General features: G+C 49.8%; 2 protein-coding genes across 5 annotated transcripts in view; one reads left to right on the top strand and one right to left on the bottom strand.

Moving 5' to 3' along the window:
• The window catches only part of LOC140116854 (ecto-ADP-ribosyltransferase 5-like), a 15488-nt gene extending 11757 nt beyond the window's left edge, over nucleotides 1-3731 (top strand). Inside the window, exon 3 of the mRNA XM_072133291.1 lies at nucleotides 3649-3731. Within this exon, the coding sequence (XP_071989392.1) occupies nucleotides 3649-3731 (83 nt within the window). The remainder of the gene's footprint in view (nucleotides 1-3648) is intronic.
• A 10129-nt stretch (nucleotides 3732-13860) lies between these two features.
• LOC140117161 (uncharacterized) lies at nucleotides 13861-69119 on the bottom strand. 4 transcript variants are annotated; one of them, XM_072133641.1, is made up of 11 exons: nucleotides 69011-69104; nucleotides 68917-68939; nucleotides 60922-60998; nucleotides 30087-30786; nucleotides 29305-29337; nucleotides 27605-27841; nucleotides 26695-26808; nucleotides 23331-23432; nucleotides 20607-20720; nucleotides 17601-17705; nucleotides 13861-14235 (listed from the first exon to the last, which is right to left on the bottom strand). In XM_072133641.1, exons 3-11 carry the CDS (start codon nucleotides 60994-60996, stop codon nucleotides 14129-14131), a joined length of 1587 nt encoding a protein of 528 aa, XP_071989742.1. In that variant the 5' UTR covers nucleotides 60997-60998; nucleotides 68917-68939; nucleotides 69011-69104; the 3' UTR covers nucleotides 13861-14128. The 4 variants fall into 4 exon arrangements, with proteins under 4 accessions (XP_071989742.1, XP_071989744.1, XP_071989745.1 ...); XM_072133643.1 differs by having other exon boundaries at nucleotides 68917-69119; XM_072133644.1 differs by lacking the exons at nucleotides 68917-68939; nucleotides 69011-69104 and adding an exon at nucleotides 68705-68885.
• Nucleotides 69120-72089: the final 2970 nt, after the last annotated feature.

The raw sequence follows: 72089 nt of genomic DNA, 5'->3' as shown, positions 1-72089 counted from the left end.
CCTCTCCTACACCTTCCTTACATAGTCCTCTATCTTCAGTCCTCTCCTACACCTTCCTTACATAGTTCTCTATCTTCAGTCCTCTCCTACACCTTCCTTACATAGTCCTCTATCTTCAGTCCTCTCCTACACCTTCCTTACATAGTTCTCTATCTTCAGTCCTCTCCTACACCTTCCTTACATAGTCCTCTATCCTCTGTCCTCTCCTACACCTTCCTTACATAGTCCTCTATCTTCAGTCCTCTCCTACAACTTCCTTACATAGTCCTCTATCTTCAGTCCTCTCCTACACCTTCCTTACATAGTCCTCTATCTTCAGTCCTCTCCTACACCTTCCTTACATAGTCCTCTATCTTCAGTCCTCTCCTACACCTTCCTTACATAGTCCTCTATCTTCTGTCCTCTCCTACACCTTCCTTACATAGTCCTCTATCTTCAGTCCTCTCCTACACCTTCCTTACACAGTCCTCTATCCTCTGTCCTCTCCTACACCTTCCTTACATAGTCCTCTATCTTCTGTCCTCTCCTACACCTTCCTTACATAGTCCTCTATCTTCTGTCCTCTCCTACACCTTCCTTACATTGTCCTCTATCTTCTGTCCTCTCCTACACCTTCCTTACATAGTCCTCTATCTTCTGTCCTCTCCTACACCTTCCTTACATAGTCCTCTATCCTCTGTCCTCTCCTACACCTTCCTTACATAGTCCTCTATCTTCAGTCCTCTCCTACACCTTCCTTACATAGTCCTCTATCTTCAGTCCTCTCCTACACCTTTCTTACATAGTCCTCTATCTTCAGTCCTCTCCTACACCTTCCTTACATAGTCCTCTATCCTCTGTCCTCTCCTACACCTTCCTTACATAGTCCTCTATCTTCAGTCCTCTCCTACACCTTCCTTACATAGTCCTCTATCTTCAGTCTTCTTCTACACCTTCCTTACATAGTCCTCTATCTTCAGTCTTCTCCTACACCTTCCTTACATAGTCCTCTATCTTCAGTCCTCTCCTATACCTTCCTTACATAGTCCTCTATCTTCAGTCCTCTCCTACAACTTCCTTACATAGTCCTCTATCTTCAGTCCTCTCCTATACCTTCCTTACATAGTCCTCTATCTTCAGTCCTCTCCTACACCTTCCTTACATAGTCCTCTATCCTCTGTCCTCTCCTACACCTTCCTTACATAGTCCTCTATCTTCTGTGCTCTCCTACACCTTCCTTACATAGTCCTCTATCTTCAGTCCTCTCCTACACCTTCCTTACATAGTCCTCTATCTTCTGTCCTCTCCTACACCTTCCTTACATAGTCCCCTATCTTCAGTCCTCTCCTACACCTTCCTTACATAGTCCTCTATCCTCTGTCCTCTCCTACACCTTCCTTACATAGTCCTCTATCTTCAGTCCTCTCCTACACCTTCCTTACATAGTCCTCTATCTTCTGTCCTCTCCTACACCTTCCTTACATAGTCCTCTATCTTCTGTCCTCTCCTACACCTTCCTTACATAGTCCTCTATCCTCTGTCCTCTCCTACACCTTCCTTACATAGTCCTCTATCTTCTGTCCTCTCCTACACCTTCCTTACATAGCCCTCTATCTTCAGTCCTCTCCTACACCTTCCTTACATAGTCCTCTATCTTCTGTCCTCTCCTACACCTTCCTTACATAGTCCTCTATCTTCTGTCCTCTCCTACACCTTCCTTACATAGTCCTCTATCTTCTGTCCTCTCCTACACCTTCCTTACATAGTCCTCTATCTTCTGTCCTCTCCTACACCTTCCTTACATAGTCCTCTATCCTCTGTCCTCTCCTACACCTTCCTTACATAGTCCTCTATCCTCTGTCCTCTCCTACACCTTCCTTACATAGTCCTCTATCCTCTGTCCTCTCCTACACCTTCCTTACATAGTCCTCTATCTTCAGTCCTCTCCTACACCTTCCTTACATAGTCCTCTATCTTCAGTCCTCTCCTACACCTTCCTTACATAGTCCTCTACCTTCAGTCCTCTCCTACACCTTCCTTACATAGTCCTCTATCCTCTGTCCTCTCCTACACCTTCCTTACATAGTCCTCTATCTTCAGTCCTCTCCTACACCTTCCTTACATAGTTCTCTATCTTCAGTCCTCTCCTACACCTTCCTTACATAGTCCTCTATCTTCAGTCCTCTCCTACACCTTCCTTACATAGTCCTCTATCCTCTGTCCTCTCCTACACCTTTCTTACATAGTCCTCTATCTTCATTCCTCTCCTACAACTTCCTTACATAGTCCTCTATCTTCAGTCCTCTCCTACACCTTCCTTACATAGTCCTCTATCCTCTGTCCTCTCCTACACCTTCCTTACATAGTCCTCTATCTTCTGTCCTCTCCTAAACCATCCTTACATAGTCCCCTATCTTCAGTCCTCTCCTACACCGTCCTTACATAGTCCTCTATCTTCAGTCCTCTCCTACACCTTCCTTACATAGTCCTCTATCTTCTGTCCTCTTTTACACCTTCCTTACATAGTCCTCTATCTTCAGTCCTCTCCTACACCTTCCTTACATAGTCCTCTATCTTCAGTCCTCTCCTACACCTTCCTTACATAGTCCTCTATCTTCTGTCCTCTCCTACACCTTCCTTACATAGTCCTCTATCTTCTGTCCTCTCCTACACCTTCCTTACATAGTCCTCTATCTTCAGTCCTCTCCTACACCTTTCTTACATAGTCCTCTATCCTCTGTCCTCTCCTACACCTTCCTTACATAGTCCTCTATCCTCAGTCCTCTCCTACACCTTCCTTACATAGTCCTCTATCCTCAGTCCTCTCCTACACCTTCCTTACATAGTCCTCTATCCTCAGTCCTCTCCTACACCTTCCTTACATAGTCCTCTATCCTCTGTCCTCTCCTACACCTTCCTTACATAGTCCTCTATCTTCTGTCCTCTCCTACACCTTCCTTACATAGCCCTCTATCTTCAGTCCTCTCCTACACCTTCCTTACATAGTCCTCTATCTTCTGTCCTCTCCTACACCTTCCTTACATAGTCCTCTATCTTCTGTCCTCTCCTACACCTTCCTTACATAGTCCTCTATCTTCTGTCCTCTCCTACACCTTCCTTACATAGTCCTCTATCTTCTGTCCTCTCCTACACCTTCCTTACATAGTCCTCTATCCTCTGTCCTCTCCTACACCTTCCTTACATAGTCCTCTATCCTCTGTCCTCTCCTACACCTTCCTTACATAGTCCTCTATCCTCTGTCCTCTCCTACACCTTCCTTACATAGTCCTCTATCCTCTGTCCTCTCCTACACCTTCCTTACATAGTCCTCTATCTTCTGTCCTCTCCTACACCTTCCTTACATAGTCCTCTATCTTCAGTCCTCTCCTACACCTTCCTTACATAGTCCTCTATCCTCTGTCCTCTCCTACACCTTCCTTACATATGTTCCGGTTTGTTCCTACAAGGGTTATTATTGTGATGGGCAGTTTTCCAGGGAAATGTTATGAACGTGTGATATTTGGGGGTCTCCATCCTCAGGACCCCCCTCGCTTTGGAGTGATTGCTTAGAGGTCACTGCTGTATTAGACACATCTTACTCCATTACTAATTAGTTAGGATAGTCATGGGGAAGCATAGGATGATGTTCTCTTTGTCTTCTCGTTGCAGGTACATTGCTGGACTCTGGATCCAGGACTTGGCTCATCCTTGGAGGACTGGCCATGGGTCTGGTGCTGACCCTGTTATACTGAGGTTATTCTGGGTGATCTGTCTCATGTGTGATGGCGGCTTTATACTCCTATATGAAAAGTGCTTATGGGGTGGGACCAGAGCCCCTAACAAGACGACCTCAGGAGACACTTCGCCTCCTACAGCCACAGCCACACGATGAGCAGAAATGATACAAATCATCTACATGAATAATGTTGTTGCACATAATCTAGTGGTTACAGGACCTTTCATCACTGACAGACGAGGTCAGCACGGGACCTTCCATTACTTCCATATAATGGACTTTGCACCGGAACATTTCTTATCAAACAATTCTGGTGCCACAGGATCTTTCATCACTGCAAAATGTAGGCGGCACAAGTATCCGGACATAACACGGGTGACATGGGACCTTCTTTTTTTTTTTTCACTTTCTTTTTATTGGTTTTTAAATATTAAAATAATGTAACAAACATGTGTATTACTGCACTCATATACATATAGCTTCATAGTACAGATTGTATTATACAGGGTACAAGTACAGGTATACACAGACTCAATACAACACATATAACTTAGAACAGTGCCTTCTAGATGACGTTTGTATTGTAATATAAGACATTATGCCAGAATCATAATGGATGGGCTGAGAGGAATCTGGTCCAATCAATCAATCTCTATTATTTGCTATTAAAGATTCCATTTCAAAATTCTTATTTGTGTTGTGTATTATTTCAGATGCGGCTACTCCACGCCCAAGTAGCCGCATAACAAAATTAACATATTGGGGTAATAAAAGTTTACAAAAAAGTGCGGGGACGTGAGGATTAGCCCTTAAAAGGGCTATCCTCACGTCCCATTGATTCACCTACCACCCGATCTACCTTTATAGGTAGATTTGTGGTGGTAGGTTCCCTTTAAGGATCCAATGAATCTCTCTGTTTCTGAGTTTGTGGATCCTGTCTCCTCCCCTTGACAGTATCGTAACCCTTTCTATAGCTGCAACCTGTAAGGTAGAAGTGTTGCCCTGATGTGTTTCTAGAAAATGTTTAGATAAACACGATTTGTTTTTAATAATATTTGTATTGGTAGCATCTCGAATATGTTCTGCTAATCTAGTATAGTACTGCCAACATATTGGACCTGACATTCTGCACAGGGAGCTAAGTAAACTACGTAGTTAGTATTACAATTAGTAAATGTGAGAATGTCATGTTTTTCTCTGTTAAAACATGATGAAAACTCTTTTGTTGGGATCGTATATTTGCATACATGGCATCTATTTCCGCCACAGGGATAAGATCCCTTCGTAGATAGCCATGTCAGTGGCTGTTTATGCTGTTTGTTTTCATATGTTGATGGAGATACAATGTTTCCTATTGTTGTAGCTTTACGAGATACAAAACGACATCCGTTTTTAATGATACGATAGGACTTGTCATCTGCTGTAAGTACCGGGAGATATTTTTTTTTAACGATCTCATGGTAGTCATTGCTATATGGAGTTGAAAAGACTATTTGATTATTGATATTGTCATTTTGTGTAGTTTTGCTTGTTTCATGTATGAGAGATTGTCTGTTCATTTTGTTTGCTTTACTTGCTGCATTATTAAAGAGAACCCGTCATGCAAAATAACCCCCCTAAACTAAATATATTTTCATAAACTGCCATTAGAGAGCATTGCCTCTATCCCTTCATTGTCCCTCTACATGCCTGTAACCCTAAGCAATGAGGTCCTAAAGCTGTATGCAAATGACCTGTGAAATGTCCAATGAAGCATTAGCATATTCAAGCTGTCCACTCTATTCATGAGTGGGAGGCACAGCCACACCCCCAGTGCATGACTGACAGCCTGTGTAATGATGTGAGGCTGTATAATGATGTGCTTCCTGGTGCTGGCGCCCCCTGCAGCCTGTGTGTGTATGAGATACTCCTATACATATGACTGGCAGCCTGTATAATGATGTGAGGCTGTATAATGATGTGCTGCCTGGTGCTGGCGCCCCCTGCAGCCTGTGTGTGTGTATAGGAGAGATACAGCAGCTCCAGGCAGCCATGTTATAGCAGAACATGTCAGGTACTTGTGTAGCTGATGTCTGTGTATTAGGAGGATGCAGCATGTCAGCAGATGCAGCACACACTAGCCATGCTTTACTATACATCACACACAGACATGAGCAGGGGGAGGAGAGGGGAGGGGTGACAGGGGTGACATCACTGCCTCTGACCATGTGACCAGCCTCATTTACATGATAAAGAATAGATGATTTTACAATGAATAATGTATGAAATAACTAGATAAAGGCTGTGATGGGATCCTTGTGAGCTGCTCTAACAGGTAGAGGTGACAGGACTAGTGACAGAGAGCTGATGACAGGTGTCCTTTAAGCATTTCGTTGGTATACCCTCTGTCCTTCAGTCTTGTGTCTAATTTATTTTTCTCTCGTATATATAGGGAGGTGTTACTGCAACTTCTTTTAGTTCTAATGTACTCACCCAAAGGTAAGTTGTGTATGACATGATCTGGGTGGTTGCTATTTGCATGGAGTATGGAATTGCCGCTTGTAGGTTTTCTGTATAGTGATGTAATGACAGAGTTTACTTGTAAAAGTAAATCTAAGAATGGTAATTCCGTTTTTTTCTATATGATAAGTGAACTTCAAGTTGTAGCTGTTAGAATTGATGTAAGTAATAAAATGTTCTATATGTGATTCAGATCCCTGCCAGATAATAAGCCCATCATCTATATATCGTCCGTAACATAGAATATGTTGTTGTCAATATTGTATATAGAACACATTTCCACATGGACACATATATGAAGGCGAGAAACACGAGCCCATCGGGCATCCCAGGATCTGAAAATAAAATTCTCTGTTGAAAGAAAAATACCGTATATACTCGAGTATAAGCCGACCCAAGTATAAGCCGAGGGCCCTAATTTTACCACAAAAACCTGGTAAAATTTATATATTTTTTACTCGAGTATAAGCCGAGTTTGGGTTTTCAGCACATTTTTTGGTGCTAAAAAACTAGGCTTATACTCGAGTATATAAAATAATTGTTGTGGAGTAGAAAGTCAGATACAGTTATGGTGAGTAATTGGTGTACCTGTGCATGGCTTGTTGTGGGGTATACAGGTGTAAAGGGCTGTGATGTCACAGGTAAGCCACATAGATTGTGCAGACCACTGCATATCGGACATAACCTGGAATAGTGTTTTTGAATCTTGTAGAAAGCCTGGCATTTCTCTCACTATGGGTTGGAGAAGTCTATCTACCCAAGAGCTGATGCGTTCCGTAATGGAATCTATGCCAGATATAATTGGGCGTAGGGGGGGAGGGAAAGTATTCTCATGAATTTTGGGAGTCGCATGAAAAATTGGTATTTTGGGGAATTTGGGTATTAGAAAATCGGCCTCCTTTTGTTTAATCTTGTAATTTGTTGATTATTGTGGCAGTAGGGTCTGATTTAACTTTTTTTGTATGTTGATGTATCCGATAACATTGTATAAATTTCTTTTTCATATAACCCACTGTCCATAATCACCACGGCCCCCCCCCCCTTTGTCTGCGTTTTTAATAATTATACTTTCGTTTGACTCTTAGGCCCCTTCCACACTAGCGTTGCGTTTCACGTCAGGGTGCAATGCGTGAAAAACTGACGTTTTTGGCTGCGTTTTTGTTCCATTTTTCCTTGGAGTAATTAGCGTTTTTGCGTTTTTCACGCGCGTGTTGTTAGCGTTTTTTTTGCATTTTCGGCGCATTTTTCACACGCGAGTCAATGGGAGAATCGAGCATTTTTCAAAGGGACCATGGATTGGGATTAAAATGTGTTATTTAATTGAAAAATAATGTCTTCTGATAAGTTGCAAACATCTGCGATCTATTCTTCACTGTTCCCCGTGTATATTATCTCCCGACAAGTTACAGATGTGAAGAACAGTGAAGAATAGAATAAAAACAGTGAACACAGTGAACACAGGATCATTTAAGAGAAAAACACAGTGCAGAACACAGTGCAGAATAGATTACAGATGTTCGGCACATCTGCTTACTTGTCGGGAACGGTGCGGCCAAAATAGCATGTGAAGAACAATATATATGTGTGTGAAGAACAAATTGCAGATGTTTCCATACATCTGCAATGTGTTCTTCACACATATATATTGTTCTTCACATGCTATTTTGGGCGCACCGTTCCGCGCGTATCTCCCGACAAGTAAGCAGATGTGCCGAACATCTGTAATCTATTCTGCACTGTGTTCTGCACTGTGTTTTTCTCTTAAATGATCCTGTGGTCACTGTTTTCACTGTGTTCACTGTTTTTATTCTATTCTTCACTGTTCTTCATTGTGTTTTTTTAATTAAATGATCGTTCTCGAGCAGGGGAAATACTGTTATTCTGGTCACCTAGTAACCCATCCATTTAAAACGCATTGCACTTGCAATGATTGCGAGTGCAATGCGTTCTTGATGCATCTCCATAGACTTGAATGGGGCGTGAAAAACGCGCATGACTCGCAAAAGTAGAGCATGCTGCGATTTTGACGCGCGTGAAAACGAACGCAAGCACGCGCCTGAAAAACAACGCTAATGAAGAAAGACCCATTGGAAACAATGGGACAGAGTGCAATGCAAGTTCTGCGCGTCAAATGCACGCGCAGAACTCGCACGTGAAAAACGCCAGTGTGGAAGGGGCTTAAATCTTTTAATGCCTTCTGTTCTCCCATGGTGAGAGTGAATTTTCCTTTTCTTTTTTTAGCTGATTTTTAAATCTCTCTCCACGAGATGTTGAAAATTGTCCATTTCGATGGTTCGCGAGGATCTAGGATAAAAGTCTGAGTCTTTCATTTGGACGGGTACAATGTCTACTTCTTCTATTTTGTGTGAAGGTATCTCTTCCTTTTCTTCTTGGAGTTCCTGTAGGTTCCTGTAGGTTCCTGTAGGTTCCTGCAGGTTGCTGTAAGTTGCACTGTTCTTGGAAGTTGTTGGTATTGATTATTATGTTTTTCATTAACTCTACTATTGTTCATATGTTGGATATTATCTGTTGTGAAGAAATGGCGTTTCACTGTCAATGTCCTGATAAATTTATTTACGTCTATGAGGGTGTTATAAAAATTGAAGTTTTTTGCTGGAACATAGTTTAAGCCTTTTTGAAGTAACCTCAGTTGGTTTAAATTGAGTATATTTGCTGACAGGTTGACTACTGTTAGTTTGTTTGTTTCTTCCATGTTCTGTTTGTGTGGTTTCCTGTGTTTGTTGCCCCCTCTTCTGATGTTTTTTCTGGAGGGGCTTTGTTCATGTGGGCTCTTCCGTTTTTTGAGATGTGAGGTTTGTATTTCTGAGTTTGAGCACCGTTCACGTGTGGCTGGCTGTTCGTTGTCTGATGATTGTGTGAGGTCTTGTGGGTTTCGTCATCAGATGGATCTGTATTGAAATCTGTGGATTCTTGGTCAGAGAATGCAGAGGATACATTCCTTGATTTGTTTTTGATAATGGATTGTGGTTTATTGTTTCCCCTTTTGTTTCTCTGCCATGTATAAACTTCATTTTTGCGATAGTCTATAGAGCAGTGTTGGCGAACCTTTTGGGGACCGAGTGCCGAAACTACAAGTAAAAGCCACATATTTTCACAAAGTGCCAAATGCCAATTTAAAGTAACTAAAGTAACTCACAGGTTTCAAACGTATTGGCATCCTGAGGACACCAATACAGTAGAAAGAAGGAGCAATTCTGATTATTATTGTAGTTTACCTCTAAGGTCCTTTAACAGGATGAATCACAGGACCGGAGAAGGGTCTGCAATGATAATCCAGCTCTGTCCACACCTCCTTGCTCCTCCTGCACTTCTAGTCACGTTAAAATAGCGCTGAACGTGGCATGTACTGGGCTGCCTGTGACTGCAGGATAAGGTATTGAGTCCTAAATGGTGACCTGGGTGATGGCCTGAGTGCCCACAGAGAGGGCTCCGAGTGCCACCTCTGGCACCCGTGCCATAGGTTCGCCACCACTGGTCTATAGAGTCTCTATTGAATTTGTTTTGTTTTATCTCCATAATTTCTTCTTCAATTTTGGCAATGTTAAGTTTTAAATTATCTGCAGTATCTGTATGTTGTTTTATTAGATACTCGTGTTTTTTCAATATGTTCATTTAATCCGTTCAGACGCACTTGTTCTCCGTCAGCTATAAGATGCATTAGGTTGACCGAGCACTCGGATAGAATCTGATACCAACTATTAGAGAAAGATTCATCATGTATAAATGTTGGATATTTTCTGATACGTAATCCACGTGGGATCATGTATTTTATGTAGTAGTAGTAGTATGGTGGTATGATCCCACCACATTTTGATCTGCTCGGTCATGTCACTTTCTAGGTCTTGCATGAGACTAATCAAGTTTAGATTAGATTCGGCTGCCTCATCGTGTGCACCTGAAAGGATAGCAGCAGCTTTGTATCTTCTGCTTTCGTTGTTAATGTCCCCAAAGGCTATATCGGTGTTTTCCATTTTGTCAGGAAAAATGTTTCCAATATGTATGGATTATCTTAAAAGGATGTGGATATATATATATATATATATTTTTTATATGCAAGAATGTAATTTAATGGCAGTTCATATGTGAAAATTTTGAGGGAGCACGAAAATCTGTAGAACGGCAAAAAGTGACGCATATGCAAGTCAGAGGTGAGCCGAATATCTATTTAAAATCCACCTTGTCTCTGATCTCCCACATATGTCTGATGTGTTAGGATACATTTTGGCCAATCGGTGTGGTGTTATATACATTCATTTACGTGCTGTTTCTTGATGGTTGATGGATTGAGATGTCTGGGTTGTTGTGGAGAATGCATGTTCCCGTGTAGACGGTTCGTGTGTCTTATTTCATCATTTTTCCCATTTTTCCTGGAATGGTTGTTTGTTTGGGGGATTAGGAAGTATAATTTCTTTATAACCTTTACTTATGCCTTTCTTTTTTATTTCTTTGTAGCGTTTTCCGTTTATACATTGATATTTTTATGTTTTGCAGGAATTTGCGTAATCTGAGATATTTAAAGAAATCTGTTTTGGGAATATTATACTTCTCTTTAATGTTTTGGAAGGAGTGTATAGAGCCATTGGAATATACTGTATATACACATACATACACACACACATATATATACACATACATACACACACACATATATATACACACACATACACTCACCGGCCACTTTATTAGGTCCACCATGCTAGTAACGGGTTGGACCCCCTTTTGCCTTCAGAACTCCCTCAATTCTTCTGCTCCCCTATACCCTCTGCACCTGGGGACAGTCTCCTCTCAGCACTCTCACACTGCTCCCCTATACCTTCTGCCTGGGGACAGTCTCCTCTCAGCACTCTCATACTGCTCCCCTATACCTTCTGCACCTGTGGACAGTCTCCTCTCAGCACTCTCACACTGCTCCCCTGAGAGGAGACTGTCCCCGGGTGCAGGAGGTATAGGAGATCAGTGTGAGAGTGCTGAGAGGAGACTGTCCCTTGGTGCAGAAGGTATAGGGGAGCAGTGTTAGAGTGCTCAGAGGAGACTGTCCACAGGTGCAGAAGGTATAGGGGAGCAGTGTGAGAGTGCTGAGAGGAGACTGTCCACAGGTGCAGAAGGTATAGGGGAGCAGTGTGAGAGTGCTGAGAGGAGACTGTCCACAGGTGCAGAAGGTATAGGGGAGCAGTGTTAGAGTGCTGAGAGGAGACTGTCCCTTGGTGCAGAAGGTATAGGGAAGCAGTGTGAGAGTGCTGAGAGGAGACTGTCCCCAGGTGAAGGAGGTATAGGAGATCAGTGTGAGAGTGTTGAGAGGAGACTGTCCCCAGGAGCAGAAGGTATAGGGGAGAAGTCTGAGAGTGCTGAGAGGGGACTGTCCCCAGGAGCAGAAGGTATAGGGGAGCAGTGTGAGAGTGCTGAGAGGAGACTGTCCCCAGGAGCAGAAGGTATAGGGGAGCAGTGTGAGAGTGTTGAGAGGGGACTGTCCCCAGGAGCAGAAGGTATAGGGGAGCAGTGTGAGAGTGCTGAGAGGAGACTGTCCACAGGAGCAGAAGGTATAGGGCAGCAGTGTGAGAGTGCTGAGAGGAGACTGTCCCCAGGTGCAGAAGGTATAGGGGAGCAGTGTGAGAGTGCTGAGAGGAGACTGTCCACAGGTGCAGAAGGTATAGGGGAGCAGTGTGAGAGTGCTGAGAGTAGACTGTCCACAGGTGCAGAAGGTATAGGGGAGCAGTGTGAGAGTGCTGAGAGGAGACTGTCCCCAGGTGCAGAAGGTATAGGGGAGCAGTGTGAGAGTGCTGAGAGGAGACTGTCCACAGGTGCAGAAGGTATAGGGGAGCAGTGTGAGAGTGCTGAGAGGAGACTGTCCACAGGAGCAGAAGGTATAGGGCAGCAGTGTGAGAGTGCTGAGAGGAGACTGTCCCCAGGTGAAGGAGGTATAGGAGATCAGTGTGAGAGTGCTGAGAGGAGACTGTCCCCAGGCAGAAGGTATAGGGGAGCATTGTGAGAGTGCTGAGAGGAGACTGTCCACAGGAGCAGAAGGCATAGGGCAGCAGTGTGAGAGTGCTCAGAGGAGACTGTCCACAGGTGCAGAAGGTATAGGGGAGCAGTGTTAGAGTGCTGAGAAGAGACTGTCCCCAGGTGCAGAAGGTATAGGGGAGCAGTGTTAGAGTGCTGAGAGGAGACTGTCCCCAGGTGCAGGAGGTATAGGGGAGCAGTGTTAGAGTGCTGAGAGGAGACTGTCCACAGGTGCAGAAGGTATAGGGGAGCAGTGTGAGAGTGCTGAGAGGAGACTGTCCACAGGTGCAGAAGGTATAGGGGAGCAGTGTGAGAGTGCTGAGAGGAGACTGTCCCCAGGTGAAGGAGGTATGGGAGATCAGTGTGAGAGTGCTGAGAGGAGACTGTCCCCAGGTGCAGAAGGTATAGGGGAGCAATGTGAGAGTGCTGAGAGGAGACTGTCCCCAGGAGCAGAAGGTATAGGGGAGCAGTGTGAGAGTGCTGAGAGGAGACTGTCCACAGGTGCAGAAGGTATAGGGGAGCAGTCTGAGAGTGCTGAGAGGGGACTGTCCCCAGGTGCAGAAGGTATAGGGGAGCAGTGTTAGAGTGCTGAGAGGAGACTGTCCACAGGAGCAGAAGGTATAGGGGAGCAGTGTGAGAGTGCTGAGAAGAGACTGTCCCCAGGTGCAGAAGGTATAGGGAAGCAGTGTGAGAGTGCTGAGAGGAGACTGTCCCCAGGTGAAGGAGGTATAGGAGATCAGTGTGAGAGTGCTGAGAGGAGACTGTCCCCAGGTGCAGAAGGTATAGGGGAGCAGTGTTAGAGTGCTCAGAGGAGACTGTCCACAGGTGCAGAAGGTATAGGGGAGCAGTGTGAGAGTGCTGAGAGGAGACTGTCCACAGGAGCAGAAGGTATAGGGCAGCAGTGTGAGAGTGCTAAGAGGAGACTGTCCCCAGGTGCAGAAGGTATAGGGCAGCAGTGTGAGAGTGCTGAGAGGAGACTGTCCCCAGGTGAAGGAGGTATAGGAGATCAGTGTGAGAGTGCTGAGAGGAGACTGTCCCCAGGTGCAGAAGGTATAGGGGAGCAGTGTGAGAGTGCTGAGAGGAGACTGTCCCCAGGTGCAGAAGGTATAGGGGAGCAGTGTGAGAGTGCTGAGAGGAGACTGTCCCCAGGTGCAGAAGGTATAGGGAAGCAGTGTGAGAGTGCTGAGAGGAGACTGTCCCCAGGTGAAGGAGGTATGGGAGATCAGTGTGAGAGTGCTGAGAGGAGACTGTCCCCAGGAGCAGAAGGTATAGGGGAGCAATGTGAGAGTGCTGAGAGGAGACTGTCCCCAGGAGCAGAAGGTATAGGGGAGCAGTGTGAGAGTGCTGAGAGGAGACTGTCCACAGGTGCAGAAGGTATAGGGGAGCAATGTGAGAGTGCCGAGAGGAGACTGTCCACAGGAGCAGAAGGTATAGGGGAGCAGTGTGAGAGTGCTGAGAGGAGACTGTCCCCGGAGCAGAAGGTATAGGGGAGCAGTGTGAGAGTGCTGAGAGGAGACTGTCCCCGGAGCATTATATTATACAGACACTGCATAAATATCCACAGAACAACATATAGATTGGGAAAGATTTTACTGTGGCTACATACACCAATCTTTTTTACCAGGTCTTCAGTGGCGCCCCCTACAGATAATGCTCCCTTTAACATCAATGATTACATCCATGACTATTCCCACCTCAATAACTTTATTTGTACAGGATACATTTCAATAACATTAAAAAGAAAGTTAAAAAATTCAAAAAGTTTCCCTTTTCCCATCAACCTCGTAATAACCGACACCATAAATATCAAGTTTGTAAGTGTACAAGAAGGTCCGACATCTCAGGAGGCCTCACAAGCCAAGGACCCTCCAATGAGGGGTCATATTCTTGGGATCCTTAATCCGTGGCTTCTGTCGTTGGGTTTATGAATAAATGGTGATATTTATTAAATATTAATAAAGAACAAACAATGACGACGAATGAGATCATGTAGGTCAAAGTATCTGCAAGAGAGAACAAAAATGATACAAATAATATCCAATAATTGTAAGATCTCCGCAGTCTGATGTTATGAGAACATGGCGGCTGCCGGCCGCGTCCCCTCCCCTGCTGGCCCCACCCCCCTTCGAGACCCTCCGTGCCAAGCGTAAAAAGGGAAAATAATTGCAAGTGCTAGATATAAGCCAGTGTCCAGGGACAGAAGATAGATTACCCCTATATCCACTCCATCTGCACAATACCCTATCCTGTATATATGAGCACAGCACAGTACTACTACTCCTATCCTGTATATATGGGCACAGCACAGTACTACTACTCCTATCCTGTATATATGGGCACAGCACAGTACTACTACCCCTATCCTGTATATATGAGCACAGCACAGTACTACTACTCCTATCCTGTATATATGGGCACAGCACAGTACTACTACTCCTATTCTGTATATATGGGCAGAGCACAGTACTACTACTCCTATCCTGTATATATGGGCACAGCACAGTACTACTACTCCTATCCTGTATATATGGGCACAGCACAGTACTACTACTCCTATCCTGTATATATGGACACAGCACAGTATTACTGCCCCTATACTGTATATATGGGCACAGCACAGTACTACTGCTCCTATTCTGTATATATGAGCACATCACAGTACTACTACTCCTATCCTGTATATATGGGTACAGCACAGTACTACTACTCCTATCCTGTATGTATGGGCACAGCACAGTACTACTACTCCTATCCTGTATATATGGGTACAGCACAGTACTACTACTCCTATCCTGTATATATGGGCACAGCACAGTACTACTACTCCTATCCTGTATATATGGACACAGCACAGTATTACTGCCCCTATACTGTATATATGGGCACAGCACAGTACTACTACTCCTATTCTGTATATATAAGCACATCACAGTACTACTACTCCTATCCTGTATATATGGGTACAGCACAGTACTACTACTCCTATCCTGTATATATGGACACAGCACAGTACTACTACTCCTATCCTGTATATATGGGTACAGCACAGTACTACTACTCCTATTCTGTATATATGAGCACAGTACAGTACTACTACTCCTATTCTGTATATATAAGCACATCACAGTACTACTACTCCTATCCTGTATATATGGGTACAGCACAGTACTACTACTCCTATTCTGTATATATGGGCACAGTACAGTACTACTACTCCTATTCTGTATATATAAGCACATCACAGTACTACTACTCCTATCCTGTATATATGGGTACAGCACAGTACTACTACTCCTATCCTGTATATATGGACACAGCACAGTACTACTACTCCTATCCTGTATATATGGGTACAGCACAGTACTACTACTCCTATTCTGTATATATGAGCACAGCACACTACTACTACTCCTATCCTGTATATATGGGCACAGCACAGTACTACTACTCCTATTCTGTATATATGAGCACATCACAGTACTACTACTCCTATCCTGTATATATCGGTACAGCACAGTACTACTACTCCTATCCTGTATGTATGGGCAAAGCACAGTACTACTACTCCTATCCTGTATATATGGGCACAGCACAGTACTACTACTCCTATCCTGTATATATGGGCACAGCACAGTACTACTACTCCTATCCTGTATATATGGGCACAGCACAGCACTACTACTCCTACCGTGTATATAAGAGCACAGCACAGTACTACTACTCCTATCCTGTATATATGGGCAAAGCACAGTACTACTACTCCTATCCTGTATATATGGGCACAGCACAGTACTACTACTCCTATCCTGTATATATGGGCACAGCACAGTACTACTACTCCTATCCTGTATATATGGGCACAGCACAGCACTACTACTCCTACCGTGTATATAAGAGCACAGCACAGTACTACTACTCCTATCCTGTATATATGGGCACAGCACAGTACTACTACTCCTATACTGTATATGGGCACAGCACAGTACTACTACTCCTATCCTGTATATATGGGCACAGCACAGTACTACTACTCCTATTCTGTATATATGGGCACAGCACAGTACTACTACTCCTATCCTGTATATATGGGTACAGCACAGTACTACTACTCCTATTCTGTATATATGAGCACAGCACACTACTACTACTCCTATCCTGTATATATGGGCACAGCACAGTACTACTACTCCTATTCTGTATATATGAGCACATCACAGTACTACTACTCCTATCCTGTATATATCGGTACAGCACAGTACTACTACTCCTATCCTGTATGTATGGGCAAAGCACAGTACTACTACTCCTATCCTGTATATAAGGGCACAGCACAGTACTACTACTCCTATCCTGTATATATGGGCACAGCACAGTACTACTACTCCTATCCTGTATATATGGGCACAGCACAGCACTACTACTCATACCGTGTATATAAGAGCACAGCACAGTACTACTACTCCTATCCTGTATATATGGGCACAGCACAGTACTACTACTCCTATACTGTATATGGGCACAGCACAGTACTACTACTCCTATCCTGTATATATGGGCACAGCACAGTACTACTACTCCTATCCTGTATATATGGGCACAGCACAGTACTACTACTCCTATCCTGTATATATGGACACAGCACAGTACTACTACTCCTATCCTGTATATATGGACACAGCACAGTACTACTACTCCTATCCTTTATATATGGGCACAGCACAGTACTACAACTCCTATCCTGTATATATGAGCACAGCACAGTACTACTACTCCTATCCTGTATATATGGACAGTGCACAGTACTACTCCTCCTATCCTGTATATATGGGCACAGCACAGTACTACTACTCCTATCCTGTATATATGGGCACAGCACAGTACTACTACTCCTATCCTGTATATATAGGCACAGCACAGTACTACTACTCCTATCCTGTATATATGAGCACAGCACAGTACTACTACTCCTATCCTGTATATATGGGCACAGCACAGTACTACTACTCCTATCCTGTATATATGGGCACAGTTGTACTACTACTCCTATCCTGTATATATGGGCACAGCACAGTACTACTACTCCTATCCTGTATATATGGGCACAGTACTACTACTCCTATCCTGTATATATGGGCACAGTACTACTACTCCTATCCTGTATATATGGGCACAGTACTACTACTCCTATCCTGTATATATGGGCACAGTACTACTACTCCTATCCTGTATATATGGGCACAGTACTACTACTCCTATCCTGTATATATGGGCACAGTACTACTACTCCTATCTCTGGGATGGTTGTGTCCTCCTGCTGTAGTTGTAGTATATTAGGGGTCGCGCTGTAGATTGACCTCTGACCTCTCACCTTGTAGTTTTCCCACCTCCTCCTGTAGTGTCAGTAATTTCTCTTTATGTGATTTATCTTTTTTACTTTCTCTCTTCACCAGAAGGACAATCGAGTTCATCAGATCTAATAAGATGAAGCAACAAGACAAAAGTGAACAAACCGGAAAGAACAAGAGTCACTCAGAGTCTTACAGCGGGCAATATGGCGCCTCAGTGACAGGGAGGGGATGGGGTGTCACATCTCCCCTACACACAGACCAAAAGTGCAGTAATAATGTATCAACCAGAAGTGCTCCGTGTGTGTGTGTGTAGTGATCATGCTCTGTGTGTAGTAATAATATTCTGTGTGTAGTGGTTATGCTCTGTGTGTAGTAATAATATTCTGTGTGTAGTGGTCATGCTCTGTGTGTAGTGGTCATGCTCTGTGTGTAGTAATAATATTCTGTGTGTAGTGGTCATGCTCTGTGTGTAGTAATAATATTCTGTGTGTAGTGGTCAGGCTCTGTGTGTAGTAATAATATTCTGTGTGTAGTGGTCATGCTCTGTGTGTAGTAATAATATTCTGTGTGTAGTGGTCATGCTCTGTGTGTAGTAATAATATTCTGTGTGTAGTGGTCAGGCTCTGTGTGTAGTAATAATATTCTGTGTGTAGTGGTCATGCTCTGTGTGTAGTAATAATATTCTGTGTGTAGTGGTCATGCTCTGTGTGTAGTAATAATATTCTGTGTGTAGTGGTCAGGCTCTGTGTGTAGTAATAATATTCTGTGTGTAGTGGTCATGCTCTGTGTGTAGTAATAATATTCTGTGTGTAGTGGTCAGGCTCTGTGTGTAGTAATAATATTCTGTGTGTAGTGGTCATGCTCTGTGTGTAGTAATAATATTCTGTGTGTAGTGGTCATGCTCTGTGTGTAGTAATAATATTCTGTGTGTAGTGGTCATGCTCTGTGTGTAGTAATAATATTCTGTGTGTAGTGGTCATGCTCTGTGTGTAGTAATAATATTCTGTGTGTAGTGGTCATGCTCTGTGTGTAGTAATAATATTCTGTGTGTAGTGGTCATGCTCTGTGTGTAGTAATAATATTCTGTGTGTAGTGGTCATGCTTCGTGTGTAGTAATAATATTCTGTGTGTAGTGGTTATGCTCTGTGTGTAGTGGTCATGCTCTGTGTGTAGTAATAATATTCTCTGTGTAGTGGTCATGCTCTGTGTGTAGTGGTCATGCTCTGTGTGTAGTAATAATATTCTCTGTGTAGTGGTCATGCTCTGTGTGTAGTAATAATATTCTGTGTGTAGTGGTCATGCTCTGTGTGTAGTAATAATATTCTGTGTGTAGTGGTTATGCTCTGTGTGTAGTAATAATATTCTGTGTGTAGTGGTCATGCTCTGTGTGTAGTAATAATATTCTGTGTGTAGTGGTCATGCTCTGTGTGTAGTAATAATATTCTGTGTGTAGTGGTCATGCTCTGTGTGTAGTAATAATATTCTGTGTGTAGTGGTCATGCTCTGTGTGTAGTAATAATATTCTGTGTGTAGTGGTCATGCTCTGTGTGTAGTAATAATATTCTGTGTGTAGTGGTCATGCTCAGTGTGTAGTGATCATGCTCTGTGTGTAGTGGTCATGCTTCGTGTGTAGTGGTCATGCTTTGTGTGTAGTGGTCATGCTTCGTGTATAGTGCTAATGCTCTGTGTGTAGCATTAATGCTCTGGGTGTAGAGATAATCCCTTGTGTGTAGTGGTCATGCTCTGTGTGTAGTGGTCATGCTCTGTGTAGTGGTCATTCTTCGTGTGTAGTTGTCATGCTTTGTGTGTAGTGGTCATGCTCTGTGTGTAGTAATAATATTCTGTGTATAGTGCTAATGCTCTGTGTGTAGCATTAATGCTCTGGGTGTAGAGATAATCCCTTGTGTGTAGTGGTTATGCTCTGTGTGTAGTAGTAATGCTCTGTGTGTAGTGGTGATGCTTTGTGTGGAGTGGTCATGCTCTATGTGTAGTGGTTATGTTCTGTGTGTAGTGGTCATGCTCAGTGTGTAGTGATCATGCTCTGTGTGTAGAGGTCATACTCTGTGTGTAGTGGTCATGCTCTGTGTGTAGTGGTCATGCTCTGTGTGTAGTGGTCATGCTCTGTGTGTAGTGGTTATTTTCTATGTGTAGTGATCATGCTCTGTGTGTAGTGGTCATGCTCTGCGTGTAGTGGTCATGCTCTGCGTGTAGTGGTCATGCTCTGTGTGTAGTGGTTATTTTCTGTGTGTAGTGGTCATGCTTTATGTGTAGTAGTAATGCTCTGTGTGTAGTGGTGATGCTCTGTGTGTAGTGGTTATGCTCTGTGTGTAGTGGTTATGCTCTGTGTGTAGTGGTCATGCTTTGTGTGTAGTGGTCCTACGCTGTGTGTAGTGGTTATGCTCTGTGTTAAGTGGTCATGCTCTGTGTGTAGTGGTCATGCCCTGTGAGTAGTGGTCATGCTTTATGTGTAGTGGTCATGCTCTGTGTGTCGTGGTAATGCTCTGTGTGTAGTGGTCATTCTCTGTGTGTAGTGATCATGCTCTGTGTGTAGTGGTCATGCTCTGTGTGTAGGATAATGCTCTTTGTTGTGGTCATGCTCTGTGTGTAGTGGTCATGCTCTGTGAATAGTGGTCATGCTCTGTGTGTAGTGGTCATCCTCTGTGTGTAGTGATCATGCTCTGTGTGTAGTGGTCATGCTCTGTGAATAGTGATCATGCTCTGTGTATAGTGGTCATCCTCTGTGTGTAGTGATCATGCTCTGTGTATAGTGGTCATGCTCTGTGAATAGTGGTCATGCTCTGTGTGTAGTGGTCATGCTCTGTGTGTAGTGGTCATGCTCTGTGTGAAGTGGTCATGCTCTGTGAATAGTGGTCATGCTCTGTGTGTAGTGGTCATGCTCTGTGTATAGTGGTCATGCTCTGTGTGCAGTGATCATGCTCTGACTATTGAAATGTGATTGTATTCATTCTTTCACTATTATGTCTATCTGCCTGTAGTCGTAGTCGGCCTATACCCAAACTTCTCACCTTTGAGCTTTGTGAGGTCTTCCTGGAACGTCGCCAGAAGTCTCTGATGATGTGAAAGACGGTTCCTGGTTTCATTTTCTCTCTCGAGCAGCGGAACCACAGAGGAGGCAATATCTGAGGAAGAGGAGACAATGAGGCAGAGGAGTCACCTAGAGGGCAATATGGTGCCACCCGGAGGAAGAGGAGACAATGAGGCAGAGGAGTCACCTAGAGGGCAATATGGCGCCACCCGGAGGAAGAGGAGACAATGAGGCAGAGGAGTCACCTAGAGGGCAATATGGCGCCACCCGGAGGAAGAGGAGACAATGAGGCAGAGGAGTCACCTAGAGGGCAATATGGCGCCACCCGGAGGAAGAGGAGACAATGAGGCAGAGGAGTCACCTAGAGGGCAATATGGCGCCACCCGGAGGAAGAGGAGACAATGAGGCAGAAGAGTCACCTAGAGGGCAATATGGCGCCACCCTGAGGAAGAGGAGACAATGAGGCAGAAGAGCCACATAGAGGACAATATGGCGCCACCCTGAGGAAGAGGAGACAATGAGGCAGAAGATCCTCCTCCAGAGGATCCAGTCTCCTCCTTATACTTGGTTACAGAGGTCCAGCAGGAAATCCCAACTTTGGAGCCCACTTTGGTTTGGTTCCTATGAGCTGATGGAAGGTGGAAGGTGGGCTCCATTATACCCTTCCCTGTTGGATGGTTGTGTTTTCCTGGCCATCATGTGGTGATAACAGTTGTGGATTATTTGTGGTAACATTGTAGATTGTCCTCACCTGGTAGATTGTCCGGGCCCTGACTCCTCACCTTGTAGATTGTCCGGGCCCTGACTCCTCACCTTGTAGGTTGTCCGGGCCCTGACTCCTCACCTTGTAGATTGTCCAGGCCCTGACTCCTCACCCTGTAGATTGTCCAGGCCCTGACTCCTCACCTTGTAGATTGTCTGGGCCCTGACTCCTCACCTTGTAGATTGTCCAGGCCCTGACTCCTCACCCTGTAGATTGTCCAGGCCCTGACTCCTCACCTTGTAGATTGTCTGGGCCCTGACTCCTCACCTTGTAGATTGTCCGGGCCCTGACTCCTCACCCTGTAGATTGTCCGGGCCCTGACTCCTCACCTTGTAGATTGTCCAGTCCGTGACTCCTCACCATGTAGATTGTCCGGGCCCTGACTCCTCACCTTGTAGATTGTCCAGTCCGTGACTCCTCACCATGTAGATTGTCCGGGCCCTGACTCCTCACCTTGTAGATTGTCCGGGCCCTGACTCCTCACCTTGTAGATTGTCCAGGCCCGGACTCCTCACCTTGTAGATTGTCTGGGCCCTGACTCCTCAGCTTGTAGAAAGTCCAGGCCCTGACTCCTCACCTTGTAGATTGTCCAGTCCGTGACTCCTCACCTTGTAGATTGTCCAGGCCCGGACTCCTCACCTTGTAGATTGTCCGGGCCCTGACTCCTCACCTTGTAGATTGTCCGGGCCCTGACTCCTCACCTTGTAGATTGTCTGGGCCCTGACTCCTCACCTTGTACATTGTCCGGATCCTGACTCCTCACCTTGTACATTGTCCGGGCCCTGACTCCTCACCTTGTACATTGTCCGGGCCCTGACTCCTCACCTTGTACATTGTCCGGGCCCTGACTCCTCACCTTGTACATTGTCCGGGCCCTGACTCCTCACCTTGTACATTGTCCGGGCCCTGACTCCTCACCTTGTACATTGTCCGGGCCCTGACTCCTCACCTTGTACATTGTCCGGGCCCTGACTCCTCACCTCGTAGATTGTCCAGGCCCTGACTCCTCACCTTGTAGATTGTCTGGGCCCTGACTCCTCACCTTGTAGATTGTCCGGGCCCTGACTCCTCACCTTGTAGATTGTCCGGGCCCTGACTCCTCACCTTGTAGATTGTCCGGGCCCTGACTCCTCACCTTGTAGATTGTCCGGGCCCTGACTCCTCACCTTGTAGATTGTCCGGGCCCTGACTCCTCACCTTGTAGATTGTCCGGGCCCTGACTCCTCACCTTGTAGATTGTCCGGGCCCTGACTCCTCACCTTGTACATTGTCCGGGCCCTGACTCCTCACCTTGTACATTGTCCAGGCCCTGACTCCTTACCTTGTAGATTGTCCAGGCCGTGACTCCTCACCTTGTAGATTGTCCAGGCCCTGACTCCTCACCTTGTAGATTGTCCAGGCCCTGACTCCTCACCTTGTAGATTGTCCAGGCCCTGACTCCTCACCTTGTAGATTGTCTGGGCCCTGACTTCTCACCTTGTAGATTGTCTGGGCCCTGACTCCTCACCTTGTAGATTGTCCAGGCCCTGACTCCTCACCTTGTAGATTGTCCAGGCCCTGACTCCTCACCTTGTAGATTGTCTGGGCCCTGACTCCTCACCTTGTAGATTGTCTGGGCCCTGACTCCTCACCTTGTAGATTGTCCAGGCCCTGACTCTTCACCTTGTAGATTGTCCGGGCCCTGACTCCTCACCTTGTAGATTGTCCGGGCCCTGACTCCTCACCCTGTAGATTGTCCGGGCCCTGACTCCTCACCCTGTAGATTGTCCGGGCCCTGACTCCTCACCTTGTAGATTGTCCGGGCCCTGACTCCTCACCTTGTAGATTGTCCAGGCCCTGACTCCTCACCTTGTAGATTGTCCAGGCCCTGACTCCTCACCTTGTAGATTGTCCAGGCCCTGACTCCTCACCTTGTAGATTGTCCGGGCCCTGACTCCTCACCTTGTATTTTTTCGAAGTCTTTCTGCAGCGCTGCCAGTAATTCATCATGAAATAAAAATCGCTCTTCATTCTCATTAATGTTTTTGTCCCAAGTTTGGAAATCTGATGAGAAGAGAAAAAAACATAAACATCACATATACAGCATTCAGGCCACCCGCTCTACAGCACGAGTATCAACAGCGCTCCTGGTAACTGCAACCCCCTATGGATAGAAGCCAGATTGTAGTAACAGCGCCCCCCTCAGTGTAGTGGCCAGTCCTGGTAACTGCGCCTCCCTATGGATAGAAGCCGGATTGTAGTAACAGCTCCAGCCTCAGTGTAGTGGCCAGTCCTTGTAACTGCATCTCCCTATGGATAGAAGCCAGACTGTAGTAACAGCTCCCCCCTCAGTGTAGTGGTCAGTCCTGGTAACTGCACCCCCCTATGGATAGAAGCCGGATTGTAGTAACAGCGCCCCCCTCAGTGTAGTGGTCAGTCCTGGTAACTGCACCCCCCTATGGATAGAAGCCGGATTGTAGTAACAGCGCCCCCCTCAGTGTAGTGGTCAGTCCTGGTAACTGCACCCCCCTATGGATAGAAGCCGGATTGTAATAGCACAGATCGGCCACTACATAGAGAATATGGGGGATATTTATCAGGACCTCTGCGCACCGCCAGTGGCGCAGAGGCCCTGAAATAATCGCAAATGCTAGCTTTTGCGATTATTTTTCACAATCCGCCACCTTCACGCCAGTGGGGCGTGAAGGGGCGTGAAGGGGGGGGGGCGCGGCCGGCCGAGCGGGGGGCGCAGCCGGACTGGAGTGGGCCGGCGCGGGGCGTTACTGTCCCCGCGCCTGCGCACTCGCTGCTGCCGGCGACTTTTCATACGTGAAAAGTCGCAGGTTGCGCAGGTTGCGCAGGGCCTGGCGTAGGAAAAACGCTGCGCAACTGGCAGCCCGATACATCAAGAGGCAGATCCTCTTCATGTATCGGGCTGCGAATTTGCAGTGGCGGGGCTATCACGAGCGCCAGCGTATGATAAATATCCCCCAATGTTCTCAAGATTAAAGAATATGGGGCACATTTATCACCGGTGTATGATATAAACCCTGTCCCTCCGCCGTGCCGGATCCATAAGCTCAGAACTCCTGATTTATCCGATAAGTGGCTCTGTCTTTCCGGCCTGACCGGTCCTGAGTGTGCAGGTGTGGGGCAGTAAGACCCCGTACTCACCCACTCCACCCCCGGACACAACCTCACCCTCCACAGCTCTTCGGCATGGACATGTGCTGTGCGCTAGGAATTGCAAATATCTCAGGTCTTGTAAGGCAAAAAAGATTCTCATCTTTAATTTGATACCAGAACCTTGTGCTACAGAACCTGTGATATAGGTCTAAAGTGACGCTCCCCTTCCGAGCTCTCAGCCTGACTCGTCTTTGCCTGAGATGGGTCAGGCTGAGAGGCGAGATGGGTGGTGTCATCTCATATGGACATATATTGAGCTTTATAGTACACAGAACCATAGTTTTAGTATCAAGTTAAAGAAGACAATGGAATCTTTCCAATTGTTTGAGCCTGTGGTTCTGTGACCTACAGAACCTAAAATACAGGGAGTTAAGGCCGTACTATGGAATAGGAGCTTTATCTACAGTTTGCTTTCTCAGGTAAGATTTGACCTGCATATATCCTCAGCTCAAAGCACCATAGGTCTCTGATGTTATTTGAAAGATGACATTCTGTTCTTTAATATGACACCAGAACTGTGGTCCTGGCTGCTGTAGAGCCCAAGATACAGGCATCTATATGAATGCCCATTAATGCTCCCCCTCCAACCTCTGGGCCTGACTCATCTGTGACAGAAGGTGACTATTCTCTGCTCATTGTCACATGACTTCGGAGGAGATTTTTATAGGTAATCAAGTGTCATGTGACATAAAGGAAGGAATTGCAGAAAAGACATTTCATACCCGACCTGGAGGGGTCTGATAGTTTAATGGGGTAAAAGCTGCTATGAGGTTCCCTTTAAAGGTCTATGCAGAAAAGTGGCGGCGTGTACGGTGACACACGTGGTCTACGTGGTCTCTGCGGTTATGTATTGCCGTGCTGTGGGCTCTGTGTATTCTTGTACGACGCTTCCCTGTCCAGTATTTGGAGTGTATGTAATACAGCCTGTGTATAAGGACATGTAGCGGCCAGGGCACTGCACTACATGGGAACCATTGTACATTGTCACATCACAGATTGTCACATTGTACATCATCACATTGTCACATTGTAGGTTGTCACATTGTACATTGTCACATTGTAGATTGTCACATTGTAGATTGTCACATTGTAGATCGTCACATTGTACGTTGTCACATTGTAGATTGTCACATTGTAGATTGTCACATTGTACATTGTTGCATTGTAGATCATCATATTGTACATTGTCACATTGTAGATTGTCACATTGTACATTGTCACATTGTAGATTGTCACATTGTAGATCGTCACATTGTACATTGTCACATTGGGGCAGATTTACTTACTCGGTCCATTCGCGATCCAGCGGCGCGTTCTCTGCGGTGGATTCGGGTCTTCCGGCAATTCACTAAGGCAGCTCCTCTGACGTCCACCAGATGTCGCTGCTGCGCTGAAGTTCCCCCGAGGCCCGCCGGAATGCACCATCCTATACCTGGTGAAGGTAAGTGCATGTCCCGTAACACTTTTTTTAAAAAAAATGCAGCGGTTTTTCCGAATCCGTCGGGTTTTTGTTCGGCCACGCCCCCCGATTTCCATGCCGTGCATGCCAGCGCCGATGCGCCACAATCCGGTCGCGTGCACCAAACACCTGGGGCAATAAAGGGAAAATCGGCGCAAAACTGAAAAATTCGGGTAACACGTCGGGAAAACGCGAATCAGGCCTTTAGTAAATGACCCCCAGTGTAGATTATCACATTGTAGATTGTCGCATTTAGATTATCACATTGTAGATTGTCACATTTAGATTGTCACATTGTAGATTGTCACATCGTAGATTGTCACATTGTAGATTGTCACATTTCTAACTGTCATGTTGTCACATTGTACATTGTCACATTGCAGGTTGTCACATTATACATTGTCACATTGCAGGTTGTCACATTGTAAATTGTCACATTGTAGATTGTCACATTGCAGGTTGTCACATTGTACATTGTCACATAGTAGATTGTCACATTGTACATTGTCACATTGCAGGTTGTCACATTATACATTGTCACATTGCAGGTTGTCACATTGTACATTGTCACATTATACATTGTCACATTATACATTGTCACATTGCAGGTTGTCACATTGTAGATTGTCACATTGTAGATTGTCGCATTGTAGATTGTCACATTGTATTCTGCTTCCTTACTTTGTTGTTCCCAGATTTCCTCCCTCAATGCCGTCAGTAACGTCTCGTGACTTTGTAGAAGTATTTTGTGTTCTTTCTGACTGTCATATATTATTTCCAGTAATATGGCATGAACTGAAATGGCAAATAGTGAGACACTGATGAGTATAAGACTGGAACGATAGAAAACGCCGGCAAAATCACAGACCTTGGATTCTCCCTGTTACTATTCAGTGTATGGAGCGTAGACTGGTAGGACGCGTCGTAAGGAAGGTCAACAAATAGGCAGGGAGAGTATCAGGGTCATTCTTCCCCCTGTCCTGACACCCGTCCTGACACATTTGGTAACTGGCAGCAGGAAACACAGTGGGGCAGATTTACTTACCCGGTCCCGCTGCGATCCCGCGGTGCATGGTCCGGCGTGATTCCCTAAGATCGTGCATCCCAGTTCCTGCAGGTGTCGCTTTTGCGCTGAGGTCCGCTGGAGTTCACCTGCTTCTTCCTGGTGCATGTGCGTGCTGATTTTGCAACACATTTCCTTTTTTAAATTCCGCGGTTTGTCCGAATCCGACGGGTTGTCCGACGGCCACACCCCCGATTTCGGCCGCATGCAAGTCAGCGCTGATGCGCCACAATCTGATCGCGTGCGCCAAAAACCCGGGGCAATTCAGGGCAAAAGAGAAATATTCGGGAAACCCGACGAAAGTGCGGCGTTCGGACCCTTAGTTAATGTGAACAAAACCTTAGAACTTCTTATAAAATCTTAGCAAACTCTGAACCCAACTGGAAACCAAAGTGTTGAGCTCACGTCTGCCAATAACTGGTGGTGATACCCGGAGAATATGGGTCGGAATGAATTGCACCTGTCAGACTTCCTGCCCGTAGCCTCTCTCCTTTATGTAATAAATTCAGGATAGGGGGCGCTATAGACCTTTTATCTCGAAGCTCATCAGTAACACGGAGTCCTGAGATGATTGGTTTGATATCTTGTTGTTGAAGTCAGTGACAATGTTGTTGATCCGTCTCTGCTGATCCTCTCTGTACTTGTGGTTCTCGCTGATCTGGTCCTCCAAGGCGCTGATCCTCTCCTCCAGCTCAGCCGGTGACATCGCCGTCTTCTTGGCGCCTCCTTTTTTGTCTTCCACTTCCACCTTTGTTTCATTCAAATCTTAAAAACACAAAGGACACCTAGTAAACACTCAAGGACTGACCATTACTACATTCCTATTCTGTGATGGCTTCTGAGGACACTATCACACGTGGAGCTTCAGTAGGGAGCAAGTAGTAGTGGGAATGTGGTGTGACAATGGAGGGTCCTGGTTGCCCTGTGTGTCCCTGGTTGTAATGTACGGAGGTCCCATAGTTGGAGTCTGTTATGCCAATTGGTTCTGTACTGAAGGTTCTCATCTCTCATGGTCAAATACTGGGACCTGTGCCTCCTGCTTAGCTAGTAATGGAGTCCACTATGGATGGCGATGCAGTAGTGGGGGTTAGTTACCATTACTGCATTCATATTCTGTGATGGCTTCTGAGGGCACTATCACACGTGGCTGATGGCTCTACACTAGGGTTCAATAGCTTCTACAGACAAGTTGTGATAACTGAACTAGTATTGGGGGAAGTACTCAGTGGTGACTCAGTAGTAGGGGGTCAGTAATGCTTGGTGGCCCAATATTGGGGGTCTCTATCCTCTCATGGTCAAGTACTGGAGGGTATCCTTGTCAACTGGTAATGAGGGTTATGAGAGATGTTGGATCAGTAGTCAACTTATCTCGATGGATAGGTCATGGCAGTGTCTAACGTCCAATAATCAAGAAGTGGAATCCACCTTGTGGGCCGGTAGTGAGGGGTCAGTAATCCTTGGTAGTAAAGTACTGGGGTCTCCAGCATCTCCTAGGCGTCTGGTAATGAGACCTTCATAAAGTTGTGGTGCAGCTCCTGACTCCCCGGAGAGCTCACTAGCTATGAGGCCGCCTCGCACTGTTTATAACAATATTTTCTAGCTATCGAGAAGCAGGGAGCACTGGATATTATTGTAAATGGGGCGCCCTACGACATGTAGTGCGAGGCTGAGAGTTTCTCGTACTATATTTGGGGATAACATATTGTGGGGTTAAAGGGAACTCGTTACAATGTTAGAACCTGTCTATGAATTTAAGGTTTACCATTGGAAACCTGTCCATGTACAATCTGGAAACATGCGCCGTAGGCAACAATTTTAACATTAACCCCTAGTTACGTAGCAGATGCCCCAAATCAAGGGAATATGTTCCCTTTAAGGTGAGAAAGACAATGTAATGTTTCAATTAATTGTCATAAAAACATGTCTATCACAACCCGCTGGTGTTGGACTGTGGATTTCTCGGGTCCACCAGATAACATTATTCTGGGTTCCCCCTCTTCATCATCCTATAGGACGTAGACATCCAGATGAGGTTTTCTCGTACTGTATCTCAGGGATCTAGTGTTAGGCTAGTGCTGGGCCCACTGGAGGATCCTCTAGTTTCCTAATGGGCCAGTTAGACACCCTAATCCTTCCCAAACATTTCTCATGGGTGATTACACATCCGGGCCCAGTATGGATAATTTTATCTGTATGGGTCACCAAATCCCCAGAGTCTGACGGATTACCTGATCGACAAATCGCAACTTCTCTTTTCTCCTCTATGAAAAAAATGAAAGAAGAGTTTGAAATCAGATTCATCTATTTCCATCAGTTTTTACAAAATATTTCTATGTGAAATCTTATTGTGATAGATGAATACAAATCCACAGGTCCCAATGGGACAGAGACACCGGTACATTGTTATACATACATATATCCCAGAATTATTTCATATATACATTGATGGATACATCTTCGCCTCTATAGCGTTTTCTATCATACTATGTTGTTTTGGAACAGCAGTGGTGGGTGTCGGATCAGTACCTATATAACCATATATCCCTAAACCCCTATATCCCTATAACCCTATAACCATATATCCCTAAACCCCTATATCCCTACCCTATTGTGATAGGTATCTATATGGTGGCACCCTCGCCCTCCAGTACAGTAGATGCCTGGTAACATTCGGCGCACACAGCAGTCAGACGCTTGTATGGAGACCCTTGAATGCGCTACGATATTGTGGTTTGGCACATGCCCTGTACATCTATGATGTGGCCACTTTGTGCGTTGGCTTCATCATATGAGGGATCCCAACTGGGTCAAATGGACAACTTGACTTTGGGTTTTATAATTACGAACTGACAACTTCCTGAACTGAGGGCCATAGGGCTGTCTGAATGAAGCCTTCATTGACAATCCCAAGAGTAAGACTCTTCCACCACAATCGGGGTCCATGTCTAGAACTGAGGTCTACAGACAAGGTCTATCACAGCTCTTGGAGGACCTTGATGTGGACTCTTACCTTTCAGATAGGCGCAGTTGAAGTAGCTGCATGTCTGGCCGGTGCTTCTGAGGATGTAGTGAGAATCCTGCTTCGTAACATATAGAAACTTTTCTGTTGGAGGAATCAGGACTTCCTTCTCTCCCGGATAAAAAGAAAATTCATCAATTATGGCACCAAAACAAGTTGTGATCTGAAATATGGATTCTGTGCCAAAAACTTGTGCAGCCTCAACTTCCAGGGAAGATGAAGAAAACCTACCAAATTTGAAGAGTGGTGGAACGTTGAAGGCGTGAGGACTTCCTCTATAAGTTGTATAGTTTACATTGCAGTTGGGTTTTAGGATCTGCAACGCTCTGGTGAGATAGAAGTGAAGGGCCTTAAAGTGAAAGTTCTCCATATAATCTTTGCGGGAGGTCCCTGCTTTGGTGAGGTTTCCATTCATCTGTTGGTGTATGGGATTCTCCACTGGGAAGTTGTTGGTGTAGGTCAGCAGAGCTATTCCATGCTGATCCCCAAAGCCATCAGGAAGCAGGAGATCATCTTGTATATTCTCCCACTTAGCAGCTGCCTTGAGCCAGGCCTCGTTAAACTGTGGATTCCCCTTCTCTTTATGAAGAACCTTGGGCATAATGTCATTCTCTAACCTAAGCGAGCAGCCGATGTACTGGTCGTCAAACATGTTGGGATCATACTTCATTCTGTAGGTCTCACTGTGGACCTGGGTTAAAAGAGAAAAAAAAAAATTGAGGAGATTCTCAAAGACTGATAAGAGCGTCCATGCTGACCCCTGACCCCTGCCTGCTATAATAGGTGTCAGGACACACAGGACATGGCAGCTCGCTTTGTATGGGGGGTGTAGTCATGGAGGGGTCACAGTGCCCATGCTGACCCCTGACTACTGCTGGCTATAATAGCAAGGTGTCAGGACACACAGGACATGGCAGCTCGCTGTCTATGGGGGGTGTAGTCACAGAGGGGTCAGAGCGCCCATGCTGACCCCTGACCACTGCTGGCTATGATAGAAAGGTGTCAGGACACACAGGACATGGCAGCTCGCTGTGTATGAGGGGGTGTAGTCACAGAGAGATCAGAGCGCCCATGCTGACCCCTGACCACTGCTGGCTATGATAGCAAGGTGTCAGGACACACAGGACATGGCAGCTCTCTGTGTATGGGGGGTATAGTCCCAGAGGGGTCAGAGCGTCTATGCTGACCCCTGACCACTTCTGGCTATGATAGAAAGGTGTCAGGACACACAGGACATGGCAGCTCACTGTGTATGGGGGGGTGTAGTCACAGAGGGGTCACAGTGCCCATGCTGAACCCTGAACACTGCTGGCTATGATAGAAAGGTGTCAGGACACAGGACATGGCAGCTCGCTGTGTATGGGAGGTGTAGTCACACAGGGGTGAGAGCGCCCATGCTGACCCCTGACCACTGCTGGCTATGATAGAAAGGTGTCAGAACACACAGGACATGGCAGCTCGCTGTGTATGGGGGGTGTAGTCACAGAGGGGTCAGAGCCCCCATGCTGACCCCTGACCACTACTGGCTATGATAGAAAGGCATCAGGACACACAGGACACGGCAGCACGCTGTGTATGGGGGGTGTAGTCACAGAGGGGTCAAAGAGCCCATGCTGACCCCTGACCACTGCTGGCTATGATAGAAAGGTGTCAGGACACACAGGACATGGAAGCTCGCTGTGTATGGGGGTGTAGTCACAGAGGGGTCAAAGAGCCCATGCTGACCCCTGACCACTGCTGGCTATGATAAAAAGGTGTCAGGACACACAGGACATGGCAGTTCACTGTGTATGGGGGGTGTAGTCACAGAGGGGTCACAGTGACCATACTGACTCCTGACCACTGCTGGCTATGATAGAAAGGTGTCAGGACACACAGGACATGGCAGCTCGCTGTGTATAGGGGTTGTAGTCACAGAGGGGTCAGAGCACCCATGCTGACCCCTGACCACAGCTGGCTATGATAGAAAGGTGTCAGGACACACTGGACATGGCAGCTCGCTGTGTATGGGGATGTAGTCATGGAGGGGTCAGAGCACCCATGCTGACCCCTGACCACAGCTGGCTATGATAGAAAGGTCTCAGGACACAGGACATGGCAGCTCGCTGTGTATGGGGGGTGTAGTCACAGAGGGGTCAGAGCGCCCATGCTGACTCCTGACCACTGCTGGCTATGATAGAAAGGTGTCAGGACACACAGAACATGGCAGGTCCCTGTGTATGGGGGGTGTAGTCACAGAGGGATCAGAGCACCCATGCTGACCCCTGACCACTGTTGGCTATGATAGAAAGGTGTCAGGACACACAGGACATGGCAGCTCGCTGTGTATGGAGAGTGTAGTCACAGAGAAGTCAGAGCACCCATGCTGACCCCTGACCACTGCTGGCTATGATAGAAAGGTGTCAGGACACACAGGACATGGCAGCTCGCTGTGTCTGGGGGGTGTAGTCACAGAGGGGTCAGAGCACCCATGCTGACCCCTGAACACTGCTGGCTATGATAGAAAGGTGTCAGGACACACAGGACATGGCAGCTCGCTGTGTATTGGGGGTATAGTCACAGAGGGGTCAGAGCGCCTATGCTGACCCCTGACCACTGCTGGCTATGAAAGAAAGGTGTCAGGACACACAGGACATGGCAGCTCCCTGTGTATGGGGAGTGTAGTCACAGAGGGGTCAGAGCGCCCATGCTGACCCCTGACCACTGCTGGCTATGATAGAAAGGTGACAGGACACACAGGACATGGCAGCTCGCTGTGTGTGGGGGGTGTAGTCACAGAGGGGTCAGAGCGCCCATGCTGACCCCTGACCACTGCTGGCTATGATAGAAAGGTGTCAGGACACACAGGACATGGCAGCTCGCTGTGTATTGGGGGTAGAGTCACAGAGGGGTCAGAGCACCCATGCTGACCCCTGACGACTGCTGGCTATGATAGAAAGGTGTCAGGACACACAGGACATGGCAGCTCGCTGTGTATGGGGGGTGTAGTCACAGAGGGGTCAGAGCGCCCATGCTGACTCCTGACCACTGCTGGCTATGATAGAAAGGTGTCAGGACACACAGGACATGGCAGGTCCCTGTGTATGGGGGGTGTAGTCACAGAGGGATCAGAGCACCCATGCTGACGCCTGACCACTGCTGGCTATGATAGAAAGGTGTCAGGACACACAGGACATGGCAGCTCGCTGTGTATGGAGAGTGTAGTCACAGAGAAGTCAGAGCACCCATGCTGACCCCTGACCACTGCTGGCTATGATAGAAAGGTGTCAGGACACACAGGACATGGCAGCTCGCTGTGTCTGGGGGGTGTAGTCACAGAGGGGTCAGAGCACCCATGCTGACCCCTGAACACTGCTGGCTATGATAGAAAGGTGTCAGGACACACAGGACATGGCAGCTCGCTGTGTCTGGGGGGTGTAGTCACAGAGGGGTCAGAGCACCCATGCTGACCCCTGAACACTGCTGGCTATGATAGAAAGGTGTCAGGACACACAGGACATGGCAGCTCGCTGTGTATTGGGGGTATAGTCACAGAGGGGTCAGAGCGCCTATGCTGACCCCTGACCACTGCTGGCTATGATAGAAAGGTGTCAGGACACACAGGACATGGCAGCTCGCTGTGTATGGGGGGTGTAGTCACAGAGGGGTCAGAGCACCCATGCTGACCCCTGACCACTGCTAGCTATGATAGAAAGGTGTCAGGACACACAGGACATGGCAGCTCCCTGTGTATGGGGAGTGTAGTCACAGAGGGGTCAGAGCGCCCAAGCTGACCCCTGACCACTGCTGGCTATGATAGAAAGGTGACAGGACACACAGGACATGGCAGCTCGCTGTGTGTGGGGGGTGTAGTCACAGAGGGGTCAGAGCGCCCATGCTGACCCCTGACCACTGCTGGCTATGATACAAAGGTGTCAGGACACACAGGACATGGCAGCTCGCTGTGTATGGGGGTGTTGTCACAGAGGGGTCAGAGCACCCATGCTGACCCCTGACGACTGCTGGCTATGATAGAAAGGTGTCAGGACACACAGGACATGGCAGCTCGCTGTGTATGGGGGTGTAGTCACAGAGAGGTCAGAGCGCCCATGCTGACCCCTGACCACTGCTGGCTATGATAGATAGGTGTCAGGACACACAGGACATGGCAGCTCGCTGTGTATGGGCGGTGTAGTCACAGAGGGGTCAGAGTGCCCATGCTGACCCCTGACAACTTCTGGCTATGATAGAAAGGTGTCAGGACACACAGGACATGGCAGCTCGCTGTGTCTGGGGGGAGTAGTCACAGAGGGGTCAGAGCGCCCATGCTGACCCCTGACCACTGCTGGCTATGATAGAAAGGTGTCAGGACACACAGGACATGGCAGCTCACTGTGTATGGGGGTGTAGTCACAGAGGGGCAAAGCGCCCATGCTGACCCCTGACCACTGCTGGCTATGATAGAAAGGTTTCAGGACACAGGACATGGCAGCTCGCTGTTTATGGGGGGTGTAGTCACAGAGGGGTCAGAGCGCCTTTGCTGACTCCTGACGACTGCTGGCTATGATAGAAAGGTGTCAGGACACACAGGACATGGTCGCTCGCTGTGTATGGGGGTGTAGTCACAGAGGGGTCAGAGCGCCCATGCTGACCCCTGACCACTGCTGGCTATGATAGAAAGGTGTCAGGACACAGGACATGGCAGCTCGCTGTGTATGGGGGTGTAGTCACAGAGGGGTCAGAGCGCCCATGCTGACCCCTGACGACTGCTGGCTATGATAGAAAGGTGTCAGGACACACAGGACATGGTCGCTCGCTGTTTATGGGGGTGTAGTCACAGAGGGGCCAGAGCGCCCATGCTGACCCCTGACCACTGCTGGCTATGATAGAAAGGTGTCAGGACACAGGACATGGCAGCTCACTGTGTATGGGGGTGTAGTCACAGAGGGGTCAGAGCGCCCATGCTGACCCCTGACCACTGCTGGCTATGATAGAAAGGTGTCAGGACACAGGACATGGCAGCTCGCTGTGTATGGGGATGTAGTCACAGAGGGGCCAGAGCACCCATGCTGACCCCTGACCACTGCTGGCTATGATAGAAAGGTGTCAGGACACAGGACATGGCAGCTCACTGTGTATGGGGGTGTAGTCACAGAGGGGTCAGAGCGCCCATGCTGACCCCTGACCACTGCTGGCTATGATAGAAAGGTGTCAGGACACACAGGACATGGCAGCTCGCTGTGTATGGGGGGTGTAGTCACAGAGGGGTCAGAGCGCCCATGCTGACCCCTGACCACTGCTGGCTATGATAGAAAGGTGTCAGGACACACAGGACATGGCAGCTCGCTGTGTATGGGGGGTGTAGTCACAGAGGGGTCAGAGCGCCCATGCTGACCCCTGACCACTGCTGGCTATGATAGAAAGGTGTCAGGACACACAGGACATGGCAGCTCCCTGTGTATGGGGAGTGTAGTCACAGAGGGGTCAGAGCGCCCATGCTGACCCCTGACCACTGCTGGCTATGATAGAAAGGTGACAGGACACACAGGACATGGCAGCTCGCTGTGTGTGGGGGGTGTAGTCACAGAGGGGTCAGAGCGCCCATGCTGACCCCTGACCACTGCTGGCTATGATAGAAAGGTGTCAGGACACACAGGACATGGCAGCTCGCTGTGTATTGGGGGTAGAGTCACAGAGGGGTCAGAGCGCCTATGCTGACCCCTGACCACTACTGGCTATGATAGAAAGGTGTCAGGACACACAGGACATGGCAGCTCGCTGTGTATTGGGGGTATAGTCACAGAGGGGTCAGAGCGCCTATGCTGACCCCTGACCACTGCTGGCTATGATAGAAAGGTGTCAGGACACACAGGACATGGCAGCTCCCTGTGTATGGGGAGTGTAGTCACAGAGGGGTCAGAGCGCCCATGCTGACCCCTGACCACTGCTGGCTATGATAGAAAGGTGTCAGGACACACAGGACATGGCAGCTCGCTGTGTATGGGGGGTGTAGTCACAGAGGGGTCAGAGCGCCCATGCTGACCCCTGACCACTGCTGGCTATGATAGAAAGGTGTCAGGACACACAGTACATGGCAGCTCGCTGTGTATGGGGGGTGTAGTCACAGAGGGGTCAGAGCGCCCATGCTGACCCCTGACCACTGCTGGCTATGATAGAAAGGTGTCAGGACACACAGGACATGGCAGCTCGCTGTGTATGGGGGGTGTAGTCACAGAGGGGTCAGAGCGCCCATGCTGACCCCTGACCACTGCTGGCTATGATAGAAAGGTGTCAGGACACACAGGACATGGCAGCTCGCTGTGTATGGGGGGTGTAGTCACAGAGGGGTCAGAGCGCCCATGCTGACCCCTGACCACTGCTGGCTATGATAGAAAGGTGTCAGGACACACAGGACATGGCAGCTCCCTGTGTATGGGGAGTGTAGTCACAGAGGGGTCAGAGCGCCCATGCTGACCCCTGACCACTGCTGGCTATGATAGAAAGGTGACAGGACACACAGGACATGGCAGCTCGCTGTGTGTGGGGGTTGTAGTCACAGAGGGGTCAGAGCGCCCATGCTGACCCCTGACCACTGCTGGCTATGATAGAAAGGTGTCAGGACACACAGGACATGGCAGCTCGCTGTGTATTGGGGGTAGAGTCACAGAGGGGTCAGAGCGCCTATGCTGACCCCTGACCACTACTGGCTATGATAGAAAGGTGTCAGGACACACAGGACATGGCAGCTCGCTGTGTATTGGGGGTATAGTCACAGAGGGGTCAGAGCGCCTATGCTGACCCCTGACCACTGCTGGCTATGATAGAAAGGTGTCAGGACACACAGGACATGGCAGCTCCCTGTGTATGGGGAGTGTAGTCACAGAGGGGTCAGAGCGCCCATGCTGACCCCTGACCACTGCTGGCTATGATAGAAAGGTGTCAGGACACACAGGACATGGCAGCTCGCTGTGTATTGGGGGTAGAGTCACAGAGGGGTCAGAGCGCCTATGCTGACCCCTGACCACTGCTGGCTATGATAGAAAGGTGTCAGGACACACAGGACATGGCAGCTCGCTGTGTATGGGGGGTGTAGTCACAGAGGGGTCAGAGCGCCCATGCTGACCCCTGACCACTGCTGGCTATGATAGAAAGGTGTCAGGACACACAGTACATGGCAGCTCGCTGTGTATGGGGGGTGTAGTCACAGAGGGGTCAGAGCGCCCATGCTGACCCCTGACCACTGCTGGCTATGATAGAAAGGTGTCAGGACACACAGGACATGGCAGCTCGCTGTGTATGGGGGGTGTAGTCACAGAGGGGTCAGAGCGCCCATGCTGACCCCTGACCACTGCTGGCTATGATAGAAAGGTGTCAGGACACACAGGACATGGCAGCTCGCTGTGTATGGGGGGTGTAGTCACAGAGGGGTCAGAGCGCCCATGCTGACCCCTGACCACTGCTGGCTATGATAGAAAGGTGTCAGGACACACAGGACATGGCAGCTCCCTGTGTATGGGGAGTGTAGTCACAGAGGGGTCAGAGCGCCCATGCTGACCCCTGACCACTGCTGGCTATGATAGAAAGGTGACAGGACACACAGGACATGGCAGCTCGCTGTGTGTGGGGGGTGTAGTCACAGAGGGGTCAGAGCGCCCATGCTGACCCCTGACCACTGCTGGCTATGATAGAAAGGTGTCAGGACACACAGGACATGGCAGCTCGCTGTGTATTGGGGGTAGAGTCACAGAGGGGTCAGAGCGCCTATGCTGACCCCTGACCACTGCTGGCTATGATAGAAAGGTGTCAGGACACACAGGACATGGCAGCTCGCTGTGTATTGGGGGTATAGTCACAGAGGGGTCAGAGCGCCTATGCTGACCCCTGACCACTGCTGGCTATGATAGAAAGGTGTCAGGACACACAGGACATGGCAGCTCCCTGTGTATGGGGAGTGTAGTCACAGAGGGGTCAGAGCGCCCATGCTGACCCCTGACCACTGCTGGCTATGATAGAAAGGTGTCAGGACACACAGGACATGGCAGCTCGCTGTGTATTGGGGGTAGAGTCACAGAGGGGTCAGAGCGCCTATGCTGACCCCTGACCACTGCTGGCTATGATAGAAAGGTGTCAGGACACACAGGACATGGCAGCTCGCTGTGTATGGGGGGTGTAGTCACAGAGGGGTCAGAGCGCCCATGCTGACCCCTGACCACTGCTGGCTATGATACAAAGGTGTCAGGACACACAGGACATGGCAGCTCGCTGTGTATGGGGGTGTTGTCACAGAGGGGTCAGAGCGCCCATGCTGACCCCTGACCACTGCTGGCTATGATAGATAGGTGTCAGGACACACAGGACATGGCAGCTCGCTGTGTATGGGGGGTGTAGTCACAGAGGGGTCAGAGCGCCCATGCTGACCCCTGACCACTGCTGGCTATGATAGAAAGGTGTCAGGACACACAGGACATGGCAGCTCGCTGTGTATGGGGGGTGTAGTCACAGAGGGGTCAGAGCACCCATGCTGACCCCTGACCACTGCTAGCTATGATAGAAAGGTGTCAGGACACACTGGACATGGCAGCTCGCTGTGTATGGGGGGTGTAGTCACAGAGGGGTCAGAGCACCCATGCTGACCCCTGACCACTGCTAGCTATGATAGAAAGGTGTCAGGACACACTGGACATGGCAGCTCGCTGTGTATGGGGATGTAGTCATGGAGGGGTCAGAGCACCCATGCTGACCCCTGACCACTGCTGGCTATGATAGAAAGGTGTCAGGACACTCTGGACATGGCAGCTCGCTGTGTATGGGGATGTAGTCATGGAGGGGTCAGAGCACCCATGCTGACCCCTGACCACTGCTGGCTATGATAGAAAGGTCTCAGGACACAGGACATGGCAGCTCGCTGTGTATGGGGGGTGTAGTCACAGAGGGGTCAGAGCGCCCATGCTGACTCCTGACCACTGCTGGCTATGATAGAAAGGTGTCAGGACACACAGGACATGGCAGGTCCCTGTGTATGGGGGGTGTAGTCACAGAGGGATCAGAGCACCCATGCTGACCCCTGACCACTGCTGGCTATGATAGAAAGGTGACAGGACACACAGGACATGGCAGCTCGCTGTGTGTGGGGGGTGTAGTCACAGAGGGGTCAGAGCGCCCATGCTGACCCCTGACCACTGCTGGCTATGATACAAAGGTGTCAGGACACACAGGACATGGCAGCTCGCTGTGTATGGGGGTGTAGTCACAGAGAGGTCAGAGCGCCCATGCTGACCCCTGACCACTGCTGGCTATGATAGATAGGTGTCAGGACACACAGGACATGGCAGCTCGCTGTGTATGGGCGGTGTAGTCACAGAGGGGTCAGAGTGCCCATGCTGACCCCTGACCACTGCTGGCTATGATAGAAAGGTTTCAGGACACAGGACATGGCAGCTCGCTGTTTATGGGGGGTGTAGTCACAGAGGGGTCAGAGCGCCTTTGCTGACTCCTGACGACTGCTGGCTATGATAGAAAGGTGTCAGGACACACAGGACATGGCAGCTTGCTGTGTATGGGGGGTGTAGTCACAGAGTGGTGAGAGCACCCATGCTGACCCCTGACCACTGCTGGCTATGATAGAAAGGTGTCAGGACACACAGGACATGGCAGCTCGCTGTGTATGGGGGGTGTAGTCACAGAGGGGTCAGAGCGCCCATGCTGACCCCTGACCACTGCTGGCTATGAGATAAAGGTAGTCAGGACACACAGGACATGGCAGCTCGCTGTGTATGGGGAGTGTAGTCACAGAGGGGTCAGAGCGCCCATGCTGACCCCTGACCACTGCTGGCTATGATAGAAAGGTGTCAGGACACACAGGACATGGTCGCTCGCTGTGTATGGGGGTGTAGTCACAGAGGGGTCAGAGCGCCCATGCTGACCCCTGACCACTGCTGGCTATGATAGAAAGGTGTCAGGACACACAGGACATGTTCGCTCGCTGTGTATGGGGGTGTAGTCACAGAGGGGTCAGAGCGCCCATGCTGACCCCTGACGACTGCTGGCTATGATAGAAAGGTGTCAGGACACACAGGACATGGTCGCTCGCTGTTTATGGGGGTGTAGTCACAGAGGGGCCAGAGCGCCCATGCTCACCACTGACCACTGCTGGCTATGATAGAAAGGTGTCAGGACACAGGACATGGCAGCTCACTGTGTATGGGGGTGTAGTCACAGAGGGGTCAGAGCGCCCATGCTGACCCCTGACCACTGCTGGCTATGATAGAAAGGTGTCAGGACACAGGACATGGCAGCTCGCTGTGTATGGGGGATGTAGTCACAGAGGGGCCAGAGCACCCATGCTGACCCCTGACCACTGCTGGCTATGATAGAAAGGTGTCAGGACACAGGACATGGCAGCTCACTGTGTATGGGGGTGTAGTCACAGAGGGGTCAGAGCGCCCATGCTGACCCCTGACCACTGCTGGCTATGATAGAAAGGTGTCAGGACACACAGTACATGGCAGCTCGCTGTGTATTGGGGGTAGAGTCACAGAGGGGTCAGAGCGCCTATGCTGACCCCTGACCACTACTGGCTATGATAGAAAGGTGTCAGGACACACAGGACATGGCAGCTCGCTGTGTATTGGGGGTATAGTCACAGAGGGGTCAGAGCGCCTATGCTGACCCCTGACCACTGCTGGCTATGATAGAAAGGTGTCAGGACACACAGGACATGGCAGCTCCCTGTGTATGGGGAGTGTAGTCACAGAGGGGTCAGAGCGCCCATGCTGACCCCTGACCACTGCTGGCTATGATAGAAAGGTGTCAGGACACACAGGACATGGCAGCTCGCTGTGTATTGGGGGTAGAGTCACAGAGGGGTCAGAGCGCCTATGCTGACCCCTGACCACTGCTGGCTATGATAGAAAGGTGTCAGGACACACAGGACATGGCAGCTCGCTGTGTATGGGGGGTGTAGTCACAGAGGGGTCAGAGCGCCCATGCTGACCCCTGACCACTGCTGGCTATGATAGAAAGGTGTCAGGACACACAGTACATGGCAGCTCGCTGTGTATGGGGGGTGTAGTCACAGAGGGGTCAGAGCGCCCATGCTGACCCCTGACCACTGCTGGCTATGATAGAAAGGTGTCAGGACACACAGGACATGGCAGCTCGCTGTGTATGGGGGGTGTAGTCACAGAGGGGTCAGAGCGCCCATGCTGACCCCTGACCACTGCTGGCTATGATAGAAAGGTGTCAGGACACACAGGACATGGCAGCTCCCTGTGTATGGGGAGTGTAGTCACAGAGGGGTCAGAGCGCCCATGCTGACCCCTGACCACTGCTGGCTATGATAGAAAGGTGACAGGACACACAGGACATGGCAGCTCGCTGTGTGTGGGGGGTGTAGTCACAGAGGGGTCAGAGCGCCCATGCTGACCCCTGACCACTGCTGGCTATGATAGAAAGGTGTCAGGACACACAGGACATGGCAGCTCGCTGTGTATTGGGGGTAGAGTCACAGAGGGGTCAGAGCGCCTATGCTGACCCCTGACCACTACTGGCTATGATAGAAAGGTGTCAGGACACACAGGACATGGCAGCTCGCTGTGTATTGGGGGTATAGTCACAGAGGGGTCAGAGCGCCTATGCTGACCCCTGACCACTGCTGGCTATGATAGAAAGGTGTCAGGACACACAGGACATGGCAGCTCCCTGTGTATGGGGAGTGTAGTCACAGAGGGGTCAGAGCGCCCATGCTGACCCCTGACCACTGCTGGCTATGATAGAAAGGTGTCAGGACACACAGGACATGGCAGCTCGCTGTGTATTGGGGGTAGAGTCACAGAGGGGTCAGAGCGCCTATGCTGACCCCTGACCACTGCTGGCTATGATAGAAAGGTGTCAGGACACACAGGACATGGCAGCTCGCTGTGTATGGGGGGTGTAGTCACAGAGGGGTCAGAGCGCCCATGCTGACCCCTGACCACTGCTGGCTATGATACAAAGGTGTCAGGACACACAGGACATGGCAGCTCGCTGTGTATGGGGGTGTTGTCACAGAGGGGTCAGAGCGCCCATGCTGACCCCTGACCACTGCTGGCTATGATAGATAGGTGTCAGGACACACAGGACATGGCAGCTCGCTGTGTATGGGGGGTGCAGTCACAGAGGGGTCAGAGCGCCCATGCTGACCCCTGACAACTTCTGGCTATGATAGAAAGGTGTCAGGACACACAGGACATGGCAGCTCGCTGTGTATGGGGGGTGTAGTCACAGAGGGGTCAGAGCACCCATGCTGACCCCTGACCACTGCTAGCTATGATAGAAAGGTGTCAGGACACACTGGACATGGCAGCTCGCTGTGTATGGGGGGTGTAGTCACAGAGGGGTCAGAGCACCCATGCTGACCCCTGACCACTGCTAGCTATGATAGAAAGGTGTCAGGACACACTGGACATGGCAGCTCGCTGTGTATGGGGATGTAGTCATGGAGGGGTCAGAGCACCCATGCTGACCCCTGACCACTGCTGGCTATGATAGAAAGGTGTCAGGACACACTGGACATGGCAGCTTGCTGTGTATGGGGATGTAGTCATGGAGGGGTCAGAGCACCCATGCTGACCCCTGACCACTGCTGGCTATGATAGAAAGGTCTCAGGACACAGGACATGGCAGCTCGCTGTGTATGGGGGGTGTAGTCACAGAGGGGTCAGAGCGCCCATGCTGACTCCTGACCACTGCTGGCTATGATAGAAAGGTGTCAGGACACACAGGACATGGCAGGTCCCTGTGTATGGGGGGTGTAGTCACAGAGGGATCAGAGCACCCATGCTGACCCCTGACCACTGCTGGCTATGATAGAAAGGTGTCAGGACACACAGGACATGGCAGCTCGCTGTGTATGGGGGTGTAGTCACAGAGGGGTCAGAGCACCCATGCTGACCCCTGACCACTGCTGGCTATGATATAAAGGTGTCCGGACACACAGGACATGGCAGCTCGCTGTGTATGGGGAGTGTAGTCACAGAGGGGTCAGAGCGCCCATGCTGACCCCTGACCACTGCTGGCTATGATAGAAAGGTGTCAGGACACACAGGACATGGTCGCTCGCTGTGTATGGGGGTGTAGTCACAGAGGGGTCAGAGCGCCTATGCTGACCCCTGACCACTGCTGGCTATGATAGAAAGGTGTCAGGACACACAGGACATGGCAGCTCGCTGTGTATGGGGGGTGTAGTCACAGAGGGGTCAGAGCACCCATGCTGACCCCTGACCACTGCTAGCTATGATAGAAAGGTGTCAGGACACACAGGACATGGCAGCTACCTGTGTATGGGGAGTGTAGTCACAGAGGGGTCAGAGCGCCAAAGCTGACCCCTGACCACTGCTGGCTATGATAGAAAGGTGACAGGACACACAGGACATGGCAGCTCGCTGTGTGTGGGGGGTGTAGTCACAGAGGGGTCAGAGCGCCCATGCTGACCCCTGACCACTGCTGGCTATGATACAAAGGTGTCAGGACACACAGGACATGGCAGCTCGCTGTGTATGGGGGTGTTGTCACAGAGGGGTCAGAGCACCCATGCTGACCCCTGACGACTGCTGGCTATGATAGAAAGGTGTCAGGACACACAGGACATGGCAGCTCGCTGTGTATGGGGGTGTAGTCACAGAGAGGTCAGAGCGCCCATGCTGACCCCTGACCACTGCTGGCTATGATAGATAGGTGTCAGGACACACAGGACATGGCAGCTCGCTGTGTATGGGGGGTGTAGTCACAGAGGGGTCAGAGTGCCCATGCTGACCCCTGACAATTTCTGGCTATGATAGAAAGGTGTCAGGACACACAGGACATGGCAGCTCGCTGTGTCTGGGGGGAGTAGTCACAGAGGGGTCATAGCGCCCATGCTGACCCCTGACCACTGCTGGCTATGATAGAAAGGTGTCAGGACACACAGGACATGGCAGCTCGCTGTGTCTGGGGGGAGTAGTCACAGAGGGGTCAGAGCGCCCATGCTGACCCCTGACCACTGCTGGCTATGATAGAAAGGTGTCAGGACACACAGGACATGGCAGCTCACTGTGTATGGGGGTGTAGTCACAGAGGGGCAAAGCGCCCATGCTGACCCCTGACCACTGCTGGCTATGATAGAAAGGTTTCAGGACACAGGACATGGCAGCTCGCTGTTTATGGGGGGTGTAGTCACAGAGGGGTCAGAGCGCCTTTGCTGACTCCTGACGACTGCTGGCTATGATAGAAAGGTGTCAGGACACACAGGACATGGCAGCTTGCTGTGTATGGGGGGTGTAGTCACAGAGGGGTGAGAGCACCCATGCTGACCCCTGACCACTGCTGGCTATGATAGAAAGGTGTCAGGACACACAGGACATGGCAGCTCGCTGTGTATGGGGGGTGTAGTCACAGAGGGGTCAGAGCGCCCATGCTGACCCCTGACCACTGCTGGCTATGAGATAAAGGTAGTCAGGACACACAGGACATGGCAGCTCGCTGTGTATGGGGAGTGTAGTCACAGAGGGGTCAGAGCGCCCATGCTGACCCCTGACCACTGCTGGCTATGATAGAAAGGTGTCAGGACACACAGGACATGGTCGCTCGCTGTGTATGGGGGTGTAGTCACAGAGGGGTCAGAGCGCCCATGCTGACCCCTGACCACTGCTGGCTATGATAGAAAGGTGTCAGGACACACAGGACATGTTCGCTCGCTGTGTATGGGGGTGTAGTCACAGAGGGGTCAGAGCGCCCATGCTGACCCCTGACGACTGCTGGCTATGATAGAAAGGTGTCAGGACACACAGGACATGGTCGCTCGCTGTTTATGGGGGTGTAGTCACAGAGGGGCCAGAGCGCCCATGCTGACCCCTGACCACTGCTGGCTATGATAGAAAGGTGTCAGGACACAGGACATGGCAGCTCACTGTGTATGGGGGTGTAGTCACAGAGGGGTCAGAGCGCCCATGCTGACCCCTGACCACTGCTGGCTATGATAGAAAGGTGTCAGGACACAGGACATGGCAGCTCGCTGTGTATGGGGGATGTAGTCACAGAGGGGCCAGAGCACCCATGCTGACCCCTGACCACTGCTGGCTATGATAGAAAGGTGTCAGGACACAGGACATGGCAGCTCACTGTGTATGGGGGTGTAGTCACAGAGGGGTCAGAGCGCCCATGCTGACCCCTGACCACTGCTGGCTATGATAGAAAGGTGTCAGGACACACAGTACATGGCAGCTCGCTGTGTATGGGGGGTGTAGTCACAGAGGGGTCAGAGCGCCCATGCTGACCCCTGACCACTGCTGGCTATGATAGAAAGGTGTCAGGACACACAGGACATGGCAGCTCGCTGTGTATGGGGGGTGTAGTCACAGAGGGGTCAGAGCGCCCATGCTGACCCCTGACCACTGCTGGCTATGATAGAAAGGTGTCAGGACACACAGGACATGGCAGCTCCCTGTGTATGGGGAGTGTAGTCACAGAGGGGTCAGAGCGCCCATGCTGACCCCTGACCACTGCTGGCTATGATAGAAAGGTGACAGGACACACTGGACATGGCAGCTCGCTGTGTATGGGGATGTAGTCATGGAGGGGTCAGAGCACCCATGCTGACCCCTGACCACAGCTGGCTATGATAGAAAGGTGTCAGGACACACAGGACATGGCAGCTCCCTGTGTATGGGGAGTGTAGTCACAGAGGGGTCAGAGCGCCCATGCTGACTCCTGACCACTGCTGGCTATGATAGAAAGGTGTCAGGACACACAGGACATGGCAGCTCGCTGTGTATGGGGGGTGTAGTCACAGAGGGGTCAGAGCGCCCATGCTGACCCCTGACCACTGCTGGCTATGATAGAAAGGTGTCAGGACACACAGTACATGGCAGCTCGCTGTGTATGGGGGGTGTAGTCACAGAGGGGTCAGAGCGCCCATGCTGACCCCTGACCACTGCTGGCTATGATAGAAAGGTGTCAGGACACACAGGACATGGCAGCTCGCTGTGTATGGGGGGTGTAGTCACAGAGGGGTCAGAGCGCCCATGCTGACCCCTGACCACTGCTGGCTATGATAGAAAGGTGTCAGGACACACAGGACATGGCAGCTCCCTGTGTATGGGGAGTGTAGTCACAGAGGGGTCAGAGCGCCCATGCTGACCCCTGACCACTGCTGGCTATGATAGAAAGGTGACAGGACACACAGGACATGGCAGCTCGCTGTGTGTGGGGGGTGTAGTCACAGAGGGGTCAGAGCGCCCATGCTGACCCCTGACCACTGCTGGCTATGATAGAAAGGTGTCAGGACACACAGGACATGGCAGCTCGCTGTGTATTGGGGGTAGAGTCACAGAGGGGTCAGAGCGCCTATGCTGACCCCTGACCACTACTGGCTATGATAGAAAGGTGTCAGGACACACAGGACATGGCAGCTCGCTGTGTATTGGGGGTATAGTCACAGAGGGGTCAGAGCGCCTATGCTGACCCCTGACCACTGCTGGCTATGATAGAAAGGTGTCAGGACACACAGGACATGGCAGCTCCCTGTGTATGGGGAGTGTAGTCACAGAGGGGTCAGAGCGCCCATGCTGACCCCTGACCACTGCTGGCTATGATAGAAAGGTGTCAGGACACACAGGACATGGCAGCTCGCTGTGTATTGGGGGTAGAGTCACAGAGGGGTCAGAGCGCCTATGCTGACCCCTGACCACTGCTGGCTATGATAGAAAGGTGTCAGGACACACAGGACATGGCAGCTCGCTGTGTATGGGGGGTGTAGTCACAGAGGGGTCAGAGCGCCCATGCTGACCCCTGACCACTGCTGGCTATGATACAAAGGTGTCAGGACACACAGGACATGGCAGCTCGCTGTGTATGGGGGTGTTGTCACAGAGGGGTCAGAGCGCCCATGCTGACCCCTGACCACTGCTGGCTATGATAGATAGGTGTCAGGACACACAGGACATGGCAGCTCGCTGTGTATGGGGATGTAGTCATGGAGGGGTCAGAGCACCCATGCTGACCCCTGACCACTGCTGGCTATGATAGAAAGGTCTCAGGACACAGGACATGGCAGCTCGCTGTGTATGGGGGGTGTAGTCACAGAGGGGTCAGAGCGCCCATGCTGACTCCTGACCACTGCTGGCTATGATAGAAAGGTGTCAGGACACACTGGACATGGCAGCTCGCTGTGTATGGGGATGTAGTCATGGAGGGGTCAGAGCACCCATGCTGACCCCTGACCACTGCTGGCTATGATAGAAAGGTGTCAGGACACACAGGACATGGCAGCTCGCTGTGTATGGGGGTGTAGTCACAGAGGGGTCAGAGCACCCATGCTGACCCCTGACCACTGCTGGCTATGATATAAAGGTGTCCGGACACACAGGACATGGCAGCTCGCTGTGTATGGGGAGTGTAGTCACAGAGGGGTCAGAGCGCCCATGCTGACCCCTGACCACTGCTGGCTATGATAGAAAGGTGTCAGGACACACAGGACATGGTCGCTCGCTGTGTATGGGGGTGTAGTCACAGAGGGGTCAGAGCGCCTATGCTGACCCCTGACCACTGCTGGCTATGATAGAAAGGTGTCAGGACACACAGGACATGGCAGCTCGCTGTGTATGGGGGGTGTAGTCACAGAGGGGTCAGAGCGCCCATGCTGACCCCTGACCACTGCTGGCTATGATAGAAAGGTGTCAGGACACACAGTACATGGCAGCTCGCTGTGTATGGGGGGTGTAGTCACAGAGGGGTCAGAGCGCCCATGCTGACCCCTGACCACTGCTGGCTATGATAGAAAGGTGTCAGGACACACAGGACATGGCAGCTCGCTGTGTATGGGGGGTGTAGTCACAGAGGGGTCAGAGCGCCCATGCTGACCCCTGACCACTGCTGGCTATGATAGAAAGGTGTCAGGACACACAGGACATGGCAGCTCCCTGTGTATGGGGAGTGTAGTCACAGAGGGGTCAGAGCGCCCATGCTGACCCCTGACCACTGCTGGCTATGATAGAAAGGTGACAGGACACACAGGACATGGCAGCTCGCTGTGTGTGGGGGGTGTAGTCACAGAGGGGTCAGAGCGCCCATGCTGACCCCTGACCACTGCTGGCTATGATAGAAAGGTGTCAGGACACACAGGACATGGCAGCTCGCTGTGTATTGGGGGTAGAGTCACAGAGGGGTCAGAGCGCCTATGCTGACCCCTGACCACTACTGGCTATGATAGAAAGGTGTCAGGACACACAGGACATGGCAGCTCGCTGTGTATTGGGGGTATAGTCACAGAGGGGTCAGAGCGCCTATGCTGACCCCTGACCACTGCTGGCTATGATAGAAAGGTGTCAGGACACACAGGACATGGCAGCTCCCTGTGTATGGGGAGTGTAGTCACAGAGGGGTCAGAGCGCCCATGCTGACCCCTGACCACTGCTGGCTATGATAGAAAGGTGTCAGGACACACAGGACATGGCAGCTCGCTGTGTATTGGGGGTAGAGTCACAGAGGGGTCAGAGCGCCTATGCTGACCCCTGACCACTGCTGGCTATGATAGAAAGGTGTCAGGACACACAGGACATGGCAGCTCGCTGTGTATGGGGGGTGTAGTCACAGAGGGGTCAGAGCGCCCATGCTGACCCCTGACCACTGCTGGCTATGATACAAAGGTGTCAGGACACACAGGACATGGCAGCTCGCTGTGTATGGGGGTGTTGTCACAGAGGGGTCAGAGCGCCCATGCTGACCCCTGACCACTGCTGGCTATGATAGATAGGTGTCAGGACACACAGGACATGGCAGCTCGCTGTGTATGGGGATGTAGTCATGGAGGGGTCAGAGCACCCATGCTGACCCCTGACCACTGCTGGCTATGATAGAAAGGTCTCAGGACACAGGACATGGCAGCTCGCTGTGTATGGGGGGTGTAGTCACAGAGGGGTCAGAGCGCCCATGCTGACTCCTGACCACTGCTGGCTATGATAGAAAGGTGTCAGGACACACTGGACATGGCAGCTCGCTGTGTATGGGGATGTAGTCATGGAGGGGTCAGAGCACCCATGCTGACCCCTGACCACTGCTGGCTATGATAGAAAGGTGTCAGGACACACAGGACATGGCAGCTCGCTGTGTATGGGGGTGTAGTCACAGAGGGGTCAGAGCACCCATGCTGACCCCTGACCACTGCTGGCTATGATATAAAGGTGTCCGGACACACAGGACATGGCAGCTCGCTGTGTATGGGGAGTGTAGTCACAGAGGGGTCAGAGCGCCCATGCTGACCCCTGACCACTGCTGGCTATGATAGAAAGGTGTCAGGACACACAGGACATGGTCGCTCGCTGTGTATGGGGGTGTAGTCACAGAGGGGTCAGAGCGCCTATGCTGACCCCTGACCACTGCTGGCTATGATAGAAAGGTGTCAGGACACACAGGACATGGCAGCTCGCTGTGTATGGGGGGTGTAGTCACAGAGGGGTCAGAGCACCCATGCTGACCCCTGACCACTGCTAGCTATGATAGAAAGGTGTCAGGACACACAGGACATGGCAGCTCCCTGTGTATGGGGAGTGTAGTCACAGAGGGGTCAGAGCGCCCAAGCTGACCCCTGACCACTGCTGGCTATGATAGAAAGGTGACAGGACACACAGGACATGGCAGCTCGCTGTGTGTGGGGGGTGTAGTCACAGAGGGGTCAGAGCGCCCATGCTGACCCCTGACCACTGCTGGCTATGATACAAAGGTGTCAGGACACACAGGACATGGCAGCTCGCTGTGTATGGGGGTGTTGTCACAGAGGGGTCAGAGCACCCATGCTGACCCCTGACGACTGCTGGCTATGATAGAAAGGTGTCAGGACACACAGGACATGGCAGCTCGCTGTGTATGGGGGTGTAGTCACAGAGAGGTCAGAGCGCCCATGCTGACCCCTGACCACTGCTGGCTATGATAGATAGGTGTCAGGACACACAGGACATGGCAGCTCGCTGTGTATGGGGGGTGTAGTCACAGAGGGGTCAGAGTGCCCATGCTGACCCCTGACAATTTCTGGCTATGATAGAAAGGTGTCAGGACACACAGGACATGGCAGCTCGCTGTGTCTGGGGGGAGTAGTCACAGAGGGGTCATAGCACCCATGCTGACCCCTGACCACTGCTGGCTATGATAGAAAGGTGTCAGGACACACAGGACATGGCAGCTCGCTGTGTATGGGGGTGTAGTCACAGAGGGGCAGAGCGCCCATGCTGACCCCTGACCACTGCTGGCTATGATAGAAAGGTTTCAGGACACAGGACATGGCAGCTCGCTGTGTATGGGGGGTGTAGTCACAGAGGGGTCAGAGCGCCTTTGCTGACTCCTGACGACTGCTGGCTATGATAGAAAGGTGTCAGGACACACAGTACATGGCAGCTTGCTGTGTATGGGGGGTGTAGTCACAGAGGGGTGAGAGCACCCATGCTGACCCCTGACCACTGCTGGCTATGATAGAAAGGTGTCAGGACACACAGGACATGGCAGCTCGCTGTGTATGGGGGGTGTAGTCACAGAGGGGTCAGAGCGCCCATGCTGACCCCTGACCACTGCTGGCTATGATATAAAGGTGTCCGGACACACAGGACATGGCAGCTCGCTGTGAATGGGGAGTGTAGTCACAGAGGGGTCAGAGCGCCCATGCTGACCCCTGACCACTGCTGGCTATGATAGAAAGGTGTCAGGACACACAGGACATGGTCGCTCGCTGTGTATGGGGGTGTAGTCACAGAGGGGTCAGAGCGCCCATGCTGACCCCTGACCACTGCTGGCTATGATAGAAAGGTGTCAGGACACACAGGACATGTTCGCTCGCTGTGTATGGGGGTGTAGTCACAGAGGGGTCAGAGCGCCCATGCTGACCCCTGACGACTGCTGGCTATGATAGAAAGGTGTCAGGACACACAGGACATGGTCGCTCGCTGTGTATGGGGGTGTAGTCACAGAGGGGCCAGAGCGCCCATGCTGACCCCTGACCACTGCTGGCTATGATAGAAAGGTGTCAGGACACAGGACATGGCAGCTCACTGTGTATGGGGGTGTAGTCACAGAGGGGTCAGAGCGCCCATGCTGACCCCTGACCACTGCTGGCTATGATAGAAAGGTGTCAGGACACAGGACATGGCAGCTCACTGTGTATGGGGGATGTAGTTACAGAGGGGCCAGAGAACCCATGCTGACCCCTGACCACTGCTGGCTATGATAGAAAGGTGTCAGGACACAGGACATGGCAGCTCACTGTGTATGGGGGTGTAGTCACAGAGGGGTCAGAGCGCCCATGCTGACCCCTGACCACTGCTGGCTATGATAGAAAGGTGTCAGGACACACAGGACATGGCAGCTCGCTGTGTATGGGGGGTTTAGTCACAGAGGGGTCAGAGCGCCCATGCTGACCCCTGACCACTGCTGGCTATGATAGAAAGGTGTCAGGACACACAGGACATGGCAGCTCGCTGTGTATGGGGGGTGTAGTCACAGAGGGGTCAGAGCGCCCATGCTGACCCCTGACCACTGCTGGCTATGATGGAAAGGTGTCAGCACACACAGGACATGGCAGCTCCCTGTGTATGGGGAGTGTAGTCACAGAGGGGTCAGAGCGCCCATGCTGACCCTTGACCACTGCTGGCTATGATAGAAAGGTGACAGGACACACAGGACATGGCAGCTCGCTGTGTGTGGGGGGTGTAGTCACAGAGGGGTCAGAGCGCCCATGCTGACCCCTGACCACTGCTGGCTATGATAGAAAGGTGTCAGGACACACAGGACATGGCAGCTCTCTGTGTATTGGGGGTAGAGTCACAGAGGGGTCAGAGCGCCTATGCTGACCCCTGACCACTGCTGGCTATGATAGAAAGGTGTCAGGACTCACAGGACATGGCAGCTCGCTGTGTATGGGGGGTGTAGTCACAGAGGGGTCAGAGCACCCATGCTGACCCCTGACCACTGCTAGCTATGATAGAAAGGTGTCAGGACACACAGGACATGGCAGCTCCCTGTGTATGGGGAGTGTAGTCACAGAGGGGTCAGAGCGCCCAAGCTGACCCCTGACCACTGCTGGCTATGATACAAAGGTGTCAGGACACACAGGACATGGCAGCTCGCTGTGTATGGGGGGTGTTGTCACAGAGGGGTCAGAGCGCCCATGCTGACCCCTGACGACTGCTGGCTATGATAGAAAGGTGTCAGGACACACAGGACATGGCAGCTCGCTGTGTATGGGGGTGTAGTCACAGAGAGGTCAGAGCGCCCATGCTGACCCCTGACCACTGCTGGCTATGATAGATAGGTGTCAGGACACACAGGACATGGCAGCTCGCTGTGTATGGGGGGTGTAGTCACAGAGGGGTCAGAGCGCCCATGCTGACCCCTGACAACTTCTGGCTATGATAGAAAGGTGTCAGGACACACAGGACATGGCAGCTCGCTGTGTATGGGGGTGTAGTCACAGAGGGGCAGAGCGCCCATGCTGACCCCTGACCACTGCTGGCTATGATAGAAAGGTCTCAGGACACAGGACATGGCAGCTCGCTGTGTATGGGGGGTGTAGTCACAGAGGGGTCAGAGCGCCTTTGCTGACCCCTGACGACTGCTGGCTATGATAGAAAGGTGTCAGGACACACAGAACATGGCAGCTTGCTGTGTATGGGGGGTGTAGTCACAGAGGGGTCAGAGCGCCCATGCTGACCCCTGACCACTGCTGGCTATGATAGAAAGGTGTCAGGACACACAGGACATGTTCGCTCGCTGTGTATTGGGGGTGTAGTCACAGAGGGGTCAGAGCGCCCATGCTGACCCCTGACGACTGCTGGCTATGATAGAAAGGTGTCAGGACACACAGGACATGGTCGCTCGCTGTGTATGGGGGTGTAGTCACAGAGGGGCCAGAGCGCCCATGCTGACCCCTGACCACTGCTGGCTATGATAGAAAGGTGTCAGGACACAGGACATGGCAGCTCACTGTGTATGGGGGTGTAGTCACAGAGGGGTCAGAGCGCCCATGCTGACCCCTGACCACTGCTGGCTATGATAGAAAGGTGTCAGGACACAGGACATGGCAGCTCGCTGTGTATGGGGGATGTAGTCACAGAGGGGCCAGAGCACCCATGCTGACCCCTGACCACTGCTGGCTATGATAGAAAGGTGTCAGGACACAGGACATGGCAGCTCACTGTGTATGGGGGTGTAGTCACAGAGGGGTCAGAGCGCCCATGCTGACCCCTGACCACTGCTGGCTATGATAGAAAGGTGTCAGGACACACAGGACATGGCAGCTCGCTGTGTATGGGGGGTGTAGTCACAGAGGGGTCAGAGCGCCCATGCTGACCCCTGACCACTGCTGGCTATGATAGAAAGGTGTCAGGACACACAGGACATGGCAGCTCGCTGTGTATGGGGGGTGTAGTCACAGAGGGGTCAGAGCGCCCATGCTGACCCCTGACCACTGCTGGCTATGATAGAAAGGTCTCAGGACACACAGGACATGGCAGCTCGCTGTGTATGGGGGGTGTAGTCACAGAGGGGTCAGAGCGCCCATGCTGACCCCTGACCACTGCTGGCTATGATAGAAAGGTCTCAGGACACACAGGACATGGCAGCTCGCTGTGTAATCAGGAAGTATCTGCTATTATCAGATACAGGGTAGGTCAAGCTCCATTCGCATCAGGAAGTTGTGTGAATATTCATTTTGTCTGAAAATTCCCAATTGTGAACTTTGTTGCTGGTTCATAATAACATCAGATTGTGATTGTTACCGGGTGCTGGGGTCCTGATTCCTGTTATAACCAGTGCCCCCGGTCCTCCTCTATGTCCTGCTGTGTAGCCCTACATTATATGACATGATATTACATTATAATCCGTGACATTATGTGATGGGTTTGGGATGTGGCCGAGCCTCCACGCAGTAAATGATTTCCTGGATCCATTAGTCACCATAATAAATCCCTGACAATACACAGGTGAGTCACCGCCGCCTCCGGTCACCACACAACAAGGGAACCATCATTTCTCAGCCGTTCTGTTTCCATAGATGTGAAGAGTCTGACAACAATGGAGAGTTTACCGCTGATGTTTAGTGTAGACACACGCAGCTATGGAAGTGTAGTAATGCTGTGTCCTCTCACACCCATGTGTATACAGCATGTGCTCCCCCACCGTAAGGGACAAGCATGACCAATAGGGGAACCCCTCTAATCACTGGAAACCAGGGTCCTGTGCTTCAGCATGACTGCTACTGCTCCATTCATTTCCATGGGTCCACCATCTTCAGGACACCTCACATGATAGACCACTGCTATGCTCATACAAGGGAAGCCAAGACCCCTATTTCAGGACCACTGTGGCCCCATCGATCATCGGATACAAGGGACCTGTATTTCCCCTGTGAGGAATAGACTGGTGGTCTTGTAAGAGCCCAATTACTCTAATGGGTCTGCCAAAGACAAAGCTCCACCACCTACATGACATGGGCAGCACACATGCTCCACCACCTACATGACATGGGCAGCACACATGCTCCACCACCTACATGACATGGGCAGCACACATGCTCCACCACCTACATGACATGGGCAGCACACATGCTCCACCACCTACATGACATGGGCAGCACACATGCTCCACCACTGCTCCACTCATACATGAGTTCTTTGAGGCCATTTCAGCATGATGTATATTTTTCTTACTGTGGACCCCAAACGATAATCATGTGATTGTGTGGAGTAAGTGTCATCATGGTGGCTCCAGAGTTATGACCCATCCCTATGTCCTCTCATGCAGCACAAACTGGTTTCATCTAGATTTTTGCACTTTTGTGCCCTCATAAGGTAACATAGGCCACTGAGAGGCTTGTACATGATTACGTACAGTGTGACATGGATGGCTTTGATGGATACTATGGGTGATCACAGAGGTAAGTCAGATACCATCCTATTACACTGACTCTGGATTGGGTTGTGATAAAATGCCTACAACCGTAACATCTCTCGGACTTTCTAGGAAGTTGCTCTTGTTGAAGAAGACTAAGGTTGTATTTTGCCATGTCACCCATAGTCAGGCATCACGTGCATCTTCTTCTGAAAACTTCTGTATGTTATATGAATTTTTGCCCTAATGGCGTCCGGTATGCCCTATAGTCATTGCCTTTTATACCACCTATTTGTAACACAGTGGGGCTCATTTACTATGGATACGCATTTTCATCGGGTTTCCCGACGATTTCCGCATTTTTTGCGGCGCATTTAACAGGGGATTGCATCGCACACGATCAGATTTTTTGCGCATCGGCGCCGGCTTGCATGCGACACAAATCAGGGGCGTGGCTGTCGGACAACCCAACTGATTCGGACTACGTGTGGTTTTTAACATTTCAAATTGTGTCGCAAGACACACACTAACAAGCACCGGGAAGAAGATGGTGAACTCCGGCGGACATCAACGGGGAAGAGACTGATACAGGAACTCGGGCGCACAAGCTTCATGAATCGCGCCGGGGATCGTGCCTGGGATCGTGACTGGACCAGGAAAGTAAATTTGCCCCAGTATTTATGATTTTATTCATCAACCTTGTGCAAATAGCATATAAAACCACAATGGTCTTCACGCCCATCTCTGCTGCCGCTGAGGAGAACATCTCTTGGTCCTTCGCTATCTTGGTGCATTGTCTGAATAATTACTGCCCTTGTTTAAATAATGCTTGATTTAAGGAGTCTACTTCTGTCCATCCCTAAGTTTGGTCTACAATGAAGAACCCACTCCAAGATATGGAGATTAGATTCTTTTCTTTCCTTATAGTTGTGCTCCAAAGGCAAAACAATTGTATGCTCCACTTATAGGAGAATAGTTCATGGAGGCAACTGAAGAGACTTCTGTCAATAAAGCACCTGGGACAATTGAGGTTCTTGAGAGGCCTCCTCTTGATGCAGCCCATGGGATGATCGGCTATTGATGCAGTAAGCCAAAAACAGGATAAATAGAAAGATTCTTTTGATTCAGTTGGGCATTATCCAATCTTGATGTGACATTGTATTGGAAAAACTCATCGGTCAAAATTAAGTTAGCTTTTAGGGAGGGATCTATGGGATGAATTAGTAGTTGTACTCAACAAGCGAGAGCGGGGTTGAAATGGCCCACTAGAAGACCAGGGGAACCTGTGGTGGTCCTAGGCGCTAAACTAATACTGGCTTCCAGAAATACAGCAGAAGACAACCCAATTTGGTGTGTTCTCAGGGGGTTGGTCTATCAAGATTATTTGTATCTGCCCTAAGAACTTCAGTCCAACACTCATTTAGAGTGGGTTCACTGGGTTCATTCATTGTGGTGTGGGATAGAGCAGGGCACACATCAATGTTGTCCCATCTACAAATTATTTTTAGAAATCCTAGAAGGATCTGGTCAAAAGGGATACCTGGATGTCTGAAATCACTGTAGTTTGTTGTGTGCATTTACAAAAATTCAAGAAGTTTTTTTTTAAAGTCTTGTCTGCTGTTTTTTTAAAGTCTTGTCTGCTGCCAATAACGACTAGTGCTGGGTTGGTTGGGTCAGTCTTTTATGGGTATCAGGGTAATGGATCATTGTCTTCTACTCTTTGTAATTATTTTAAAGGGTTGTCCACGTTTCACAAATATCAATATGATGTTAGTGTTGTTCCATCACATGGGACCACTGCCGATCCACCACTGGAGGAGGTTGTGGCTTCCATGTCACAAACTGGTCATGTCAGGTCCATTCATCATGAGGCCTTTGGCAGTTGAGCCTTATTAAAGTGAAAGGGGAAGAGCTGTCTTAACGAGCATGGAATAGTCCCAAAAATACAGGATCAGGGTCCATGATTGGCCAGGGTAGTAGTGAAGACATAACCTTGCACTACTGGGTCAATGAGTTGAACAGGAGAATCTGTTGTGGAATAGACCAGCGCGGAGGGTGAGTATGGCTTCGTATATGTTATGTGACATCCCTACAACCAGGGAATTTTTGCTTTCTATGAAGATCTCCCTCTCTCTTTATATTTTAGGGTTGATTTATGAAATATTTTTTCTGCTTTTAGTATTTGTGCTTAAAGGCAGAAGGATGATTCAAGATGTGAACCTGTCACAATCCAATGCTGAGCATCCATATCCCATCCTAGGGTCCATTGTACAAGAATGAAGACGTTGGGGCACATTTACTTCCCCGGTCCCTGCGTGATCCCCAATCCAGAAAGTCAGACAAGGATGAAGTCTGCCACAATTCACTACAAGCATGCACCCGATATCCTGCAGGTGTCGCTTTCCCGCTCAGGTCCCTGGAGTTCACTTTCTTCTTCCCGGTGCATGTAAGTGCTTGGCTTGTGACACAATTTTAAATATTAAATCCTGCACGTTGTCAGAATCCGTCGGATTATCCAAAAGCCCGCCCCCCTATTTGTGTTGCATGAAAGCTGGCGCAATTGCGACACGATCCGATCGCGTGTGACACAATCCCCGGCGCGATCTCCGAAAAGGCAGGAAACCCAACGAAAATGCGGCCGCGGGACCCTTAGTACCACCCTTGTGCCCTCTCTTTTGGTTACCTTAAAACCTTCTTCCTGGGACCTAATTGGACCTTTTCGCTGCCTTTGATCCCCCCTTGGACTTTCTGGGGAGCTTTCTCTTGACCCCATCTTCCTTTCCTCAGACATGTCCCCCATGTGTCCCTCCAGATCGGGGCAGTAATCTCATTCTCTTCCTGCCCACATGCCCTGACTCACACATACCAGGTGCGTGATGCCGGGGGAGCGGTGACACTTTGTGACATTTGATCCAGGAGTCTGCAGAACCTGTTCTCTATCACTCACTATTAAAGCTGGTGACTAATATACGGGACTATTGTTGTGAGTTACAGATCTTGGCGCAGTATTTTATAATACACTTTTATGGTAAGGAAGTAAAGCTTCCGCATATTGGACTGACCTGTCTGATTAGTCTTGGTCTGATCATTGGAATACCAACCTAATCTGGGGACCCTTCGACCTTCTACGGACCTTTTGCTTGACCCATTCCCTGGGCCCCTTCCCTGATACCTTCCCTGGGAGTCCTGTCCACTCCTTTCATCTCTATGGGTCTTCTGTTCAACTGAATGACCCGGTGACATGTCCTGTATATGTAGGTCCATTGAGTGTGGGTTAGGGCAATGCTGGCACTGGATGGCAAGCAGATATTCTCTTGCCCTACTCTGTAACTGATTATATTTGGATATCAGCTCCAGGTGGAGATCAGCCATAGAAGCAGTGACTAATACCTGGGAGACAGACGGAATAATATAGAAGCAAATCCTTGATGCTCCCTCATCTGGAGATCCCAGCAATACAGAATATTTACCAATGATAACTAGACTAGGACAATACCCTGTTTCCCCTAAAATAGGACATCCCCTGAAAATAAGACCTTGTAGAATTTTGTTCAAGCTTAGGAATATAAGGCCTCCCCCGAAAATAAGACCTAGCGGCAGCCATTGCAGCAGCTCCCCCCATGTTGTACATTAGTATCAGTAGATCATTTAGATACCACAAGAGGTTGTGACATGCGGGAAGAAATCATGGGATAAAATCTCTGACTGTTGCGCTGCAAATGTGATACAAGCAGTTATCCAGACATGAAGTGCTGACAAGAAGGGGATCATTGGAGAAAAGTGCTATTGCTAAACATGAGAGATTGGGGCCAATGATTCCAATAGAAATCGCAAGTCGCAAGTTTGGAGAGTTATAAGGATGTTAGAGAAGTTGATTTTTCTGTCCAACATTAAATGTGAATTATTTTTCATGGAAATATAAGACATCCCCTGAAAATAAGACCTAGCACCTGTTTAGGAGCAAAAATTAATATAAGACACTGTCTTATTTTTGGGGAAACAGGGTAGATGGCAGCCATGTTATACTATGAAATACAGGGATTATCCAATCATTTCTAACCTGACCTGCCATGATCACATGGGTTTGGCTGGCTTTAGCTGATGCCACAGAGTACTTGAGAACAGTTGTGGAAAACCTATGGTACAGGTGCCATAGATGGAACTCAACATCCTCTCTGTGGGCACCCAGGCCATCACCCCACCCAGCACTGAATTCACCTGACTAGACCTGCTCCTGTAGGCCAAGGAAGCCCACATAATAATTAAACATCCTTGGCTGTCTGGGACTACAGAATGAGGGAGAAGGTGTGGACAGGGCTGGACATCTTTGGCTCCCTGGGACCACCAGAGAAAAGAATATGTGTGGACAGAGCTGGACATCTGTGACTCTCTGGGACTACCAGAGAAGCGAGAAGGTATAGACAGAGCTTGACGTCTTTGGCTCCCTGGGGCTAACAGAGAAGGGAGAAGGTGTGGAGTGCTGGCCTATCATCCAAGCTCCTTCTCCAGATCCCATGATTCTTAATGTTAAGAAGACCCTGAATAAAAGCTGGACATCTTTGGCTTCCTGGAACTACCAGAGAAGAGTGAAAATGTGGACAGAAATTGACATCTTTGGCTTCCTGGAACTACCAGATAAGAGTGAAGGTGTGGACAGCCCTGGACATCTTTAGCTCCCTGGAACTACCAGAGAACAGTGAAGGTGTGGACAGAGATGGACATCTTTAGCTTCCTGGAACTACCAGAGAAGGGTGAAGGTGTTTTACAGAGATGGACATCTTTGGCTTCCTAGAACTACCAGAGAATAGTGAAGGTGTGGTCAGAGATGGACATCTTTGGCTTCCTGGAACTACCAGAGAAGGGTGAAGGTGTGGACAGAGATGGACATCTTTGGCTTCCTGGAACTACCAGAGAAGGGTGAAGGTGTTTTACAGAGATGGACATCTTTGGCTTCCTAGAACTACCAGAGAAGAGTGAAGGTGTGGTCAGAGATGGACATCTTTGGCTTCCTAGAACTACCAGAGAAGAGTGAAGGTGTGGACAGAGATGGACATCTTTGGCTTCCTAGAACTACCAGAGAAGAGTGAAGGTGTGGACAGAGATGGACATCTTTGGCTTCCTAGAACTACCAGAGAAAAGTGAAGGTGTGGTCAGAGATGGACATCTTTGGCTGCCTGCAACCATTAGAGAAGGGAGAAGGTGTGGACAGAGATGGACATCTTTGACTCCCAGGAATTACCAGAGAAGAGTGAAGGTGTGGACAGAGCTTGACATCATTGGCTCACTGGGACTAACTCAGAAGGTGTGAAAAGGGCTTAGAGCTCCCACTCCAGATCCCATGATTCTTCATGTTCAGGAGACCCTGAATAAAAGCTACGATGATAAACTGAATTTCTTCCCCTTCTTCCCACGGTATTGTCTTCAGGACACCAAGATTATTGAAAATGGTAACAGATCAAGGACAATAAATTACAGCGTACATTTTGAGATAAATAAGAAGGTTTTGGTTGTAGTTTGGGTGCACGGTCTCTACAAGGTTCGCCACCACTGCTTGAGAATCTCAGCAGTCACAGCTGTCCAGGGGTAGAGGTGCTTTACTATGCAGTCCACCAAATCACTGGGGACACCTGCCAACCCTGGTGGAGTCTGGAGGCAGTCCAGGATTTTTGGGTTTGCCCACTGTCCTAGACAGGGAGGGGTATGTCCAGGGTCATCCTGGAGTGGAGTGCACCGAGCCCCCGCTGCTGTTGTTGTGTTTGTGGGGGGGATTATAAATTATAACAAGGGGGTTACAAAGATGGGGGCATCATAGATGGGATAATTATAAATAGGGTGCTTGGGAAAAAGGGGGTATGACCGCACTCTACTGATTGTATGATTATCATGAGCAAATTAATACATCATCTTACATGAGACATTTACCTCAGGACTACAACACATTATAGCAGTGAACGGTGAGCGTTACCTGCGGACATTGATGAACAATCAGCAGCCAAAATGTGGCGAAGGAGAGAAACGAGAATATATGTTTCCACATCATTTCTGCAAAGAAATGTAACTCAAGATTAGATGTATGTACACAGTGACTCCAACAGCAGAATAGTGAGTGCAGCTCTAGGATATAATACAGGATAAGTCATGTCATGTATGTACACAGTGACTGCACCAGCAGCAGAATAGTGAGTGCATCTCTGGAGCTCGTTAGCAGAGGGTGTGTTGTGTGTGCAGCTGCTGTGCTTGTGCTCCTGAGCTCCTGGAGGAAGATCTATCCTTCCAGGGCCTGCTCTCTCCTCTCCCAGGGAGGGAGTTAGGTTCCTGGGGATGAGCGAGGGAGCCGACTCCCAGGCTCCTGCTTCCCGGGCCAGGCTGGCAGGAGGCAGGAGAGGACAGCAACCGGCCAGCGCTATGGAGGACTCAGGGGTGAGACGTTCCACCGGGAGTCGTAGCAATGCGGCTCCTACTCCCCCTGAGAAGCGGAGAACCCAGAAGCTGGATGCCCATGTCGGTGCGGGTGAGAGCGGTCCTTCCGGGGCTGGAGCTATGAAGCGGAGTGCTCACAGAGGTAAGGCTGACCATGCAGGGGATGGCTGGGCGGTGCAAGGGCCCCGGGAGTCCTTGTCCACCTATGCCTCCCGGGTCCAGAGCCACCTCTGTGAGTACGAAGAGGCGACCAAGACCATCAGGAGGCTCCGGGAGGAGCTGCGTTGTGCCCGCGCCAGGGCAATTACAGCAATGGGGAAGCAAAGGTCAGAAATAACTGGTGAGATTAAAAGACTAAAATCAGACATTGAGAAACTTATTATCAGAAAGATTTTTATTTGTGAAAACGGCGGTCCATTTAAAGAAAAATGATTAAATGACGACAGATTTGCAGACATGGCTGATAACAGAAAGCAAACCCTGATAGGGTTGCAGCCTGCGAGCCAGGTATAGGAGGATGATGATGATGATGACGAGCAGCAGGACACACCTGGCGGCCTGCAGGAAGATCAGCAGGCCTCGTGCAGTGGGCCCCCTGCAGGACAGCCAGCAGTAACACCTCGCTCGGGGGAGGACAGTGACACCGGCAGCCAGGGAGGGGCGCTCATGGCAGAGATCCAGCTGCTCGAGTCCCCAGTACGCATGGAGAACTTTTCTTTTGGTGATGAGCTCCCAGAGGAAGCCACTGGGGATAGCAGCCGGAGGAAGAGTAAGAAGACCAGGCCAAAGCAGCAAGAAGAGGTACGTTTCATCTTTACCCCCCTCCCTGTACACCCCCCCGGGCAAAGCGCAGGGTCAGCTCACTGTGCAAGCCCTGCTACCCAAACCCCCCGAGTTCTGCTGTGGACCCGGTGCAAAGATGCAGGGAGATTACAAAGCCAGGTGGCGAGGCGCAAGTCTCCATCTCTGCTTGTAGTAGTGGAGATGGAGCAGAGAAAGCATCGGCTGAAAGGCCGGACACTGAGTGTCGCCCCGCGGGGGGCGTTCCATCTAGCACCGGCACTGTGGCCTGCTCCCCAGGGGGAGGGGGGGCAGCCTGGTGTCGGCGCTGGTTCCGGGTCCCGGTCCCAGTCCTCCCAGCGATGCCAGTTACTCCATGGATAAAAAAGTTCTTTTTTATATTGGAACTGGTAATGCTGATAAGAGACATCCTGTAGAGACTGGTGAAAGACGGACGGCAACTAAACGCAAACTGACATCTGACGCCGAAGAAGCAGAGGGCAAAAGTCAATCTGGGGTTGGGGTCACCTCTGGACAGAACATGCAGGCCGGGGGATTTGGTTCTGTGGAGGTGGCCTCTGCCCCTATGGCCAAAGATGCTGAGGCTCTCCTGCCGTCTGTCGTTACTGCTGGTCCAGCAAGTGTGAATGGTGCTGTGGCTGAAGGGTCGTTATCAGGGGGAGAAAATGTAGGTGATGGTGGTGCTGTGAGAGGGGGGGCCACTGTGAGTGGAGATCATGGTATGGAGAGAGGTATTGCTGGGACTAGTGGTGCTGCTATGGTGGGAGGTGTTGATGTAACTGTGGAGGTTGTTTTGAGTAGAGATACTGGTGTGGCTGGAGTTGTTGCTGGGACTTGTGGTGCTGCTACGGTGGGAGGTGATGGTGTTGCGGGATGTTTTGCAGGTAATAACGGGGGCTGTTATGAGTGAGGGTATGGTTGGATCTGGTCCTGTTGTACCCCTAGCGGTGGCGACTCCTGGCAGAAGCTATGCCAGTGTCACTGCTGAGGGAGATTTTGCATCCTCCCCATCTTCGGGCCCTAGGGGCAATATTTTGCAGCAGCGTCTTCTGGAGGCTCTGAGAAAAGGAGAGGTTGATCTGTCTCACTGGATAGAGAGGCACGGCCTTGGAGCCTTCCGGGAAAATAGAGGGGGGGGGGGGACTGCATGGTCCCTCCCGACAGCCGGGCCAGGTGGCGCCCGTAGGAATTTGGTCCGTCTTAGGTGGCGGGGCAGTGATGCGTGTCCTCCTAGAACTAAGATGGTTGAGCTCCTCCTAGAGATGGGCTTCAGGGCGATAGACATCTTTGCCTTGACTCATCCTTATGGCACATCTGAGTTCGATGTCACTTTTGTTCGCCCGGAGGGACTTAAGCTCTTCTGGGGGAATTATGACCTGAAAAAGAACATGCCCGGTTGGCGAGACTTTGCTGTTCAGGCAGTGTCTCGCCAAAATCAGGTCAAGAAGGTGACCGTTTTAACCTGTAATGAATCAGTTTCTTGCTATGACATCATGACTTGGCTTGGGCGATATGGCAAAGTATTAGAGACGCCAAGGAAAAATCGGGACGGGAAAAAGAAAAAGAAGGGAGATTTACAATCTTCTCTCACTCTGACTCAGAAGCCTAAGGAAGGTAAAACTGATTCCCCTCTGGTTGGTCTTTCCAACCGGTTCCAAGCCCTTGACAAGGTCTCTGCCTCAGAGGTTGAGGGTGAGGTTCCAGAGAAGGCGGGAGGGCTTACAGAAGATGCTGAGTCTTCCGCTGAGGATGCTTCGTCCTCAGAATGGGAGACTGACCTGGAGTCAGGAGACGAGGATGAAAGAGCTAATGTCTGATGCGGCTAGATTTGCGGCCTTTGATTTTCTCGGCCGTGTTGAAGCCGACATTTTACTTTTGCAGGAGACCAGGCTGCCAGATTTGGCAGCCGTGTTTAAAGCTAAGAGGGAATGGAGACACGGGCCTTCCTATTGGTCTCTTGCGGCTAAACCGTATAGGGGAGTGGCGGTCCTTTTTACCGCACCAGTAGAATGCAGATGAGCTATTGAGTTAGAAATGGGGAGGTGCCTGATCCTGGATGTCCTCATGAAGGGACAAGAACTTCGCCTAAATAATATCTATGGTCCCCAGTCCAAGTGGGACAGGAAGTGTCTCTTTATGAGGATCAAGCCCTACCTTTTTACAAGTCGGCAGGTGGTCTCTGGAGGGGACTTCAATGCTGTCACGAGGTCCCAGGATAGGGGAGGTTCCAGAGACAAGCTGACTTATGATAGCGTCGCTCTTAATAGCATAGCTAGTGAGGCTCGCCTGGTGGATGTCCACATCCGTCACACCCCAGGCCACGCGGGGTTCACCTATTATAGGGGTAGCTGCAGGTCTAGAATAGACAGGTTTTATTTAAAGGAGGAAGCCATTTCTTCACCAGTTTCTGTTGTTGAGGTGGAGTTCTCTGACCACTGTCTAATTTTGTTTTCTCTGAATGTTACAGAGACCCCCCGGATGGGAAGAGGCTACTGGAAGCTCAATTTGTCTCTCCTGGAAGAAGCAGAGATCAGACAATCCTTTGAGGACTTTCTTCAGAGCCAGGTACCATTGCTGGGCCTTGTAGCAGTAAGTCAGAGTGGTGGGAGATGCTCAAGAAAAGGGTGGCGAGATTCTTCCGCCAGCTCTCGAGCCTCAGGAGCCTGGACAGGTACCGCCTGTACCAGGACCTGAGAAGGAAACTCGAGCATCTCGTCTCGACTGGAGGTCGTTGTGAGGACATCTCCAGGGTGAAATCCTTGTTGAAGAGGTGTCAGTACAAATGGACACGCATCTTTGGTTTTTGAGAGGGATTATGGGAAATACCGCTCGCCTGACCCTTACAGAAACTGCAAGATGTCAGTGAATGGTAAAGTTGTCACAGGACTGGTTGACAGTACGGGATCCCTGAAAAGGTCCAGATCAGGGATCCTGGAGGTCGTCAGATCCTTCTACTCACACCTCTTGGGCAGGAAGGATCTAGATCGGGATGTGATGTCGGCTTTCCTGGCAGAAACTATCCCTGAGCCAGGAGTAGACCCCTCTCTTGATGTTTTGACATGATCAGGGAAGAGGAAGTCAGCCTGGCGATTGAAGGGCTCACCCTCAAGAAATCGCCAGGTCCGCTTAACATCTGAGCTTTATAAGACCTTTAAGGACGCCTTGGTTCCCCTCTTGACTGAGGTATTCAATGAGTGTCTTTCCTCGGGCGCTCTGCCGAAGTCAATGAGGAGGTCTGTCCTGATCATTCTGTCAAAAGGTAAGGACCGATCTCGTATTGAGAACTGGCGTCCCATAGCGCTTCTCAATACGGACAGAAAGGTTTTGGCAAAGGTGCTGTTTAATCGGCTGGTGCAGTTTGCGCCCCGGCTCCTTTCGGGGACCCAGCACTGCTCTGTTCCAGGCCGCAGTACATTTAGTGCTGTGCTTTGTGTCCGGGAGGCAGTGGAGCAGGGCAGGGCTGGTAACTGGAAGCGGTACTTGCTGTCCTTGGATCAGGCAAAAGCGTTTGATCGGGTTAACCACGAGTACCTCTGGTCTGTCCTTCTGAGGTATGGCCTGCCGGGGGAGTTTGTTGATTGCCTAAAAATTTTTTTTCAGGGTCAGAAAGTTTCCCGCTTGTGAACGGTTGGATTGGCCTCTCTTTTGAGGTCGGGTCTCTGAGCCCACTACTGTACATATTCGCGATCAACCCATTCCTTAGGAGGGTTGATCGTGGGCCATTGGTGGGAATCGGGATGGATCGGGCGGCACCGGAAGCCACTCCGGTGATGTGACTGTTTTCATGTCCTTGGGAGGGGAGGTGCAATGGGTGATGTCAGAGGTTGACTGTTACTCAGAGGCTTCTGGGTCCAAGATCAACCGGGATAAGTGTGAGAGTCTGTGGCTGGGAGAGGGGGATCCAGGCTTTGATCTCCCGGGCACTCTTCCAGGGCCCCAAGACTCTGCCAAAGTTCTCGGCATCGAATTTGGCCAGGGGGATTACCCCATGCAAAACTGGGACGGCAGCCTTAAGACCTCCGCTCAGAAGGTGGACCCGTGGAAGGGTTGGTCTTTGACCCTCACAGAAAGGGTTAATCTGATCAAAACCTTCCTGCTCCCACTGCTGATTTATCTGGGAACCTATGCATCTTGCCGGAACCCCTCTGGACTTGGGGGTACAGTCTGTTCTTCCAGCTGTTATGGGGGAATAGGCTGAACCTTATCAACAGAGATGTTACTTACCGCACGAGGAGACAAGGAGGGTTGTGTATGGTCAACCCTGTGGTGTTCCTAGTGAATACCTTCAATAAGATCAATGTTGCAAACCTCTGGAAAGAGAGGTCTCCTCCGTGGGTATACTCCTGCAGGGGATGGGCTCCTCCGTGGGTATACTCCTGCAGGGGATGGTTTCGGCCTTTCTTCCAGGAATGGGAGACAGAAGGGCGAGTGAAGGATCTCCGTACACCGCATGGGCATCTTCCGGCTTATGCTATCCCGCTTCCGAAGGTGATTCGCCGGTGGGGTCTGGGAATGTGGGAGATCAGGACCATGTCGAGGAAACTCCTCAACAAGAGGGTTCTGTTTAATCTTTTCCAGAAGCCTCTGGCCCTGGATCTGGTCAAGATCTGGGGGGGGGGGGGAGGGTTTTTAGGTCTTTTGAACCTGAACTTTATGTAGTTTAGGGATATATGATATGTTAAATATGTTTTTCTATAATGTTCTATAATTGTGTATATAGGAAGTATATTGTGTATATAGGTTGGTGTCGGGTGTAGGTGTTCCTTTTGTTGGGGAAAAGTGGATGGAGGGGATTTGGACATTAGGAATTGAACTGATCCTGGTCACTGGTCAGGACTACTTATCACATGTAACTTTGTCTGGGTGGAAAGGTCATGGGCCTGGTTGTTTATTTGTTCATTTTTGGTGTTTATTTCTATTAATTTCTGATTTTGCTGTTTAATGATTAACTAAAAAATGATAAAAAATATATGCATGTAGAAAAAAATTGGTTATTTTCTATGGTTTACATATTTTATTAGTGGGTGTGGTATTATTTTTTTTTGGTGTTGGACCAGGAGATAAGTCATCAACTAACAACTTAAAAAACTTCTAAAACAACTTCCATAGCAACATTGCAGTCAAACATGGAGAACTGTAAAGAGGTTCTTCTGTATGTGTAACATCTTTCACGCCTGATAATGGGAGGTGTCTCGTTCATGAAGAGAGAAGCTGTGTGATAGTGATCAGTGCTATGCAGGGGGATGGTATAAAGTATAGGATGAGGATACAGTATATAAGTCACTATAGGACACTGTATAGAAAGGAGGGAAAAGATATCTACTCAGTCTATAATGTGAATTGAATAGACTCTCCTTAGCAATGTTCACTTTGAGCGTTGCTAAGGAGAGACTTTAGATACATGTAAAACTGATACAGTAAGATGCAGTGCAGAATACAATGAATTGTACTGAATTCTGATCAGATGGTATCACACAGATGTAGAATCGACTTCCTGCACTATCACATCGTATCTCAGTAGATGACAGATACTTACAGGTGAGCAGTGTTAGGTCCCCGGGTCCCCAGGTGAGGCTCGTACAGTTATGTAGAGGTAGTGACACTCACAGGTGAGCAGTGGCAGGTCCCCGAGTCCCCAGGTGAGGCTCGTACAGTTATGTAGAGGTAGTGACACTCACAGGTGAGGGGTGTCAGGTCCCCAGGTCTCCAGGTGAGGTTAGTACAGTTATGTAGAGGTAGTGACACTCACAGGTGAGCAGTGTCAGGTCCTGAGTCTCCAGGTGCGGCTCGTACAGTTATGTAGAGGTAGTGATACTCACAGGTGAGGGGTGTCAGGTCCCCGGGTCTCCAGGTGAGGTTAGTACAGTTATGTAGAGGTAGTGACACTCACAGGTGAGCAGTGTCAGGTCCTGAGTCTCCAGGTGCGGCTCGTACAGTTATGTAGAGGTAGTGACACTCACAGGTGAGGGGTGTCAGGTCCCCGGGTCTCCAGGTGAGGCTCGTACAGTTATGTAGAGGTAGTGACACTCACAGGTGAGGGGTGTCAGGTCCTGAGTCTCCAGGTGCGGCTCGTACAGTTATGTAGAGGTAGTGATACTCACAGGTGAGGGGTGTCAGGTCCCCGGGTCTCCAGGTGAGGTTAGTACAGTTATGTAGAGGTAGTGACACTCACAGTTGAGGGGTTATCGGGTCCTGGAGCTGTCAGGTGAGGCTCGTACAGTTATGTAGAGGTAGTAACACTCACAGGTGAGGGGTGTCAGGTCCCCAGGTCTCCAGGTGAGGCTCGTACAGTTATGTAGAGGTAGTAACACTCACAGGTGAGGGGTGTCAGGTCCCCGGGTCTCCAGGTGAGGTTAGTACCGTTATGTAGAGGTAGTGACACTCACAGGTGAGGGGTGTCAGGTCCCCGGGTCTCCAGGTGAGGTTAGTACAGTTATGTAGAGGTAGTGACACTCACAGGTGAGCAGTGTCAGGTCCTGAGTCTCCAGGTGCGGCTCGTACAGTTATGTAGAGGTAGTGACACTCACAGTTGAGGGGTTGTCGGGTCCTGGAGCTGTCAGGTGAGGCTCGTACAGTTATGTAGAGGTAGTGACACTCACAGGTGAAGGCTGTCAGGTCCTGAGTCTCCAGGTGAGGCTCGTACAGTTATGTAGAGGTAGTGACACTCACAGGTGAGGGGTGTCAGGTCCTGAGTCTCCAGGTGAGGCTCGTACAGTTATGTAGAGGTAGTGACACTCACAGGTGAGGGGTTGTCGGGTCCTGGAGCTGTCAGGTGAGGCTCGTACAGTTATGTAGAGGTAGTGACACTCACAGGTGAGGGGTGTCGGGTCCTGAGTCTCCAGGTGAGGCTCGTACAGTTATGTAGAGGTAGGGACGCTCACAGGTGAAGGCTGTCAGGTCCTGAGTCTCTAGGTGAGGCTCCCACAGTTATGTAGAGATCTTTGACTTTCAGTTTCCCTCATGCAATGGTCTGGGAGGTTCTGTTCATATTTCATTGTCTTGTATCTAAGATACTAAAATTCCCCTAAGTTGTGCAAGTTGCCGATCCCTCAGACCATGTCATGATATGACTACTGGGCTTTAACCCTTTCAGCTCTCACCCTGGGGCAAATAATTTACTCTATACACCAAGAATATGTCTGATTATTAATAACTTTTTACCATCTGCTTCCTCCAAAGTCAATGCCCCCTACCAGAATGGCATTACCTGTCCCCATTACCCAGAATGCATTCAATGTGGCTCCATGATGTAAAGGGGTTGAAATCAACTCCCTGGAGGAGTCGAGGAGATTCCAGATCAGAGCATTACCCATAACACACAAATGTGTCCACCACTAAATAAATAACAGCAGACACCAATTATCTGTGGGAATATGGCGACCACCCTGAGGACGGTCTATGAGGGCCAGTTTTTTTTAAAAAGATCCATTAGAGGTAGTTTATTCTCCCCGCCGCACACCTCCGGCTTGGGGGGCTGACAAAATTCACACTTGACACCCCCAGTCCACCTCCCAGCTGTGACCTATCCATGTTCTCCGATTTGCCGTGCCAAAAAGAAAGCTAACTCTCTTCCCTGGATATTTCCTGCCTCCATTGACATCATCCCTAGCTGGCCCAGCCGCTTGACTAAGCTAACCCTACGGTGGCCTGCTTGTTGCCCTTGTCATCGTGGGCCTCCACTACTGGCTCAGCTAATACACTGAGAGCAGCATTAATTCCATGGTGCTGTCCAATCAGTAAGGGGTTCACATATGCAGAGCAGTTATTGTGAGATGTAGATGTAATACTAAACAGGTAGGTTTTTGGGTTACGGTTGAACGTTAAGGAAGGCTGCCACATTTTGGCAGAGAGGCCCAGAGGATGGGAGATGGTTGTGAGTAGAGCAAATGCAAAAGCAAAAGTTTCTGTGCAGAATAGGTAGTATAAGCAGGGAAAACCAGCTCACCTCCTGTTCAGGACATGCCGAGCGAGGCACGGGCCTCCCCTCTGCCAGGGTAGAACATCCAGATAGACAAAATAACGGCTCAGCCAGGCTCCAGGCAATGCGTTTAGCGTCCTTTAATTGAACATTGACAATACAATATCCACAATGTGGGGAGACAGCAACAGCTGACGCGTTTCGGGGGATTAACTGTCCTTAGTCATAGCTGACACATTGTATCCTAACAAACAATATATACTAAAATTGCCCACTAAAGCCCCGCCCCCACCGGAAATCGATTAGCGTTCCCAAACACGATGTTAGTAGAGAACATAACAATTGCATACAATTTAGTACATTATAACAAGGAGGTGAATGTGCGTCTTCATAAGTAGTTAGAAGAGGGTCATCTCCACACAGCATACTGTATAATACGTTTGATTGCAGAAAGCGTGTGCAGTGATGCGAGTCACGTGATCGCGAGGTCACGTGACCATGCCGTGTCCTTGGCAACCACATCACGTGATGCGTAGTCATGGAAGCAGTTCGTCTGCTGTGATTGGAAAAGGATGGATTTGTTCGGCATCGCCGCGGAGATCGAAATAAATGCAAACCGGCGCTGGCCATGTATGTGGCATGGAGAAACCTTTGGGAAGAGACCAGCGCGGCGGAGCCAAAGGCATATCCTCCTTGTGGTGAGTGGGGCGTGCATCTAAAATTAGATGAAACACGAGTTAGTGGCTACAAAACGTTCTGAATAATAACAATGAAAGGAATAAAAACATCACTATTGACATGTAAGAGTAAAAAGAGTAGCAAGAGAGAAGCGAAATAGGGCAATAATTATAACATTTGTAATATTTGACATTGTTTACAGTGGCATCCTGTGGAATGGAGAAGAGAGGGATTAATAATGGTACATGAGTTCACGCTTGGCATTTAATCCATGTGGATGACATGTTTCCAATGTGAATATCCAATAAGCCTCTCTGTTCAATAGCCGGGATGTTATGCTGCCTCCCCTAATATTTTTGGCCATTCTTTCAAAAGCAAATGTTTTGAGAGAACTAACATCACCCTTGTGTACCTGGACAAAGTGCTTGGAAGCACCGGACAGGTTACGGCCCAACGGGTTGGAGATATCGTAGAGGTGTTCTTCGAACCTAGTTTTGAATTTGCGCATAGTCTGTCCCACATAAATCAAATTACACTCACTGCAGTATATGATATGGACAACATTGTACGAGTTGCAATTGATAAAATCTTTTATCAGATATTGTCTTTGACCGTTGCTACTGGTGAAAAACTTTTTCTTTGCCTTTGTTTAAGATGTGTTCCAAAATTGGATCTGAACGTAACAATGGGATATGCCGGTGAATAATTTCTGAGATAGCTTTGAATTGTGGACTGTATTGTAATACTAATGTGGGGGTGAAATCGGAAGACGAAGAACCATGTTTGTTGGGGGGTTTATCTGCCTCATGAGGGAAGAGTAATGTTTTTCTGTCTTTGATTTTCACTCAATTGTAAGCTTTTTTCAGGGACCATTCCGGATAGCCTCTGTTTTTTAGTTTTTTACAGGCATTCATGGATTCTGTATTGAATGCCTTCTCAGTACTGCAATTACGTTTGATACGTGTGAGTTCACCAACCGGAATAGCTTGGATTGTATGCAGGGGGTGCTGTGAACTGGCATGCAGGATGGTGTTGCCTGCTGTGGATTTGCGATGTGTGGTGGAATCAATTATGTGACCTGGAGTACATGTCAGATGTAGATCTAAAAACACAATTTCCTTTGGATCCATTGTATAGGTAAACCTCAGATTACAAGTGTTGGTATTGAGGTATTCAATGAAGAGTGGTATGGCAGGCACATCCCCCCGCCAGATGATCAACACGTCATCAATGTACCTGCCATACCACTCCACGTCTGCCATGTGCGGATTGTGCTCTGAAAAAATGGTGTGTTCCTCCCACCATGACATCGTCAG

The sequence above is a fragment of the Engystomops pustulosus genome, chromosome 2 (assembly GCF_040894005.1).
Source record: "Engystomops pustulosus chromosome 2, aEngPut4.maternal, whole genome shotgun sequence".
NCBI classification, from domain to species: Eukaryota; Metazoa; Chordata; class Amphibia; order Anura; family Leptodactylidae; genus Engystomops; species Engystomops pustulosus.
The sequence above is the reverse complement of the archived record's forward strand: the minus strand, read 5'-3'. Positions and strand labels throughout refer to the sequence as shown.

Coding starts and splice junctions, on each gene's coding strand:
- LOC140117161 (XM_072133643.1), bottom strand. CDS start 60,996: ATGATGTGGAAACATATATTCTCGTTTCTCTCCTTCGCCACATTTTGG. Junction 27,842..29,304: donor AGTTGCGATTTGTCGATCAG/GTAATCCGTCAG, acceptor TGTGTTTTTAAG/ATTTGAATGAAACAAAGGTG. Junction 26,809..27,604: donor GATGAGCTTCGAGATAAAAG/GTCTATAGCGCC, acceptor TTGCCATTTCAG/TTCATGCCATATTACTGGAA.